The sequence below is a fragment of the Triticum urartu genome, chromosome 7A (assembly GCF_056163025.1).
Source record: "Triticum urartu cultivar PI428250 chromosome 7A, HENAU_Tu73, whole genome shotgun sequence".
Taxonomy (NCBI): Eukaryota; Viridiplantae; Streptophyta; class Magnoliopsida; order Poales; family Poaceae; genus Triticum; species Triticum urartu.
The window spans coordinates 683,083,726-683,155,658 of NC_141879.1; the positions used below are offsets into that span (position 1 = coordinate 683,083,726).

At 46.5% G+C, this 71,933-nt stretch overlaps 3 protein-coding genes and 2 pseudogenes across 4 annotated transcripts; 1 reads left to right on the forward strand and 4 right to left on the reverse strand.

Moving 5' to 3' along the window:
- Positions 1-5,260: 5,260 nt before the first annotated feature.
- LOC147961458 (uncharacterized) lies at positions 5,261-7,074 on the reverse strand. The gene is made up of 4 exons (XM_087533814.1): positions 7,062-7,074; positions 5,982-6,562; positions 5,811-5,891; positions 5,261-5,722 (listed from the first exon to the last, which is right to left on the reverse strand). Exons 1-4 carry the CDS (start codon positions 7,072-7,074, stop codon positions 5,261-5,263), a joined length of 1,137 nt encoding a protein of 378 aa, XP_087389940.1.
- A 628-nt stretch (positions 7,075-7,702) lies between these two features.
- LOC147961459 (uncharacterized) lies at positions 7,703-13,647 on the reverse strand (annotated as a pseudogene).
- A 210-nt stretch (positions 13,648-13,857) lies between these two features.
- On the reverse strand, positions 13,858-16,912 carry LOC147961460 (uncharacterized). The gene is made up of 5 exons (XM_087533815.1): positions 16,867-16,912; positions 15,014-16,257; positions 14,856-14,914; positions 14,394-14,512; positions 13,858-14,123 (listed from the first exon to the last, which is right to left on the reverse strand). The coding sequence occupies exons 1-5, from the start codon at positions 16,910-16,912 to the stop codon at positions 13,858-13,860; spliced, it is 1,734 nt and encodes a 577-aa protein (XP_087389941.1).
- Positions 16,913-25,088: 8,176 nt separating this feature from the next.
- On the forward strand, positions 25,089-26,776 carry LOC147961461 (aspartyl protease family protein At5g10770-like). Its single transcript, XM_087536061.1, has 2 exons — positions 25,089-25,249; positions 25,339-26,776. The coding sequence occupies exons 1-2, from the start codon at positions 25,111-25,113 to the stop codon at positions 26,568-26,570; spliced, it is 1,371 nt and encodes a 456-aa protein (XP_087392187.1). The 5' UTR covers positions 25,089-25,110; the 3' UTR covers positions 26,571-26,776.
- Positions 26,777-27,152: 376 nt separating this feature from the next.
- On the reverse strand, positions 27,153-33,401 carry LOC147961462 (uncharacterized; annotated as a pseudogene). The gene is made up of 4 exons (XR_015611476.1): positions 31,915-33,401; positions 31,735-31,818; positions 31,611-31,671; positions 27,153-27,655 (listed from the first exon to the last, which is right to left on the reverse strand). The product of XR_015611476.1 is annotated as an uncharacterized LOC147961462 (transcript).
- Positions 33,402-71,933: the final 38,532 nt, after the last annotated feature.

Below are 71,933 nucleotides of genomic sequence, written 5' to 3' on the forward strand. Positions count from 1 at the left end.
AGTTGTGGCGGGCAGAGTTTATTACCTGCCACTGCTCATTGCCGAAAATAGCTATGGAGGGTGCCCCACCTTGCCCACCACAGATTAGGGTTCACCTATAAGCCCTTTTGCCAGTAGTGAGCAACAACATAATTAAGTAACTCATCTAAAAAATTAATTAAGTAGATCGTCTGAAAAAGGAAATGTATATAGCACACCATAAGAACTTCCGTAGTTTCAATTGTACTATGATAATACTTTAAACATCTTAGCACAAAGTGATAAAATTAGCTACGCGATGAAGGGGGAAACTCCTCGTGAAAGTCAAAGTCATAGATATAATTCTTTGGGTCAAAATGTGCCGCCGGCGCACAGGAAGGATCGAGCGTACAACAGGGGTGGGCGTATGAGAAGGCAGATTCTCGAAAGCAGACATATAGACAGCATGGGCCACCGTTGAAGCCAAAGGCTTAGTGGACTTGTGAGCAGGAGCACTACAAGGAGCATGCGAACGAAACACCTACTAGAGGTTGGGACTCAGAGCGTACCACAGAGACCGAGAAAACGAAGCCCTGAAATCTTCCCCATTCATGCAATCGTTGTTGGCATCATCATCGTTGGAGGGAGGGGGAGACGGTCTAGGAGGTGGAGCCTGTAGATCAACCTGTCCCTCCACCTGAACCTTTATATGGTAAGCAGGCGAAGTAAGGAACATTTCCACGTAATCCACGAATGCGCTTAGGGGCGCGGCACCAAATCTTAGTGCTAACCGGGCCAAGCACTAATAGGGATAAGCCTAGTAGTAGTATGGGGTATAAGGCCAGTAGTAGCGTGGGCTGCCGCACTACCACTACCGCACTACATCTAACTGGCTATTAGTAGCGTTGGTGCCATCCGCGCTAATACTACTTCTGTTAGTAGTAGGCCCGCGCTACTAGTAATTAGTTGTAGCGTGTTCCTAGACTTCACGCTGCTACTTCCTGTATATTTATGCTATATTTATACAGTAGTTATACAAGACTTTATGCAGTTCAACATATACATACAACACATAGTAGTAGGAACTACTCCTCATCATACGTGTCTCAACATCAATCGTAGTGATATAACACGGTCATCATACATTAATTAACTACTAGCACATAGTAGTCATAACATGATCGACGGTGCAAACTAATTATTATCATCCTAGGTAGATAGCTTCTCAGCACATAGTAGTCATAACACGATCGACGGTACTAGCTAATTGTTACCATCCTAGGTAGATAACTTCTCAGCAGATAGTAGTCATAACACGATGGACGGTATCAACTAATCGTTATCATTTTAAGTAGATAGCTTCCCCATGCATAGTAGTAGGACCTACTCCTCTCTTTTAAGGAAATAGAAAAGAATAGGAAAATCCCTCCATCTCCATGATGGAGCACAAAGATCCACCGGTCTCCATTTTGTGGCATGCACTCATTCATTACTTGTCTCCATCCTTCAATGCTGAGGCATCCATCTGGCTGGTGTTCAGTCGAGTGTCTATATTTGAAATTGGTCTTCTAATGATATAATTGTCATCTCACCTTCCACATCCATCGGCGCAGGCGCAACAACATTTGGGAGCTTCTGTTGAAGAATATAATACTAACATAGTAAGCAATGTAGTTTACTTAAGAATAATGAATGACAAGATGGACTAGTGACACAATAGTAAAATATCTTACCATGAATTTTATAAGAATGTTAGTATCGTTCAACTTAGGACTAGTGGCACGTTTTGTGTAGTATTTTGGCCAGCTCCATAAGTGCCATTAAACGAAACAACATCATTAATAAAGGAGACAAGATAATTCTTCACCTCCCAAGTAAGCTCCGAGCCAGCAGTGTAATAGGTCTTGTCTCCTATCTTTCGTGTAATTCATGGAGATAGAAAATAGGTTGTCAATTATAAATAAACAAGTTAAGTTAGGGGTGAATAAAAACTACTTTTAAATATGCAATATAGATTATTTAGCAAACTCACACGAAGGTACAATTGGAATCATGTCCAGATCCACCCAGAATTTGCCGGAACATAAATTAATCAACATTCCGGCAAAACATAGGAACTCATGCATCGCTAGACCAAATCTCAAGTCATGACCACACACGCAGGGATCACTACACCACAAGCTCACACTTGCACTGACAATAGGAAAACTTTACAACTTTTGCAAAAGATAGAGAGAATGCCACATTTGGTGTAGTTGGCTGAACGCCCCTCCTCCCTCCCTCTCCCTCTCCCTCTCCCTATCGCTTTCTCATAATTTCTGCGAGCCTGCTTTGTATGGTTATTAGGGGCATGATAACACTAAATTTCCGAGGATTTTGTTTTCTTACTCCAATGCAGAAACTTCCGTTAAATAAACCACAATCAGATAGTTTCCCCGTTTCTCAGATCTGAATCGGAGTATCTCATTGTGTAGAACATCCCATGTACAATGGGACAAAATAGGATAGTTAAGTTAATTAGTATGTTTCTCTTGATTTGGATAGTACACTGACCGTGTATAGTATTAAAATTGCATATTTATTCTATCTTATGTTCATAAGACATATAGTTTAAGGGTATCTTGTACGATCCGCCCGCCCACAATGGCACCTTTTAAATCGGCAGAATTGCACCTCCAACTGTGAATCGATTGGTTGATCCATTTTTGCAGCAAAATGGTTGATTTACCATACATATCTGACATTTAGATTGTTGCCTTCAATAAGGTTCATACTGCTGAAGCAACAATTGATATAGGGAGTATTCTAGACTAGTACAAATAGAGTCGGTCGATCACTTATTTGTATTTAGCTGATAGGTTGTTTCAACACCAAGTTAGATCACTATGAGGGATGTCTATGAGATATGTGCCGCCTTGTTGATCTGCAATTCCAAGCGATGAAACCCTAGCAGAGCAATAAATTTCTTGAATATTGCACGCGGGTCTGAAAAATACGGGGCCTTGCACGTCTCATGTGGTGGCCTCCTTTGAGAGCACGAGAAGTTTCGAGACCAATGGAGCAACATCACCTGTACATCCTGCACAAACCGGACACGCTCCCTCTCGATACCCAGAGACTAGCTCGGAGATGGTGCGGTTTACAAGCGGCCTTAGGGGAGGCTTATTCAAAACGCGCACAAACTTTTACCACCCCTAAAGGGGTCATGTGATGACACCGTGCCAGCTCTCGAGGAATTCTAGCATCGTACAATTTTCCGAGGATTCATGCCACCGAGGTACTTTCACCCGCCGGTGTCATGGCATGCCCCTCCCTCATCTGTGCAAGGCCTGGCCGTGCTACAAGGACATCACAAAGGATATCCCATGCCGCTTCCGGGCATAAAGTTAATACATATTCCTAATAATGAACACCAAAATTTAATGCAATTGGACTATCGGACTATTTAAACAGGTAGGCGAGGTGGGACTAAATCGGCAACTGTTGCTGTTCCGAGAGATGCTCTCGGTAAAGAAGTCAAATCGTGGGCGTGCCGTTAACCGCCACCCGAACGTGCCACATGGCAAAATGTTGCCATGCGGGCACTGCATGGCTCTCGGCAAATAGTGCCTTTGCCGAGTGTTGCCTTTTTGCCGAGGTCGATTCTCAGCAATATCATGTGTTTGCCGAGTTGCGCCTGTTGCCGAGACGCCCTCTCGGCGTCTCTTACTTTTCCGAGTGCCCATGGTTTGGCTGTCGGCGAAGAGCCTGACACCCGGTGATAGGGAAATTCCAGTAGTGTGCGGGCCGGTAGGTCGTGGATCAACTAGAAAAGTATGTCAGTTTTAATTGAGCCTTGTCAAATGTTAAAACAACATATAGACACTTTGTAACCTTGGATATTATCGGGTTTTTTGGCATGCATGTGACAATAGATTTTTTGGCATGCATGTGACAATACATAAGGAAATTGTAATTATGGCAACTAACATTAGTGGCGTTGACTAAAGTAGCTTTGCCGCTACACCGGAAATTTACAGGCGTGCCCCATATATCAACGCCAGTAATGTGATATTTCCACATCGTTCCAGAAATACGCGACGCCAACGATTTTTTCATGAATACCAGCGGTGTCGTCTTTTTCATCAACGCCAGACAATAGGTACGAACAGTGGCACTGGCTATATTCCAGGTATTTTCAGAAATTACCGCGGGCGTCTTCTTTTAGTACCACGTCAGTAACAAACTATTTCTATAATGGTTTTTTCTACTAGAAACTATTCCTATGATGGTTTTTCCAACTAGTTTAAGAAAACTTAGAAAGAAAATGAGTCGATTACACTCTTGGTGTCACAACTTGGCCTCAATGTTCACTTTGGTGCTACAAGTTGTGAGATACATCAAAGTGGTGAAAAAACTTGGCTCTATCGTGCACATACGGTGCTTTTCTCGGTTTCGTACGAATCAAGCGCTGACTAAGCAAGACAGCGTGGCGCCGGTCCCATTGGCAGGGACCGGAGGCTGTGGGCTGCTGCGTTTGGCATGAGTTTTCTCAGAAACCCCTTAGATTTCACGTTTTTGACAAATAAGCCCCCGGGTTGGCTGTACACAGGCGGCCTTTCCTTATAACTGACAGACAAAGAACAAAATTGTTGTTTTAAGAGAAGATAGCTTTGAGAGTTGATCGGAACTTGCATAGTAGCCCACTGGCTACAGACAAAATAATACCACCTACAGATTCTAGGTTCGAGTTCCAAAAACACCAATTTTTTATATATTTTTTCTCATACTCTTAAAATTGTTCTATATAGGATTTGCACAGCAAGGTTTCTGCACAATAGTTTCACAAAAATCATAGAGCAGAATATAGCATCATATCAAAAACTTCGCAGGAAGCATTTCTATATGAAATGAAGTAAAATTTCAGAAAAGAAAACAGTTTGAATCATAGAGCAGAATATAGCATCATGTCAAAAACACCACAGGAAGCATTTCTATATGAAATGAAATAAAATTTCAGAAAAGAAAACAGTTTCACAGAAATCATAGAGCACAGGATAACATCATATCATCTTCACAATAATTATAGTGCAGAGGATAGCATCATATCATCTTTAGAGAAGTCATACATGAACTAATTTAGAGAGGATAGCATCATATTCATGTAAGCATCCTAACAAAAGATATGTTCAGCTCCTGACATGTTTCAACTTAAGCCAAGGGCAAATTTAGTTCTAATAATCCAAAGAACAAAAGTTCATGCATGAACTTGATTGCATTTTTTTCCAGTTCATTCATGAACTAATTTGATATGCAGCTTGCTCTATAAGGTCTGGAAATCATCAAGCCACTCCTCTTGTGGTGTATTTTGTGTCACTAGGACCTCCTCAGCTCGCACATATGATCTGGGTTCATCTAGTGGAAACATGGTGTTCCATAGCCCAGCTCCTGGCCCCGTCCTACCACCTGTGTGGCCTCCCCCAGTCCCTCTGGCACTACCTCTCCCTCTCCCAATTCCTCTCCCAGGTGCTCTGCCTACTCCTGTGACATTTCCCCTGCCTCTTCCAATTGCTCTCCTCTTTCTCCCTCTTGCATTTTCAGCTGCTTCGTAGCTTGCTTCAGGTACATCTTCAGGAATGTCTTCAGTCACCCCTCTTCTTCTAACTCTGCCTGTTGCCATTGCCGTGGTAACCCTAGGAGGGGGTATGCCATCTCTAGCATTTGCAACAAAAGCTGATTCTGGAAGAGGTCCATGATCCATAATTGGCACATATGCTCTCCTCTCCTAAGTATGAAACAATGCAACAATTTTCAGATAGAGTTTTGCATGGTGAAAGTAGAATTTAATGTTTTGTAGAAAACAAAATACTTACCATTTGTTGCATGAGAAACACCATTGACCCTGGTGTTTGAGTAGGATCCATGTGTGGGTGCACTATATGTGGCATTATGTTCTGAAAAGCGTACAAACAAAGTGTCAATGCTACTAGGCAGGGAGTAAAATTTACAAAACACTATAGTAATTTTACTTGCTTCCATCTTACTGAAATGATTGAAGGATCGTCATAATACTTTGCATCATCATCATCATCTCCATCATCTTCTGCAGGCTGAGGTGCATGTCTATTGTTCTCCTCCCACTTGTTGTGCCCTTTCTTATTGTGATCCGCTCTTCCACATAAAGAGCAATGCATGGACACACCATGCTTTGACAGCCTCTTCCCTCCATCTTTCATCTGCTTCTCCTCTGGATCTTTCTTCCTATTCCTCCTTGGTCTTCCCATGACCTTAGTGTACATGGGTGGATGTACATCAACTCCATACATCTTTCTCCAATGCTCCTTGTCTCTCACTGGCTTTATGTTAAATCCATAAGCTTTTTTGTAAGTATCCACAGAGTAGCATTCATGTACTAGAGTTGCAGGATCTATTCTCTCCTCTCCAGCACAAGCTATTGCATGGTGACATGGAATTCCTGACAAGTCCCATCTTTTGCAGTCACATGTTTCCATGTTCAAGTCCATGATGTATGAATGGTTCATTGACACAACTTTGAAAACCTTCTGGCCAGCTCCAAATGCCATGCAATTAGCAGCCCAGTCAGTAAATTTTTCAAGTTTTTTTTCTTAATCTTAGGGCACAATCTACCACTCCATTTCCTATCCAGGGCCACTTCCTTCTGCTTGTTGTACATCCTTGCTGTTATCTTGTTGTTTATGTTATCCACCATAGATAAAATTGGTAATTCTCTTGCTGGCAAGATCCAACTGTCATAAGAAGAAACAAACATGTTAATGTAGTACAATAGAAACTGAAAAAGGAATATTGCAAAATTAATATTGAAGCACAATACTAAATTAGAAGCTAACCTATTAAATAATTCAGACATGTTATTCAGTAGAATGTCACATTTTGGAAAAGGGTTGAAAAAGGCTTTAATCCATGTCTTTGGAGGCCATTTCTCTACCCATTTGTATGCACCCACACTGTCGGCCAAGATCTTTTCCATAGCTTTCATGTATGTAGGATTGTTTGTGGCTCTTGCAATTGCCCAAAGATTGTTCTTCAACTATTCCCCCTTGTGTTGCTTATGGAAATTCTGGTACATATGCCTGAGACAGAACCTGTGTTCAGCATCTGGCCAAACCTTTGCTACTGCTGCAATGAGACCCTAAACATCACATACGAGATTAACTATCAGATCAATATATGGTTTACACACTTCTAAATTAATAAAGTACATGTAAAGTGAATGAACTCGGGAGCATACCTTTTGCTTGTCACTCATTATTGTGTATGGAGAGGTGTTACATATGTTTAGATCATCCTTTAGGCTTGCCAAAGACCACTCCCAACTGCTAGTAGACTCAACTTCCACAATCCCAAATGCTAAGGGGTAGATGCAATCATTAGGTTCAATACCCACAGCTGTTAGCAAATTTCCTTTGTACCTGGTCTTAATGTGGCATCCATCTACAAATATGATGGGTCTGCCTCCCAATAGCCATGCTCTCTTGCAAGCATCCAATGACCAGTATAGAGTTGAAAAGTGTTCTCTTGTCTGCTTAGTCTTGTCATCAAAACTGCATATTGTTTCAACTGTAGTGCTTGTGTTTCTTGTCTTCTTTATTGCAACTCTGTTTCTTATGCTATAAGAAGTTATGGCATGTCTGAGCTCCTGGACACTACCAAACACCATTCCTAACTTAAATACAGGAGTATTCAGATCTGTCTCTGGATTGTAACCTTTGAAATGGTAGCTCAACTAGTCCCTCTCTTCTTTGGATAACAAGATGTGAGGGTCATCTAGAGCGTCCTCTGCTAGCTCTGTTTCATAGTCACATGTTGTAACTCTTTCTCTGTGATCATCCACTTCTTTGTCTACATGATCTTCAAATAAATCGTCATCCCCATCCTCTACATCATAGTCGCTATCAAAAAATTCCTCATCAGTCTCAGAATCTACTGCAGGTTCTACATCTTCTTCGTCAACATCATCATCAACACATCCCGAAGATGATCCTTCAGAAAACAATCCCCTTGCCCTCCTCTTACTCCTCTTACTTCTCACAGTTGCAACTTTAGGTGAGGTTGCTTGTTCTTTTCCCTTGTCTTTCCTTGGAGTTATGACCTTTGGCAATTCAGGAACCCCTTGAACTACAACATCATCTCGTACCAAATTGTTCAGTGTATCTCCATGGTCTATGATCAGCAATAAGTTCTTGTGTTGTGTACTAGCTGCTATCATTGCAAGGCTGTCAGCATCACATTTCATTTTTTCATTCCTTCACTAAGTGTCCTTCCAGGCTGACACCAAAACACTTCATGTTGTCCACTATCACTGTAATACCCCAGCTGCTTAAGAAAATCTTCAATCCACAATATAGACCATGTGTCACTATCATAGCTATCAAACCAATCAACTTGATAGTCCATGTATGTCTTGTTGCTGCCAGCTCCATAGAAAAATCCCTTGTGATGAATCTCAACAGTGAACAATCCATCAAAATCACCTACAGTGCATATAGGGCAAAAACAATTGAGACAACAATGCATAAATATATTCAGATGACAAAGAACAGTCCATTACAATTATAATTTTGTTCAACAAGGCAATGCAAATATCTAGTTTTCAATTAACAAAGCAGACAACAAGCCTTGTCAAGTATTCAATTAAAAATGCACATGTTATTTACAGTTAACCTGTTCAAATATTCGGTTAAAACAGTGTCGAAAAATTCAGTTAAAGCAGTGTCCAAAAATTCAGTTAACATGTGTTGACAGATTCAGTTAACAAATGTCGACAAATTCAGTTAAGTACAAATTGGCAAATACAATGTAGGGTTGTGCGCACACACAATGACTTGACTGAAGCACTCAGATTTTAACATATATCTGATTTGTTCATGCAAAAAAGATGGGGCCTTCTAAACCCGTGCTAAACCATAGAGACAAACGACACTACGGATGAATGCGAGGGGGGATTTTAACGTCACGCCATCTAAAAAGCATCCGCGGACGAAATCAACACAAAACTCAACATTCGTCACCGGCGAACCAACCGAAGGAAACCCTACAAAAAACAGGGGCTACAGAGGGGGAAAGTTGGGGCTGTGCTCACTGTATACAGGGGCTGCCTCGCCGGGAGCCCGCCGGCGGGGTTCCATCGTCATCGACGCCGCCGATCAACGCGTCCTACAGATCACCGCCGCCGCCGCCTTCAAATGATCGGAGAGAGATAGGAGGAAAAGATAGAGGCGAGGGAGTCGAACAGGCAAGTCAATAACGCAGAAAGGAAAGGCCATCTGTGTACAGCCAACCCGGGGGCTTATTTGTAAAAAAACGTGAAATCTGAGGGGGTTTCTGAGAAAAATCATGCCAAACGCATCAGCCCACAGCCTCTAGTCACTGCCAATGGGACCGGCGCCACGCTGTCTTGCTTAGTCAGCGCTTGATTCGTACGAAACCGAGAAAAGCACCGTATGTGCACGATAGAGCCAAGTTTTTCCACCACTTTGATGTATCTCACAACTTGTAGCATCAAATGAACATTGAGGCCAAGTTGTGACACCAAGAGTGTAATTGACTCAAAGAAAATCAATGCCGCTGCCCGACTAGTCGGGATCTATTTTGGCCAGCTCCATAAGTGCCATTAAATGAAACAACATCATTAACAAAGGAGACAAGATAATTCTTCACCTCCCAAGTAAGCTCCGAGCCAGCAGTGTAATAGGTCTTGTCTCCTATCTTTCGTGTAATTCATGGAGATAGAAAATAAGTTGTCAATTATAAATAAACAAGTTAAGTTAGGGGTGAATAAAAACTACTTTTAAATATGCAATATAGATTATTTAGCAAACTCACACGAAGGTACAATTGGAATCATGTCCAGATCCACCCAGAATTTGCCGGAACATAAATTAATCAACATTCCGGCAAAACATAGGAACTCATGCATCGCTAGACCAAATCTCAAGTCATGACCACACACGCAGGGATCACTACACCACAAGCTCACACTTGCATTGACAATAGGAAAACTTTACATCTTTTGCAAAAGATAGAGAGAATGCCACATTTGGTGTAGTTGGCTGAACGCCCCTCCTCCCTCCCTCTCCCTCTCCCTCTCCCTATCGCTTTCTCATAATTTTTGCGAGCCTGCTTTGTATGGTTATTAGGGGCACGGTAACACTAAATTTCCAAGGATTTTGTTTTCTTACTCCAATGCAGAAACTTCCGTTAAATAAACCACAATCAGATAGTTTCCTTGTTTCTCAGATCTGAATCGGAGTATCTCATTGTGTAGAACATCCCATGTACAATGGGACAAAATAGGATAGTTAAGTTAATTAGTATGTTTCTCTTGATTTGGATAGTAAACTGACCGTGTATAGTATTAAAATTGCATATTTATTCTATCTTATGTTCATAAGACATATAGTTTAAGGGTATCTTGTACGATCCGCCCGCCCACAGTGGCACCTTTTAAATCGGCAGAATTGCACCTCCAACTGTGAATCGATTGGTTGATCCATTTTTTCAGCAAAATGGTTGATTTACCATACGTATCTGACATTTAGATTGTTGCCTTGAATAAGGTTCATACTGCTGAAGCAACAATTGATATAGGGAGTATTCTAGACTATAGTACAAATAGAGTCGGTCGATCACTTATTTGTATTTAGCTGATAGGTTGTTTCAACACCAAGTTAGATCACTATGAGGGATGTCTATGAGATATGTGCCGCCTTGCTGATCTTCAATTCCAAGCGATGAAACCCTAGCAGAGCAATAAATTTTTTGAATATTGCACGCGGGTCCGAAAAATACGGGGCCTTGCACGTCTCATGTGGTGGCCTCCTTTGAGAGCACGAGAAGTTTCGAGACCAATGGAGCAACATCACCTGTACATCCTGCACAAACCGGACACACTCCCTCTCGATACCCAGAGACTAGCTCGGAGATGGTGCGGTTTAGAAGCGGCCTCAGGGGAGGCTTATTCAAAACGCGCACAAACTTTTACCACCCCTACAGGGGTCATGTGATGACACTGTGCCAGCTCTCGAGGAATTCTAGCGTCATACAATTTTCCGAGGATTCATGCCACCGAGGTACTTTCACCCGCCGGTGTCATGGCATGCCCCTCCCTCATCTGTGCAAGGCCTAGCCGTGCTACAAGGACATCACAAAGGATATCCCATGCCGCTTCCGGGCATAAAGCTAATACATATTCTTAATAATGAACACCAAAATTTAATGCAATTGGACTATCGGACTATTTAAACAGGTAGGCGAGGTGGGACTAAATCGGCAACTGTTGCTGTTCCGAGAGATGCTCTCGGTAAAGAAGTCAAATCGTGGACGTGCCGTTAACCGCCACCCGAACGTGCCACATGGCAAAACGTTGCCATGCGGGCACTGCATGGCTCTCGGCAAATAGTGCCTTTGCCGAGTGTTGCCTTTTTGCCGAGGTCGACTCTCAGCAATATCATGTGTTTGCCGAGTTGCGCCTGTTGCCGAGAGGCCCTCTCGGCGTCTCTTACTTTTCCGAGTGCCCGTGGTTTGGCTGTCGGCGAAGAGCCTGACACCCGGTGATAGGGAAATTCCAGTAGTGTGCGGGCCGGTAGGTCGTGGATCAACTAGAAAAGTATGTCAGTTTTAATTGAGCCTTGTCAAATGTTAAAACAACATATAGACACTTTGTAACCTTGGATATTATCGGGTTTTTTGGCATGCATGTGACAATAGATTTTTTGGCATGCATAAGACAATACATAAGGAAATTGTAATTATGGCAACTAACATTAGTGGCGTTGACTAAAGTAGCTTTGCCGCTACACCGGAAATTTACAGGCGTGCTCCATATATCAACGCCAGTAATGTGATATTTCCACATCGTTCCAGAAATACGCGACGCCAACGATTTTTTCATGAATACCAGCGGTGTCGTCTTTTTCATCAACGCCAGACAATAGGTACAAACAGTGGCACTGGCTATATTCCAGGTATTTTCAGAAATTACCGCGGGCGTCTTCTTTTAGTACCACGTCAGTAACAAACTATTTCTATAATGGTTTTTTCTACTGGAAACTATTCCTATGATGGTTTTTCCAACTAGTTTAAGAAAACTTAGAAAGAAAATGAGTCGATTACACTCTTGGTGTCACAACTTGGCCTCAATGTTCACTTTGGTGCTACAAGTTGTGAGATACGTCAAAGTGGTGAAAAAACTTGGCTCTATTGTGCACATACGGTGCTTTTCTCGGTTTCGTACGAATCAAGCGCTGACTAAGCAAGACAGCGTGGCGCCGGTCCCATTGGCAGGGACCGGAGGCTGTGGGCTGCTGCGTTTGGCATGAGTTTTCTCAGAAACCCCTTAGATTTCACGTTTTTGACAAATAAGCCCCCGGGTTGGCTGTACACAGGCGGCCTTTCCTTATAACTGACAGACAAAGAACAAAATTGTTGTTTTAAGAGAAGATAGCTTTGAGAGTTGATCAGAACTTGCATAGTAGCCCACTGGCTACAGACAAAATAATACCACCTACAGATTCTAGGTTCGAGTTCCAAAAACACCAATTTTTTATATATTTTTTCTCATACTCTTAAAATTGTTCTATATAGGATTTGCACAGCAAGGTTTCTGCACAATAGTTTCACAAAAATCATAGAGCAGAATATAGCATCATATCAAAAACTTCGCAGGAAGCATTTCTATATGAAATGAAGTAAAATTTCAGAAAAGAAAACAGTTTGAATCATAGAGCAGAATATAGCATCATGTCAAAAACACCACAGGAAGCATTTCTATATGAAATGAAATAAAATTTCAGAAAAGAAAACAGTTTCACAGAAATCATAGAGCACAGGATAACATCATATCATCTTCACAATAATTATAGTGCAGAGGATAGCATCATATCATCTTCAGAGAAGTCATACATGAACTAATTTAGAGAGGATAGCATCATATTCATTTAAGCATCCTAACAAAAGATATGTTCAGCTCCTGACATGTTTCAACTTAAGCCAAGGGCAAATTTAGTTCTAATAATCCAAAGAACAAAAGTTCATGCATGAACTTGATTGCATTTTTTTCCAGTTCATTCATGAACTAATTTGATATGCAGCTTGCTCTATAAGGTTTGGAAATCATCAAGCCACTCCTCTTGTGGTGCATTTTGTGTCACTAGGACCTCCTCGGCTCGCACATATGATCTGGGTTCATCTAGTGGAAACATGGTGTTCCACAGCCCAGCTCCTGGCCCCGTCCTACCTCCTATGTGGCCTCCCCCAGTCCTTCTGGCACTACCTCTCCCTCTCCCAATTCCTCTCCCAGGTCCTCTGCCTACTCCTGTGACATTTCCCCTGCCTCTTCCAATTGCTCTCCTCTTTCTCCCTCTTGCATTTTCAGCTGCTTCGTAGCTTGCTTCAGGTACATCTTCAGGAATGTCTTCAGTCACCCCTCTTCTTCTAACTCTGCCTGTTGCCATTGCCGTGGTAATCCTAGGAGGGGGTATGCCATCTCTAGCATTTGCAACAAAAGCTGATTCTGGAAGAGGTCCATGATCCATAATTGGCACATATGCTCTCCTCTCCTAAGTATGAAACAATGCAACAATTTTCAGATAGAGTTTTGCATGGTGAAAGTAGAATTTAATGTTTTGTAGAAAACAAAATACATACCATTTGTTGCATGAGAAACACCATTGACCCTGGTGTTTGAGTAGGATCCATGTGTGGGTGCACTATATGTGGCATTATGTTCTGAAAAGAGTACAAACAAAGTGTCAATGCTACTAGGCAGGGAGTAAAATTTACAAAACACTATAGTAATTTTAGTTGCTTCCATCTTACTGAAATGATTGAAGGATCGTCATAATACTTTGCATCATCATCATCTCCATCATCTTCTACAGGCTAAGGTGCATCTCTATTGTTCTCCTCCCACTTGTTGTGCCCTTTCTTATTGTGATCTGCTCTTCCACATAAAGTGCAATGCATGGACACACCATGCTTTGACAGCCTCTTCCCTCCATCTTTCATCTGCTTCTCCTCTGGATCTTTCTTCCTATTCCTCCTTAGTCTTCCCATGACCTTAGTGTACACAGGTGGATGTACATCAACTCCATACATCTTTCTCCAATGCTCCTTGTCTCTCACTGGCTTTATGTTAAATCCATAAGCTTTTTTGTAAGTATCCACAGAGTAGCATTCATGTACTAGAGTTGCAGGATCTATTCTCTCCTCTCTAGCACAAGCTATTGCATGGTGACATGGAATTCCTGACAAGTCCCATCTTTTGCAGTCACATGTTTCATGTTCAAGTCCATGATGTATGAATGGTTCATTGACACAACGTTGAAAACCTTCTGGCCAGCTCCAAATGCCATGCAATTAGCAGCCCAGTCAGTAAATTTGTCAAGTTTTTTTCTTAATCTTAGGGCACAATCTACCACTCCATTTCCTATCCAGGGCCACTTCCTTCTGCTTGTTGTACATCCTTGCTGTTATCTTGTTGTTTATGTTATCCACCGTAGATAAAATTGGTAATTCTCTTGCTGGCAAGATCCAACTGTCATAAGAAGAAACAAACATGTTAATGCAGTACAATAGAAACTAAAAAAGGAATATTGCAAAATTAATATTGAAGAACAATACTAAATTAGAAGCTAACCTATTAAATAATTCAGACATGTTATTCAGTAGAATGTCACATTTTGGAAAAGGGTTGAAAAAGGCTTTAATCCATGTCTTTGGAGGCCATTTCTCTACCCATTTGTATGCACCCACACTGTCGGCCAACATCTTTTCCATAGCTTTCATGTATGTAGGATTGTTTGTGGCTCTTGCAATTGCCCAAAGTGTTCTTCAACTGTTCCCCCTTGTGTAGCTTAAGGAAATTCTGGTACATATGCCTGAGACAGAACCTGTGTTCAGCATCTGGCCAAACCTTTGCTACTGCTGCAATGAGACCCTAAACATCACATACGAGATTGACTATCAGATCAATATATGGTTTACACACTTCTAAATTAATAAAGTACATGTAAAGTGAATGAACTCGGGAGCATACCTTTTGCTTGTCACTCATTATTGTGTATGGAGAGGTGTTACATATGTTTAGATCATCCTTTAGGCTTGCCAAAAACCACTCCCAACTGCTAGTAGACTCAACTTCCACAATCCCAAATGCTAGGGGGTAGATGCAATCATTAGGTTCAATACCCACAGCTGTTAGCAAATTTCCTTTGTACCTGGTCTTAATGTGGCATCCATCTACAAATATGATGGGTCTGCCTCCCAATAGCCATGCTCTCTTGCAAGCATCCAATGACCAGTATAGAGTTGAAAAGTGTTCTCTTGTCTGCTTAGTCTTGTCATCAAAACTGCATATTGCTTCAACTGTAGTGCTTGTGTTTCTTGTCTTTTTTATTGCAACTCTGTTTCTTATGCTATAAGAAGTTATGGCATGTCTGAGCTCCTGGACACTACCAAACACCATTCCTAACTTAAATACAGGAGCATTCAGATCTGTCTCTGGATTGAAACCTTTGAAATGGTAGTTCAACTTGTCTCTCTCTTCTTTGGATAACAAGATGTGAGGGTCATCTAGAGCGTCCTCTGCTAGCTCTGTTTCATAGTCACATGTTGTAACTCTTTCTCTGTGATCATCCACTTCTTTGTCTACATGATCTTCAAATAAATCCTCATCCCCATCCTCTACATCATAGTCGCTGTCAAAAAATTCCTCATCAGTCTCAGAATCTACTGCAGGTTCTACATCTTCTTCGCCAACATCATCATCAACACATCCCGAAGATGATCCTTCAGAAAACAATCCCCTTGCCCTCCTCTTACTCCTCTTACTTCTCACAGTTGCAACTTTAGGTGAGGTCGCTTGTTCTTTTCCCTTGTCTTTCCTTGGAGTTATGACCTTTGGCAATTCAGGAACCCCTTGAACTACAACATCATCTCGTACCAAATTGTTCAGTGTATCTCCATGGTCTATGATCAGCAATAAGTTCTTGTGTTGTGTACTAGCTGCTATCATTGCAAGGCTGTCGGCATCACATTTCATTTCTTTCATTCCTTCACTAAGTGTCCTTCCAGGCTGACACCAAAACACTTCATGTTGTCCACTATCTCTGTCATACCCCAGCTGCTTAAGAAAATCTTCAATCCACAATATAGACCATGTGTCACTATCATAGCTATCAAACCAATCAACTTGATAGTCCATGTATGTCCTGTTGCTGCCAGCTCCATAGAAAAATCCCTTGTGATGAATCTCAACAGTGAACAATCCAGCAAAATCACCTACAGTGCATATAGGGCAAAAACAATTGAGACAACAATGCATAAATATATTCAGATGACAAAGAACAGTCCGTTACAATTATAATTTTGTTCAACAAGGCAATGCAAATATCTAGTTTTCAATTAACAAAGCAGACAACAAGCCTTGTCAAGTATTCAATTAAAAATGCACATGTTATTTACAGTTAACCTGTTCAAATATTCGGTTAAAACAGTGTCGAAAAATTCAGTTAAAGCAGTGTCCAAAAATTCAGTTAACATGTGTTGACAGATTCAGTTAACAAGTGTCGACAAATTCAGTTAAGTACAGATTGGCAAATACAATGTAGGGTTGTGCGCACACACACTGACTTGACTGAAGCACTCAGATTTTAACAGATATCTGATTTGTTCATGCAAAAAAGAAGGGGCCTTCTAAACCCGTGCTAAACCATAGAGACAAACGACACTACGGATGAATGCGAGGGGGGATTTTAACGTCACGCCATCTAAAAAGCATCCGCGGACGAAATCAACACAAAACTCAACATTCGTCGCCGGCGAACCAACCGAAGGAAACCCTACAAAAAAACAGGGGCTACAGAGGGGGAAAGTTGGGGCTGTGCTCACTGTATACAGGGGCTGCCTCGCCGGGAGCCCGCCGGCGGGCTTCCATAGTCATCGACGCCGCCGATCAACGCGTCCTACAGATCACCGCCGCCGCCGCCTTCAAACGATCGGAGAGAGACAGGAGGAAAAGATAGAGGCGAGGGAGTCGAACAGGCAAGTCAATAACGCAGAAAGGAAAGGCAATCTGTGTACAGCCAACCTGGGGCTTATTTGTAAAAAATGTGAAATTTGAGGGGGTTTCTGAGAAAAGTCATGCCAAACGCATCAGCCCACGGCCTCTAGTCACTGCCAATGGGACCGGCGCCACGCTGTCTTGCTTAGTCAGCGCTTGATTCGTACGAAACCGAGAAAAGCACCGTATGTGCACAATAGAGCCAAGTTTTTCCATCACTTTGATGTATCTCACAACTTATAGCATCAAAGTGAACATTGAGGCCAAGTTGTGACACCAAGAGTGTAATTGACTCAAAAAAAAAAATCAATGCCGCTGCCCGACTAGTCCGGATCTATTTTCGAGATCGCCGCCATCTAGGACCATGCAGACCTAACCAAGCCGTGCCCCCATTGAAGATCGTTACACTGATCACAATGCCGTTGTCGGACATCGTTTGCTGGCAGCTGCAACCCGACCAAGCACCGTCGCCATCCCGCGGTAGTCCACCAGCTCCTCCATAGCGGCTCCGAATGAGTATCAGCCTCTCGGCGGCGCACCCTGGCGGCAGTGAGAGGGAATCAAGGTGTGGCTGCTAGGGTTGGTTCACCCGTCCTGTCGAGTGAGTTTTTTAGTTGGTGTAGAGATTTGTGTTCACCATGGTCATATGATTATAAGCTGGCTGGAGGTTCTTCCCCATCACGGTGATGTCACGTGTGGTGGAGTTGACAAGCCTCTGGCGCTGCCTACTCCCGGAACGTCGATTCGGTGGGTGCTGGTTCTCCAGGGGCGATCGTCGAAACGGAGGCGACGGCTGGCTACGGGAGTTTTTGTCCATCATCTCCTTCTTCGCCATAGCAAGGAGGCGCCCATTCTTGCCGTGGGAGTTCTGGGGGTGGTGTGGTGAGGTGCTAGCAAATGGCGTCGGTGGTTTTCGCAGCCTGTACAGGAGCTCTTTGTGGATCTCAGAGGTGTGTTGTCGCCGGCATGGTGCAGCGAGGCCGACCTTCCTCTTTCTCTAGTGTGCTGGCCCTCTCAGGTCGAGCCCCAGTAATTCCCGTCCGTGTTCAATCCGGCTGCAGAATCCAAGGTCACGCTGGCTCTGCGTGGGAGCGCCGGCAGTAGAAGCGGCAGCGTGCCGGCAGCCCACGGTGGATGGAGTGGGTTGATTCCCTAGGGACTTGGTTGCTATTTTTTTGTTCTTGGGGTGCTTTGTACCACCGTTCGATGATAATATAACTCTGAGATCTTTTCATAAAAAATGGTCGTATGATTGATGGCGATCTGATCACAGTTGATTTGTCGTACAATGTACCTAACCCATTTATAAATACAGCTAAGTTTATGTTCCACTTTATTTTTTACTCTATTATTTTTCTATCTCTATTCCTTAGCCTTTTGACATCTGTAGGATTTCCTATAAAAAAAACTTTATCTTGTACTCTAGGTTTGATTGGTTAAACCCATACTTACCCAACCCATATATAGTACTCGTAGTATATCTTGATGTGGTAACGTTCCTCTCATATCCATCACAAAGATACTTGCTTCGTTCGTCTGACGTCTCCAATTGTCGAACAGCACACACGCGTATGACGTAGTAGTATAGTAGATGCTGGACAAGTCTTTTGTTTTTAGAAAACTTACCATTTATTCACTATCAATTATATCAGTACAACAAACACAAAAAAAAATACATCTAGATCCATAAACCACTAGCGACAAGTACAAGCACTGAAGCAAGACGAAAGCGTGCCGCCGTCCTCATTGCTACTCGTCAGAGCCAGGCAAACCTTATAGTAGTTGACAGTCGGACAAGTCGTCGTGCTAAAGATCCATAGGACCAACACAATAGAACAACAACCGTCGCCGATGAAGAGAAGCATAGATGGAAAGGATCCAACCTAAACATGCGTCAGACGAACGAAGACCGGGTCCGATCAGATCCACCAAAGACAACCACCAACCGATTCCTACGAGATCCACCGGAGACACAACTTCGCACGCCCTTCAATGATGCTAGACACACAACCGGGACAAGGACTGGGTGGGAAAGACCTTATTCCATCTTTAAAAAGTTGCCACCCTCTCGTCTTTCTGATCAGAACATAAATTCTAATAAAGATATAAAAATATATATAAAAACAGAGCCTTGCCCCCGGCAATGGTAAAGGATCCATCACGCTCCATGGCCTTGATGCCACAAACGAAGCAGATTAGCAGCGCTGCTCAACGGAAGGCAAAAGCTCTAAGAGCAATTCCAACGAGGCGACTTATTTCGTCCGTTCGCGTTTATCTATGTCAGCATGGACAAAAATGAAGACCTAATGCGCCGATCTAAATTTAAATTGTGTCCACCTAGCATCCGTACCGACTCATTTCCGACTCAAAACTGCCTCTGGAATGCGTCGGCGCGGACGCGACGCGCGTCTCCTTGCTGTCCGCCGCGTCACCACTTGGCGGCCACCCAACCGCCACTGGTCGTCTTATTTATGACGACCACCGACAGCGGGCCCACGCGTCAGCCAGTGGAAGCGTCCTTTTTTAACCACGCGTGCGGCGGGGTCGGCCTCATCCACTTCTCCCGTTCACATCTGGCCCCCCACCACTCCCTTTGCTTCCTCGCCGGCGACTGCAAACTCTAGCGCACCCATGGGCCTCTTCGGCAGCAGCAATGGCAAGGGCAAGGGCAAGGGCACCCCCGGCGCCTCATCCTCCCATGCTCCCCTTCCCCCTCCTCCTCCGGCGGCACCGCGTTTCTGCCCTGGTCGCCGGCGCCTGCACATCCCAGTGCACCAAGCGCAGTGGCACTGGGAGTACAGGCAGCCACTGTCGTACCCCGATGTCATGCTGCCGCACCATTAGCATCTGGATCCGCAGCGGATCCCTGTGCCGACGGTTCCGCGTAGCCAGCGGGCGCACGACGACGAGGTGCGCAGGCGCCGCGCGCAGCTCACGCCGGAGCAGCGTCGGCTGCCAGAGTACGCCGCCGACTCCTCCAACTGGGAGGCGTGGTTCGCCCTCGAACACGAGGAGCAACGGCGCTCGGGTGTCGACGCCGTCCCGCCGACGTTTCTACCGCCGTCCCCGCAGGTAGACCCGGAGGACATGGAGGCGGAGGCAGAGTACCAAGCCGCCCTCGAGGAGGCCCTACAGCACGCGCTGGAGTCTAGCCGCCTCGAGGAGGACGCACACTGGGATGGACTGGAGTAAGCCCTTGCCCTATCGGCGGCGGGGGACTCCGTCCACACCACTCTCTTCGTGCCGCCACCACCACCGTCGCCGCCCGTCCAGCCCAAGCCGGAGCCGGAGCCGACGCGTAAGCGCTCCCCGCCTCCATCCACTTGGCCGAAGGAGGTGTACTCGTGGACAGGCCAGTACCGCAAGTGGGTGAGCGCACCTCCTGTCTACTTTGCCGCGACGCCGGAGCAGGAGGCAGTCCACCTCGAGCGTTGGAAGGAGCACTGGCTCCGCCAGGAGCAGGCCGACGGCGAGGCGCGGATGCGCTACGAGGCCATGCTCCAATGTGACGCGGAGGCGCTCCGGCTCAAGGAGGAGGAGGAGGAGGAGCACGCGCGGCTGGCCGCAATGCTGCCGCCCCAGCAGACGCTGGAGGAGGCTGCCCTGGCAGAGTACCAGGCAGCGTTCGGGTGGGCTAGCCCTGCTCCGGTCTTCATCAACCTCACCGACGACGGCGGCGTTGACGGCAAGGGCAAGGACAAGGCCGACGACGTTCGTGCGGGGCGGCAGCAGGCGGGCGCAGACTTTTTTTATTGTTTTATTTAATGTTTATTAGATTTAGGTGAACTTTGGCCGGCGTTTGATCGGTCACTTTATGTTTAATTATGTTTTTTTATGTTTATTTCGTGGAACTTGTTATTTTTTTTCCACACCGGCATATTTTGGTCGGCCTCCGGCCCCGCGCGCCCCCGCCCAGCTCACGCATGCACGACCGGCCGGGCGCAGCCCAAGCCACACCACACAGAAGCCAGGGCCCAGGGCGCTCGCACGAATTCCACGGAGACAGCGACCCGGCCACCCCGTTTCAACGGCGACGCAGCACGCGCCGGGCTCTCGTTCGTACTCACGCGAGGAGAAGTCCGGGGCAAAGGCACGGAGCCATCTGCCCAGTTGCAGAAATGGGTCAGGAAACAAACAACTGTACACTGTTCTGCGACCAAGCTCTGGCTGGCCGTAGGTCAAGTCCGAGATACATCCATCGTCGTTTTGTACTCTTCAATCTTGCCACACAACTGTCCACGTACATTGTTAGCAAGTTGCCGTGGAAACCTACGTCGCACTCCAAAGGGTCGACTGAAAAAATACCAGAACATAGCATTATATTTTGGGCAATACACAAAATGACATCGTTTCTATTGGATTTTTTTTGCGGGCTTCCCTGACCACACATTGTTTCTATTGGATTTAATTTAGCTCAGCCACTGCCAAACTAGTCAAACAATGGCCTCATCAACGAGAGCTTTGTAGCTATTTTTTTCAGAATATTAATTAATTTCACAAATCATCTGCTATGACTGCAAGACACCTCCATCTGCTATTTTTTTTCTTTCTTGTTCTCGTGAGTTGATCTATACTGTGCATCCGAATTAATTACTGCCGATCCAGTGTCATCTTAAATGATGCCAGGCTCCGGATGGACGCACGCACACATGCATATTCATTTGTTTGTTTGGGACCAAACACAAGAAGAATTATTTGTTTGGCGTGCCTCCGCTCCGCAGCAGCTCCATGTCGATCCGTGGTGACGCAACACCAGATCAGAACTACTCCCTCGGTCTTAGGCAAATCAAGGCTGCATGCCTCGCTCGGTCTCTCTCATTTCTAGTATCTTCTTTCTCTGCTCGTACCTTTTTCCTTCGTTTTCAAAGGAGAGCTTTGTAGCTATTTGTTTTTCAGAATATTAATTAATTTCACAAATCATCTGCTATGACTGCAAGACACGTCCACTTCGCAAATCAATCAATTTCCTTACAGGCAAATACAAGAGATCTAGTTAATTAGACCATGGGTTATGCAATCTACTAGAAGTGTTTCACGCGCTTTGCAGTGCCACCCCTGCAGATTTTTTTTTTGAGGGGGTAAAGCCACTTTATTCAAAGTCCATAGAGAGTGGGATATAAGTTTGGTCATGTGGCTGGTCAAGCCACAGATGACGCTCCCGAGCTAAAGACAAAGCAAATTTAGCTAACTTATGAGCTTCGAAATTACACCGACGACTTTCAAAAGTAAAGGTACAAGAGAGTGGTGACGATCTAGAGTTGATCTCCATGATGATGGCTCCATAGAATCTTTGATTTCCTTTGGCAATGTCCCAATCACCCGCATGCAATCATACGCCACAACGAAGCGTTGAATATTGAGATCTTCTGCCAAGGCAATGGCCTCTCGACATAGTTTGGCATAGTTTGCTGGAGGTGCCCTCGGCCTCTGGGTTGATGTAATTGTACTTTCCTTAGCAGCCCGTGTAGGTTTGGGCACCTGGATAGCTTCCAAATCTGCAATAAACCGAGTGATGAACAATTGTATTGCATGTGGTGTTTGGAATATAGCCTCGTGATCGAATGGCCTTTCGTCGAGATGTACGTATCGCCCATAGGGTTACCGCCATTAACACAAATTTCTCATGCGATAAGGAATCACGTAGGCTGAAGATCCAGCTCTTTGCTCTCATTTTTGTGGATGCCACCAAAGTGCAACTCAGCTCTTCGTCAACCAATGCCCAAGTGCATCTGGAGACAGTACATTCTAGGAGGGAATACCGCCATGAATCCTGTGCCCCGCACAAGCCGCAGGTACTTGTTGTCGACATATGACGGTGTGCTCTGTCATCCTCAGTAGGTAAAGATTGTTTTGACAACCTCCATAAGAACACACGCACTTTAGATGGCACCTCCATATTCCAGAGAACTTTCCACGATCCCTCGTCAGCGCGAGTGCTTGATGATCCCGCTGATCCTTCCAGACGCGCTTCTCTTCTTTGCCTCGTCGCAACGAGCATGTTGTAGGCCGACCGTACTGAAAATTTGCCACTTCGCTCATGTGCCCAACTCCAAAAATCCTGCATGTTCATAGTACAGAGTGGAATGCCTGAAACTACCATTGCATCAAAAGGCATGAAGGTGGCATTTAGTAGTAGTTGTATATTCCATGTAGTGTTTGTAGCATTGATGAGTTCTGCAACCATAACCGGGGGGTGGGCAGATATGTATCCGTACGGCCACATCATCTCCTCGCGCAGGTAGCCAGTTGTCCTCCCAAATTTTTGTACTTCCACCATTATCAATACGCCTAATCAGCCCTTGTTTCAAGGTGTCCCGTCCTTCAATAATGGCCCTCCATATCTGGCTTGGGTGATTCCCTAAAGCTGCCTGAAGGATTGATGTGTGTGGGAAGTAAACACTCTTCAATATCCGGGCACTTAGCGAACCAGGATCCTGTAACAAGCGCCATGCTTGTCTAGCCAACATTGCCAAGTTAAACAGCTCAAAATCTTTGAATCCCAGTCCTCCCATACTTTTTGGTTGTGTCATTGCCTTCCATGATACCCAATGAGGCTTGCGTTGCCCATTTGTGCCCCCCCCCCCCACCAAAATTTCCTTATTAGCATGTTTAGGTGCTCACAAAGTCCCCTAGGTAGCTTAAAACATGACATGGAAAACACGGGCACGACTTGCGCCACCGCTTTGACTAGAACTTCCTTCCTTGCTGTTGACATGATCCTCTCTATCCAACCCTGAATTTTGCTCCACATCCTGTCTTTCAGGTATCTGAAAAGCACCATCTTTTGAGCTTCCAATGTCAAATGGCATACCCAAATATTTCTCATTCAAAGTTTCATTTGGGACATTCAGGATGCCCTTTATCTCAGCTCGAGCACTGTTAGGATCTCTGCTTAAATTTACTATATTATTATTTTCCCTCATGCAAGACACATGACTTATATTTAATGTGAGCAAAAATAATAATATAGTAAATTTAAGCTGAGATCCTTCCTACCTGACACACGGCATACATTTAGTGTGGGCAAAAATAATTATTCTAGGAAATATAAGCCGAGAGCCCTACTACAAGATACATGGCTAATATTTAGTGCGATCAAAAATGAAAATTATAGTAAATATAAGCCGAGAGCCCTCCTGTAAGACACATGACTTATATTTAGTGTGAGCAAAAATAATAATTATAGTAAATATAAGCTGAGAGCTTTCCGGCCTTACACACAACATATATTTAGTTTGAGCAAAAGTAATAATTATAGGAAATATAAGCCGAAAGCCCTCCTGCGGCACACTCGGTTTGTTGACTGCTCCGTGGCAGTGCCATCAGCCACCTCCGTCGTCGACACGTGGCAAATATTTTTGCCGAGGACGCACTGTAAGCTGAGACATTTTTGTATATGTGCCGAGTGTCCTTTGTAAGCCAAATACATTTTACAACCACTAGGCGTACAGGGTACTATAAGCCGATGTCTCATTGGTTGTCGGGTGCAATTTTTCGGGCAGTCGGCTTACAGCCCCACACACGGCTATATGTGTTTTTCTGTCTAGTGTAATTTTTGCTCTCAAGAATCAACCGTGTGGTCAAATTGCACCGAAGCCACCCTCTTATCTATTTGCTTCGCTATTCTGCACCTCAGGCGTTGTTCCAGAGATTACACGGGAGATTTACCACTCTAGCCCACATCCGAAGGCTCTCAAACTTGAGTTCAGACGGCCTCATACAATCGACAAATTCAGACAATATCACTGCATGTTTACTAACATGCCAAGGTGAGCCTTCCCACACACAATCATGATCCCATTGTGTAGCAAACTCAGCAAAGAAGGAATTCTGCCCAACCGATCTGAAAATCAGTTTAGCTAGCATACTATGTACACGTACCTGACAAAAACATGCCTAACAATTTCGTCATTATTACCTCCAACGTACCTGATCGCCCAATCTCACCATCGACGAATTCAAAACTGGCGGCAACTAAACTTTAGGACAAGACCACAAGTCACGAGTCTTCGGTCGTCCCCCTCCTCTCCTATATATAAGCAGGGCCCGCATTCTGAATCTGCATCTCAGCCATGGCATCTATTTCGAAGCTTCTGCTTCTCCTGCTGTGCACCTACCACACTCTCGTTGCTCACGCAGGAGATGACCTTCGCAGCTACAAGCCCGTTGGCTCTCCGGAATCTGCCACCGTCAACTGCTCCCAGCCCAAAGGTACGGTGCAATTCCACTTACTTACTACTGACTACTTTGTACTAGTATATCTTTTGTGCACATTTATAATCGTGGTCTGGTTGCTTCAGCCGCGACTCCATCGTCCGGTGGTGTCACGGTGCCGTTGCACCACCGGCACGGCCCGTGCTCACGCCTGCCCTCCACGAAGGCGCCAACCTGGGAGGAGATACTCAGGCATGACCAGCTCCGAGCGGCCTACGTCACACGAAAGTTCTCCGGCGTCAAGGGCGGCGCCGGAGACGTCGAGCAATCGGACGTCACCCTGCCGACCAGGCTGGGCACCTCCATGAGCACGTTGGAGTACGTGATCAACGTCGGCATCGGCTCGCCGGCCGTGACCCAGACCATGTCCATCGACACCGGCAGCGACGTGTCGTGGGTGCAGTGCAAGCCGTGTTCCCAGTGCCACTCCCAGGCGAACCCGCTCTTTGACCCCAGCTCGTCCAGCACCTACTCCCCGTTCTCCTGCAGCTCCGCCGCCTGCGCGCAGGTCAGCCAGGACGGGCAGGGCAACGGCTGCTCCGGCTCCCAGTGCCAGTACATCGTCACCTACGGGGACCAATCGAGCACGGCCGGGACCTACAGCTCCGACACCCTCGTGCTGGGCTCCACCGCCGTCAAAAACTTCCAGTTCGGGTGCAGCCAGTCCAACTCGGGCCTCCTTCTGACGCAACAAACCGCGGGGCTCATGGGGCTGGGCGGCGGCGCAGAGTCTCTCGTGTCCCAGACAGCGGGGACCTTGGGCAGGGCCTTCTCCTACTGCCTCCCGCCGAATCCAGGCTCGCGCGGGTTCCTCACTCTCGGCGCACCAACTTCCACTTCCGGCTTCGTCACGACGCCCATGTACAGGAACCGCCGGGCGCCGACGTTCTACGCCGTGCGCCTTGAGGCCATCCGGGTGGGAGGCAGGCAGCTCAACATACCCGCCTCCGTCTTCTCCGCCGTCTCCATCGTCGACTCCGGCACCATCATCACGCGGCTGCCGCCCACCGCCTACTCGGCGCTGGCCTCCGCGTTCAAGGCCGGCATGAAGCGCTACCCGACCACCGGGGGCTCCGACACGTGCTTCGACTTCAGCGGCCAGTCCAACATCAGCGTGCCCAGCGTCGCGCTCGTGTTCTCCGGGGGCGCCGTCGTCAACCTCGCCTTTGACGGGATCATTCAGGACGGCTGCCTCGCCTTCACGGACAGCGGCGATGACCGCTCCATCGGCATCATCGGCAACGTGCAGCAGCGGACGTTTGAAGTGCTGTACGACGTCGGTGGCGGCTCCTTCGGGTTCAAGGCAGGCGCATGCTGATCGATCGGCGCGCACAAGGATCTCAATCTCGACTGTGCCGTCTGCATGAACTCAAGTGGAGCCAAACTGGCCGTCAACTATATATACTTCTTCGATTTCAATTAGTACTTTTCTGATTGCAACATATGCAACCGTACAATCAAATTACCACCAAACAATTGTAATATTATCATCACAATATACAAATAAATGCCCCTTCTCGTCTATTTTGTACTCCCTCCATTTTTATATACTCTGCATATTAGATTTGACTAGCAAGATGTCCATGCGTTGCACGGAACATCAAGATACATTTGTATGAGTAGTTTATCTTCTGGAAGAAAAGAATGAACATTGGAAGGCCATATTTGTAAATGTGGAGAAGGGTATGGGTATCTTTTTGCAAAATTGTTATAGTTTACTTCCTATCCGTCAGATATAAATCAGACGGCCTATATTGCAGGATGGCAGGCACACCATCATCACCAACTCTGTTTTTTATAAGAGGAGAGAGACTAATGTCAAACTTTGTAAAGTTTGACTAAGTTTATAGAAAACAATATAAATATATACTATAACAAATCTATATGATGTGAAAGTAAATGAAACAATGAATCTAATGGCATTTATTTGTTTTTTTAGAATCGCGCCTTAACCCCTTTCCATTACATTCATAACGGAAACACATAGTTCAGTGACCAAAGACCCAACATCACACCGGCACAAGGAAACTAGAAAGGGGAAGGCGAGTCCAAAGCATCACTGGGAAACCCACCATGGGCACTCGTCATCGAGCAGCCCATTGTGGGGCGAAAACCCAGTGACACCATCGATCATGCTAGCCTCTAGGACCTAAACATAAAGGCTGAATCCAAAAGGAAACCCGCAATAGTTCGTAATCTCCAAGGCTCACAAACGAGCAGGAAGACACTCGCGCAGGAGTGAGACAACTATCCTGGCAAAAGTAAATCCGAAGCATCGGAGAGAGCATCGGTCCATCGCTGAATTGGTTGGAGCCGCACAGATTCTCATCATTGTCGAAGCATTGGACCTGAGCATCTTGGCTCCGCGCTCCATGGCCTCCCGGTCATCACTAGCCATCAAACCTGTCTAGTATGTAAAAAAAAAAAACCACAAGCAGCACACACCACATTAAATGGAGTCTTAAGCATTTTTTGTTCAAAAGTAGCCTGGTTATGACAGTTCCAGATTGCCCAGCAAACGGCTGCCAAACCAAAGGTATAAAACTTAGCCCCATCAGGAAGGAATATGTAACACCAGGAGAAATACTGCCAGCTATTGTTCGGGCAAAGAGATGTGCCGAACACACACCCAACCGTCCTCCAAACCACCCGAGCAACAGGACAGGTGAAAAAAAGATGTTGCGAAGTTTCAACATCTCTGCAGAACGAGCATCTAGGATTGCCTGCCCAATTTTGCCTCTTCATGACTTCTCGCGTCAGAATCGCGTCTTGAAACAATTGCCAAAGAAATATTTGGATTTTGAGGGGAATCTTAGCTTTCCAGATCCACCTGTAATCACACCCAGCCAGGTGTCTTTCCAAATAGGTGTAGACTGATTTGGTCGAAAACTTACTTTTTTGGCCCAAAGACCAGCTAATCTGATCAGATTCACCAGATAAATGCTAGGAGTTAACCACCCTAACAAGATTGTTCCACTGATCCGTAAGGGGAGGATGTAGGTTTCTTCTAAAGAGATCATTGCCCTCGAAGTTTCTAAACTCAGCAACAGTGATTTCCTGATAATTGCATATGCTGAATAAGGCCGGAAATTGGTCTCGCAAAGGAGCATCACCTCTGATAGGGTCATTCCATACTCTGGCCATATTCCCAGAGTTCAAAATCACTTTTGTTCCTGCCAAATATACCTCCTTTACTTTCATAATAGCTTTCCAGATGGGGGAATCCCCAAATTTACTTTTCACCAAGGGTACCGTATCATTTCTGAAATATTTAGCACGGATCATGTCCTGCCGAAGGCCTTGTTGAGTTTCCAGTTTCCACCACCACTTGGTGAGGAGACTACTATTCTGTCTATGTAGATCTTTAACTCCTAATCCTCCTTTGTTCTTAGATCTACAGATTCTAGACCACTTGACCAAGTGATATCTTCTACGACCATCATTCTCTTGCGAAAAAAACTTTTTTCTATGCTTTTCTAATTTTTCAATGATCTTCTTAGGAAGCATAAACATAGACATGTAGTAGAAGATGATACTAGTAAGGGAGGAGTTGAGTAGGGTCAGTCTTCCCCCTGAAGACGTTGCATTACCAATCCAGGATTCACAACATCTGAGGAATTTATCATCCACAAAGCTCCAGTCTAAAGCACGGAGTATAGAATAGCTCACAGGCACCCCTAAATATTTCATAGGGAAGTGACCAATCTAGAAATTGAAGAGATCAGAGTAGAAAGTTAGTATGTCATCATTTCCCCCTATATATACATAAGATTTCGCTCTTCAGGAAATTTATTTTGAGCCCAGACATGAGTTCAAGGATATATAGCAAGAGCTTTAAATTGACCGCAGCTTCTTTGTCATGCTCAAAGAAAATGACAGTATCGTTTGCATACTAGAGGATAGCCACCCCCCCCCATTAATCAGGTCCGGGGCCAGACCTGTCAGCATTTTTTCTTTTTGAGCATTAAGGATCATTTTGGATAGGGCTTCCACAACCATATTGAACAAAAAAGGTGAGTACGGCTAGACCTTGCCGCACCCCTTTGTAACTCTGGAAATAAGGAAATTTTTCATTATTCAACTTAATGCTAACAGTCCCATTATTAAGGATTTTCTGGACCGAGCCACACCACACAGGGCCAAAGCCCCCATTCCTATGACACTCAAGAAGGAAATCCCAATTGATTTTATCGTAGGCTTTTTTGATGTCTAGTTTCAGCACCACACCAACTCTTTTTTTTCACTGCGTGTGGTGAAGAATTTCATGCAGGTTCAAAATGCCATCCATAATGTTTCTATGCTTTATGAAGGTGTTTTGATGTTTGCTGATGAGCATATCAGCAAAAATAGCCACTCTGTTGTCCAAAACTTTAGTGATAAGTTTGTATGGGCAACGGAGAAGGCAAATCGGTCTATATTGTTGGATTTTCTTAGCTCCATTCATTTTGGGGATAAGGGTGATCACCCCATAACTCAGGCGAGCAACATCTAAAGTGTTGTCGTGAAAAGCATCAAACAAGCGCATAATATCATTTTTAACAAAGTCCCAGCAGTGTTTATAAAACTCAGCTGGTATGTTATCCGGGCCAGGAGCTCGGTTGCTATTCATGCCAAAAACAGTTTTTTTCACTTCTTCTTCTTCTGTGAATTTGCCGGTGAGGAGAATGTTGTCATGATCAGTGAGTTTTTCATTCTCAGCCCACATATTAGGGGATAAGTGAAAGAGATTTCCTCTAGCAGGGCCAAACAGATCCTTGTAGTAAGCTGTGGCATGAGCTAAAAGGTTGGTGGTCCCCTCAATCACAACGTCCCCATCCGTGAAAGATTGAATGGTGTTCTTTCTCTTTTTGCCATTCGCCACTCTATGATAAAAGGCTGTATTAAGATCACCTTTTAAAAGCCATCGCCCATTCGATTGTTGTAGCCAGTACAACTCTTCGTTATTAAGAATCTCATTGAGCTCTATTTGTAAGGAGGTTTTCCTCTCATACACATCAGAGTCGAGAGGTCCTTCCTCTTCTATATGTTCAATTTCTTCCAATTCCAATTTGATCTCTTTCTTTCTTTTTCTAACATGGCCAAAGACATTCGAACCCCACCCTTTAAAGTATTTTTTGAACCATTTCAATTTGATATTAAGGATATCAATAGGATCATCAGCCCGGACTGGTTGTTCCCAGATCTTTTTGGCAGTGGGGTAGAAGTTTTCATCTCGCAGCCAGCTGAGCTCAAATCTAAACTCATGTTGGTGGGACGTATCCATTTTCTTAGTTCCCGAGAACAGGAGGAGTGGGTTGTGGTCGGAAACATCTCTAACCAATTTACGAACTGTAACCAAAGGGAACAAGTCCTCCCAATCAAAACTCATCAAAATTCTATCAAGTTTCTCCAGGGTGGGGTGGTTTTGATTATTAGTCCATGTGTATTTGCCCCCTCCCATGTATATCTCCTGAAGGCTTAGTGAATCTATGATGGAGTTGAACTTATCCATATAAGGGGATCGGTTCATGGTTTTGTTCTTCTCACAGTTTTCTCTAATGATATTGAAATCACCACCCACTATATAGGGGACTTGTGTGTGAGCACACATCAAGGCTAACTCCACAAGGAAGTCATCTTAAGGTTAACATCATAGAGGTTGGCTTGCAAGCAAAACCTACCAGGAATCCAGGAGACAACTTCTAAGGTTTCTCTCTTAATACCACAAAGGATACCACCTGCCTTACCGATACATGGAACCCAATTCCAATCAAATCTATCCGCAGGGTCTATTTTCCTAAGACTTTAAGGAGGAAAGCTTTTCTTCATAGTCTCTTGAAGGCAAATGAAATCTAGGGAATGATCTTTAATCATGTCAGAGAAACAGGTACTCATTCCTCTTTTACTTGCTCCCCTGCAATTCCAAAAGATGCCATTCATTTGATAACATTAGATTTTTTTTCCCCGTTTGGCATTCCTACCAGGAGGCAAGGTAGGGCTACCACTGCATTTTTCAGGATTTTTCTTACCTTTTTGACTCCTAGTTACTGGTCTAGATATGACAACATTAACCTTTCTTTCTTTTTTCTTTCTAGACCGAACTATAGTAAAGGGTTCCTCATCCATCGCATTCTCCTCACTCCATATCATGTCCAAGGGGGTCTGGTCTCCTTTCCCATTAGTCAATAGTAGAATATTATTATTGTCACCCTTACTATCTTCCTTTTCATCTAAGGAATCTCTATTTCTGGCTCTTTCCAGTTCTAATATATCAATATTAGCAAAATCAGAATTTGGAATATCTACACCCATTTAATAGCTCTAAGAATGAGAACAGGATCAGACAAAGCATCAAAGGAGTTAGGTTTCGTTGTGTTACCTTCCATGTTCCTCTTTTTTGCCGCAGCCGCAGCCTTGTCCTCCACTCGCTCCAGTTTATTCTGCACATTCCTCAAACTGAAGCGCAGATTCTCCTCAGTGACTAAAGGGGGAATGGGAATCACCTTAGCATTCATCTCAGGGGACTCCACCATGTACTCACTGGTCACTTTCAGCGCCGAATCATGTTGGCCCACCATTTCCACAGCCTGTGGAGAGGATTTGACCACATCAGAATAGGTTTTCACTGCCTCTTTATAACCAGGATTAAACTTCATCCAGGTTTGTTGGAAAGGTGAACTTACTTTTTCTTTCTCTCCCTGCTCCTGATCATATGCCATGGTTTCAATGAGAAGAGTAGTATGGAGAGAGTCATCAGACTCCATACTCTCCTGTGACTCCCGAATCGGGTCAGGCACTTCTCGTTGGGGAATGGGGAGAGATTCCCCCCCAAGCCCAGTTGAAGAGCTGCCCATTTGAGCTCCAGGAGTCACATCCTGCATAGGTCTTTTAAGGTTTCCTCTATCAGGGTTAGGAGACACCTTTATCCCATTTCTTCATGGTTTGGATCCCTAACTAGCACCTGCTCCACCTCATAGAAAAAAATCATAGAAATGCCCCCTAGAACTGCCTCAGCTACCCCAGGTATAGCATCAGCATTCCTGCATCCTAGTTTCACACAGACAGAAGCAGGACGATGCAAAGTTGCAGCATCAATCTCCAGGGGAACCCCCACCAGCGAGGCAACAAAAGCTATATTTCTCTCACTTCTCTTATCCAGAGGTACATTGATCACTTTCACCCAAGCAGTTTCCATAACTCCCTTCGATCCCACAGCTGATGACCAATGGGTGGCATGTATAACAGCCCCACTTGTTTTCAGAGTAACATTACCCACATAGCAGATTTGAGCAACACCTCAAGGATTAGAAAATCGAACCACGAACACCCCAGGACCAATGGCATGGGCTAAGTAGCGCCATCCTGTGGCAAGGTAGTCAGATAAATCTAACTCCATCTGCCTGGTCGACGTTTCACCCTCAACAATGGTCACAACAATATTATTGGATCTCTCCTTAAGCTGATTGGATGTGCAAGAATCATGGATGTAGTAAAATCCCAGCCCCTTAGATTGAAATGCACACATCAGAGCAATACACTCCCCAGGAAGAAATGTCATGCAAACTGAAGCCAGATGCCCTATTTTGTTACATCGCTCACAAAAAACTTGAGGACATCGAGCAGGAGGATGTTCATTCGACTTGCATATGGGGCAGGGGATAGGATAGGCACCTGAGGGATATTCTGTTTGCCATGCGGGCGGCGGATCGGGGATGAAGTCTGGTGCCCGCTCCCTGAGTCCTCCGATGCCATCACCGAGCGCTTCTTCTCCACCCAGACACATCCATCCTGGGGATCATGGCGCCTTGGCGCCGCCGCCGCATCCCAGCCAGAGGTATCGTTCGAAGCAGAGGTGAGGTTGGATGAGGCAGAGATGGTGCGGTCGCCGTCGCCCTCGCTTCGCTTCCAGGAGTACTTGCTCTTGTCGCCGCCACGGCCGTTTCCGCGGCCGGCGTTCCTTCCCGCGCCGCGTCCACGCCGCGCCCTGCGCGGCCCGCATCCGCGCCTTGATGCCGCTCCCCCTAGTACTCGCGCCCCACATCAGCCGCCATGGGAGGTGAGGCAGCCACCTCCGCGAAGGATCGAGGGTCTCCGCCTACCTTGCCTCTCCACCACCCCCAATCCCCAGTAGATCTCGATCTAGTTTTTTTTTCCGCCGTCCAGAGGTGGGTGAGTACGGAGTCTAGGTCAAGCAGCGGGCGAGGCTGAGATTTTATACCCTCACCGCGTGCCCGTGGACGAGAATGGATGCCTGGATGCGCACCCACGTGTCGCACATCCGCCATGGATGGGTGGGGGCGGGAGGTCGGGCTCGTGTCGCACCGCACCTGGTCCTCCGTGCACCGCCCCACGTTGCTTCCATGTACCGCGCCTGGACGTCTCGCTTCCTCCATCGTACCCCCTGCCGGCGAGCCCGCCACCGCCGATCGATCTCGGATCTTCGCGAAATAGCAGGGGAACGAGACCACGTCCCCAATGTCGATGGATTCGCTCTCGCGAAGGTAGCGTGCATCCACGATGACGCCATGCTCGTCCAGGAGTACGAGCCGCAACGCCCCTCGCCGGAGAATGACCTCCTCGTCGGCGAATCGGAGAGAGCCCGTCATGAGGTCGGCGGCGAAGGAGACTCGCCATCGCACGTCTCGGTCGTCACGGTCCATCTAATTTAGTGAATGAATTGCCTAGAGAAGGCAAAGAAACAATGCATTCCATATTGGATGACTTTGTCAAAGTTTTTAATGGTTGACTTTGATGAAAGCTAATATGCGGACTAAATAAAACCGGAGGGAGTATGAGCACGGGGAATATGGGTACCACCCCAATTCGTAAGAGACTTCCATCTTTTGGTGATCGAGGTACACCTCATGCATGCATTAGAAGAACTCTTTCAAATTTTTTTTGGGAAAGTCCAATGGCCATATATTACAATACCAAATCTTTATTGTACCTCAAAAGAAGTGGTGAACTTTCGCAAGGCATCCCCAAAAGAAAAAATAAATTACAAATGACACCACCTTCATCCTACATGCGCGGGTAGTGGGCTCTGTAAAACCCTAATACCATTGTCTCACATTTGGTTGCTTTCTCTCCCTTAGATAATACCATTGTCACACATTTGGTTCCTATCTCTCCCTTAGATGCTCAGCGATTAGTTCAATCCCCTGTAACTTATATTAAAGAATGTCTACATGAGTCTTCCGCGTCACAAGTATTGCACATACATGATGTTGTGTGCCATTTCTTATGTGCTAGAACAGCGTGTGTGGGTAACGGATGATGAATCTGCCTCCACAAAAGTACCTTGAGCTTTGAGGGTACTCTTACTTTCCAAAGACCATTCCATAAGTTTTCTTGGCTGGCCGGTGAGCTTGACCTTCACTCACGCCAAAGTCCAATCACTCAGTGGTCCCTACGAAGTACCTGACGCATGCGTGGTGCCCTCTCTGTCCTCACTCTCGCACGTACATGAAGCCAGGGAGAAAAAATCCCCGCCTTTATTTTCTCTTTGACAACTTCAATCATTCATACCTCTTAATCTATAATTTTGTTTTTGAAATACTTTATATATTTGAACTCCAGGCACCAAGACCTTTAGAATAAGATCAATCCTGAATATATTTCAAACATGTTTAAAAGCAAAGTATCAATCCCCTTATTTCACTTATTCTATTTCAGTTTGGGAAACTGCTTAAAACAAGACCATTGAGTGAAATCTGGTTTTCAATATATTAAATTATTCTCTTGAAATTAGTGAAACCTGTTTTTTGAAAACTAGTGGAAAAAAATAGTCAAAATATTTATTTAGATGAATGGATTTTATTTAATGAGTGAAATCAATTTTTGAAATGAGTGAAGTCTGCTTATCCAAAGGAGTGAAATCCGTCTTTTTATTTAAATGAGTGAATTCTTAAATTTTGGTTAAATCAATTTCTTAAAATGAATGAAATACATTCTTCTAATTGACTATAATGAGTTTTTTCAAATGAGTGAAATCTGTTTTTCCGATAAATGAGGGAAATCGGGTTTTCTGAAACCTAAGAGCATCTCCAATAGATGGTCCAAAATTTGGCGGTCCAAAACCGGAGATGTAAAATTTGGACCGCGAAAAAGAGCGTTTTGGAGCTCCGAAAAAAGCTCAACTCCAACAGATGGTCCAAATTGATGGTCCAAAAGAGCAACTCCAACAGATGGTCCAAAATGAAGATGTAAAATCACCTTGATCGTCTTCTTCAACCTCGGGACGTCGGCCGCCCTCGTCAAATCCGTCGCCATCAAGCTCTCCCAACCTTCCCGAGCGCGCCATCCTCCCCGTGATGAGCTCCTCTCCCAATCCCCCTATTTTCCCCCTTCGATCGGTGTCGTTTGCCACCGCTCCCGTGCTCGTTCGTGGTCGCCATGGCCGGAGCCCGAGCTCCCCTGTACGTGCTCCTTTGCCAGCCAGCAACGACGGAGGCGGGCAGCAGCCGACGCGAACACCACGAGCAAAGGCACAGGCACACTGCACAGGCCAGCAGCGACGGCAGCTCGGCCGGACAGGGTCAGCGAGGCGGCGGCGGGGCCGGGAGGCGGTGGCAACGGGGCGGGCCAGCGAGCAGCGGCGCGCGGCGGAGGCAGGCGGAGGCCTAAGGACCCGGCGAAGGCCTACATGGGCAGCCAGACCACCGGAGGCGCCGAATCCCACCGCGGCTGCCTCCTGATTCAGCGGCGCCCGGGCGGCTGCGAGACGGCTTCCGACGAGGGAGGCGACGGGGTGAGGCCGGCAGAGGGCGGCGCCGCGATTTGGGGCGGTGGCGGCGACGGCGACGGGGATTTAGGCGGTGGCGGCGGCGGATTCCGGCCGACTGGTGTTCGGGCGGGCGGACAAGCGTGGCTGTGAAATGAAATGAAGTGGCGGTTGGGCGTTGGCGGGCAGTCGCCGAATTTGGACCAGATGCATCTCGTGATGTAAATTTGCACCGCGAGGTGTTGTATTTTACATCACGAAAAGGCCGTGGTCTAATTTTTTTTTACATGTGAACCGTCTGTTGGAGCAGCGTTTTTTGCCCCAGACGGTCCAAAAGTTAGGTATTTTTACATTTGGACCGTCTATTAGAGATGCTCTAAGTAGTGACAAAATCCGTACAGAAGTCAAGGTTCATGTTCTTCGTCACTCTATCGGCTAGCATTGCTCTAATATCTCGCCCCTTCTAACGGGGCATGTGATCATGCTAGAAGATTCTCATGTGTTACACTGTGGGGAATGGAACACACGATTGTGTTCTCGGCAACTCACCAAATCTTGGTATTATGATCACTCTATGACTCCACAGATCTACTTGTGTCCATCCTTCTGGGCGTGTTGGTGTCTGCTGGCTGGGATGCTCCTTGTCTTGGCATCAATCTTTTTTCTCATGGTTCTTTTCCCTTTTTCACATGTAGGTTTTCATCCGATTATCGTCATAAAAGAACTTCTCTTTATGAGTAGATGACGTTCTTAGTGCGTTTAGTCCAAATTGGGAATTGACCAAGTTACCGGCTGCATATTGGCACCTATCAAGAATAGAATAGTTTGTGCCCAAGTTTGCACTAATAAAAATATAATTGGTTGGTTTTAGTTGCTCTTGTATCGACCAACATTGGCTTAAAAAAATAAACTAGCTTAGCTAAATGGACATTTATGTAGCACAACATTAATAGTCTCATTCAAACAAGGAGCAATCTTTTTGCAAAGAACGCTAATAGCCAGCAAACGTTCGTTGGGAGGGATGGGATTTGCGAACGTTTTTGCTGGTAGATTGTTCAGAGACGCATGACAGTTCTTCACAACCTCATGGCAGTTTTCTCAGAGAAAGGCATTTTGTCTTCCAAAAACTGCCATCATTTGATCTCACGTCGCAACTAAAATTCTTAGAAAATTGTGTTTGTTTGCCACCCCTCCTCCTAGGGAATGCTCTCCATTTAGTGTTTGCGTTTCAAAAAAACAATGTCTCTCTTATTACAAGACATCCATCGATCATGTCTACAGGAAACGACAAAGTGGTCCGGCTGAATACTCCCGGCTATTCTAATGACGGTTTCTCAGCCAATATATCTCGAGAATGAGTTTCGTTTTCTTCTTGCTAGAAATTAAGACCCAGCATGAAATCCAATAGAAAGACAAGGTGAATATATGGTAGTATCTTGTTTTCTTTTCCTTGATTTGTTATTTTGTGAGTGCCGAAATTGTTCAAAATAAATAAATATCGGGTGCTGCCAATACCATAAAACGGTTCTCACACGCCACCTCTTATAATGCACACCCTTAGACTGTGGCAACGATGGTTAGTTGTCTTCTTCACATGGGTGTTGCCTTCTTAGAATAAGAACATGGGGGCCATTGCTCTCCACTGTGGAAAAAGATTCACCCTAGAGTGACCGTCAGATGCAGGTGATTTTTCAGCCTCATGATTTCTGTGACGTTCCTTAATTTTCTCACTTATTCCCTCCGTCCCATAATGTAGGACATTTTTTCACACTAGTATAATGTCAAAAAGCGTCTTACATTATGAAATGGAGGGAGTACTAAGTAAGGTTTTTTTTTAAAAGGAGGACGACCCCCGGCCTCTGCATCTAGACGATGCATATGATCACTTTATTAATTATTGACACAAGACCTTACAGAGTCATACAACAATAAGCCTAAAGCCACCAACTAAGCAACATCTGTCGCTATCCCTATCCAGTTGATGTAGGGGCGCTGAAAGTCTGGGCCTAATACCAAATAGACCTCGCAGCCAAACCTAACATCTAAGACTTGAGGTCCCAACCAGGACGCCTGCCGGGTATCGGCACCCACTAGTCCGGCATGCTTCTCAACCAGGACGCCTGCCGGGTATGAGGCCGCCGCAGCCACCTGCCACCAATCCATCTTCAGAGCTGTACTGCTGCATCAACCTTGCCAGGTCTAGCCGCCGCCGACGCCACCACGACGCCAGGTAGCGTCACCCTCCTGCGCGAGTCCATCTCCGCACATCAGGCGCCGAGTCTCCACTGCGCCACGCCGCCGATACTAGTAGAAAACGGGCCTATTGTCCCGGTTCATAAGGGCCTAGTGTCCCGGTTCCAGAACCGGGATTGAAGTGTCGTTACTAATGCCCTGACCCTTCACTAGTAGAAAAATGGTCAAATGTGAAGCACATTAGTGCCGATTTGAATTTGAGCCAGCACTAATGTGACCATTAGTGCCGGTTCCAACGGCTAGGCGGGCGAGCATCATTAGTACCGGTTCGTGGGCAACCTTTAGTACCGGTTCATGCCACGAACCGGTACTAATGAGGCTGTGTCAGGCTATGGTCAGGCTGGGGCCCCCACGAAGACCTTTAGTACCGGTTCATGCCATGAACCGGTACTAGAGTTTCTTTGTAAGCTGATTTTTAGTCCCACCTCGCCAAGAGAGAGGCAGTATGAGCGGTTTATAAGCCGTGAGTGCACACACAATGACGAAGAGTTGCAATGCTCACCTGCATGTTGATTAGCTTCAGGCCTTGCGGAATAGCATAGATTGCACTGAGCTATGTGCAGTGCAGTCTACACTATTCTGAATGGCTTGAAGCAAATTAACCAGCATTGCACCTTTTTTTATTTTTAATAACTTATTTGAACTCCGGACTTCTTTTGTGTTCAGTATGCAGCATTCAAAGCGACGTCATCAATTTCCAACATGTTTTAACATCATTTGTTGTTTTTTGGTCATTTACCTAATTGTTTAGAGAGCTAAATGACCGTGAAATTGAAAATCACTACAAAATGAATCCTGAAAATGTTGAAACTTGGCATGGTATCATCATATCACCCGCATAGCATGCGCGAAAGAGTAGAGAGGGTCACGGAAAAAACTGGACGCACTTCGTGTACAAACTGGACAAACTCTTTCGGAGTATCAGGGTTTCGGACGAGAACTCATCTGTTACACGGCCACTTCAATATTTTTTAAACTTATTTGAACTCCGGACTTCTTTTGTGTTCAGTATGCAGCATTCAAAGCGACGTCATCAATTTCCAACATGTTCTGACATCATTTGTTATTTTTCGGTCATTTACCTAATTGTTTAGAGAGCAAAATGACCGTGAAATTGAAAATCACTACAAAATGAATCCTGAAAATGTTGAAACTTGGCATGGTATCATCATATCACCCGCATAGCATGCGCGAAAGAGTAGAGAGGGTCACGGCAAAAACTGGACGCACTTCGTGTACAAACTGGACAAACTCTTTCGGAGTATCAGGGTTTCGGACGAGAACTCATCTGTTACACGGCCACTTCAATGTTTTTTAAACTTATTTAAACTCCGGACTTCTTTTGTGTTCAGTATGCAGCATTCAAAGTGACGTCATCAATTTCCAACATGTTCTAACATCATTTGTTGTTTTTCGGTCATTTACCTAATTGTTTAGAGAGCTAAATGACCGTGAAATTGAAAATCACTACAAAATGAATCCTGAAAATGTTGAAACTTGACATGGTATCATCATATCACCCGCATAGCATGCGCGGAAGAGTAGAGAGGGTCACGGCAAAAACTGGACGCACTTTGTGTACAAACTGGACAAACTCTTTCGGAGTATCAGGGTTTCGGACGAGAACTCATCTGTTACACGGCCACTTCAATATTTTTTAAACTTATTTGAACTCCGGAATTCTTTTGTGTTCAGTATGCAGCATTCAAAGCGATGTCATCAATTTCCAACATGTTCTGACATCATTTGTTGTTTTTCAGTCATTTACCTAATTGTTTAGAGAGCTAAATGACCGTGAAATTGAAAATCACTACAAAATAAATCCTGAAAATGTTGAAACTTGGCATGGTATCATCATGTCACCCGCATAGCATGCGCGAAAGAGTAGAGAGGGTCACGGCAAAAACTGGACACACTTCGTGTACAAACTGGACAAACTCTTTCGGAGTATCAGGGTTACGGACGAGAACTCATCTGTTACACGGCCACTTCTATGTTTTTTAAACTTATTTAAACTCCGGACTTCTTTTGTGTTCAGTATGCAGCATTCAAAGCGACGTCATCAATTTCCAACATGTTCTAACATCATTTGTTGTTTTTCGATCATTTACCTAATTGTTTAGAGAGCTAAATGACCGTGAAATTGAAAATCACTACAAAATGAATCCTGAAAATGTTGAAACTTGGCATGGTATCATCATTTCTCCCGCATAGCATGAGCGAAAGAGTAGAGAGGGTCACGGCAAAAACTGGACGCACTTTGTGTACAAACTGGACAAACTCTTTCGGAGTATCAGGGTTTCGGACGATAACTCATTTGTTACACGGCCACTTCAATGTTTTTTAAACTTATTTGAACTCCGGACTTCTTTTGTGTTCAGTATGCAGCATTCAATTTCCAAAAGAAAATAGATAGAAGAAAAGAAATAATGCAGAAAATAAAAAAACTACAAAAAATTACTCAAAAATAAATAGAAAAAAATAAATAATGCAGAAAAGAAAAAAACTATATAAAAAACTACTCAAAAATAAATAGAAGAAAATAAATAATGCAGAAAAGAAAAAACTATATAAAAAATTTGTTGGCGCGCTGCCCAGTGGGCCTGCCAGACCTAGGGTGTGCAAATGCAGGCGCAGAAGGGCCAGCAGGCTCACAGGGCAGCGCGCCCTAGTTAATTAGGCCCAGAAGCCTGCTATATAGAGAAGCTCGAAGGAGCAGCCGCGGCTGGGTTTATAAACCAGTGCGGCTGCCCTTCGCTCGGCGAGGTGGGACTAAACATTGTGCACCGCCGGTGGCAGCGCACAACCTTTAGTACCGGTTGGTGGTTTTTAGTATCAGTTCGTGGCACGAACCAGTACTAAAGGGGCTGTTTCCCGCCCCTTGGCCTGGCGAAAATTGGCCTTTAGTACCGGTTGGTGGCTCCAACCGGCACTAAAGACCCCTCCTATATATATGGAACCTACGAAAAAATCAGTTTCATCGACCACCAGTAGGTCTTCTCGATCCAAACTTCTTCGTCGCGCCCGTCGCCCCATCGCGCGCCGCCCTCACCGCCCCCGTCGCCCGTCGTCGCCGTCACCGCCGTCGCCCACGCCACCCGTCGTCGCCGTCACCGCCGTAGCCCCCGCCACCCGTCGTCGCCCACGCCACCCGTCGTTGTCGTCACCGCCGTCGCCCCCGCCACCCTTGTCACCGTCACCGGCCCGTCTCCCCCGCCGCCCCCATACGTCGCCGCCGCCTCTCGCCCGCCGCGCCCGTCCCCCCGTCGTCGCCCGCCGCCGCCCGTACGCCGCCGCCCCCCGGTCGTACACACACACACACAGAGAGAGAGACACACACACATTGTTTTTACTTATTTCTATTTTCTGTTGTTTAGATTAATGTTAGATAAACTACGTAGATAATAATGTTAGAATGTTAATGTTAGATGAATTATATGGAAAAGATGTTAAATATTAATGTCAAATATATTTTACATGAATTAGAACAAGTTGAACTAGTTGAATTAGTATAGCTAGATATTAATTAGGTATCTATATGAGATTTGAACTAGTTGAATTAATATAACTAGTTTATTTTTAGTATGAAAATTAATAGAACAAGTTTATTTTTAGTAAGAAAATTTAGGCATATGAGATTTGATGATCTAATCAAAATATTACTATATAGAACTACCTACTTTATTTTAGTAAGAAATTAATAGAACTAGTTTATTTTTAGTAAATGCTTAGTTGAATTAATAGAACTAGTTTATTTAGTTGAATTAATAGAACTAGTAAGTGTTTAATGTTTCACCTATATATGAACATATATGTTAGATATTAGATATAAATTATATGGTAGATATATATTTAATTTAGTTATATGAGATTTCATTATCTGATTAACATTTTATTATAGAACTAGCTACTTTATTTTTAGTAAGAAAATTAATAGAACTAGTTTAGTTAAATAATTAGTTGAATTAGTTCAATTAATTAGGTATATTCTTCGTAAGTGCTTAGTTGAACTAGTTGAATTAACAGAATTAGTTGAATTAATAGAACTAGCGTATCCCCTGCCATGCAAGAATTTTTGTCTTGGATAAGATAAGTTTCAGTCCTAACGAAACTATGGAGGTAAAAATAGTTTACTTGAAGACCGAGCATGGTTATACCTTCAACGTCAAATTATTCAATGCAGACACATACACCTATTTTGAATGCAAAACTTGGCAAGCACTATGCAAGGCTTATGCATTTGAGCCTGATATGGTTATCACCTTTGATATTCGTCCGAAAGATGATATTGAAGGTAATAGAGACATCTGGGTCGATGTGCAGACGCCTCTAGTTCTACCATTATGTGAGTTTCTCAACCATATTTATGTCTTCGATATGAGATTATTTGAACCAGTTGAATAATTAATAGATCTCAATTTATATTGATAGCTTACTTCCAATCAAGCAAACATGTCCAGCGCTTGGTAGACAGGACCGTCCACTGTCCCGGGGCTGAACTAAACTGCGAGGAGACAAATCATTATGTTTCATGGCTTGAGGATCTTGATGCTGTCAAGACAAATTTCTTTCCTGCACTTAGAAATGTTAGTACTCAAAACGTGCGACCAATAGTGTTCGTACTGAACTACGGTCACATATATTTAGGAAAGATGGTAAGATTTCTACTATTTCTCCTCAGTGCATATTTTGCATACATTATTTTTTAAGCTAAACTTCATTGCTAAGTATGTTACTATACAATGTTCTTGAACAGGGACTCCCGATGAATGTTGTGCCTGATTGGATCGAGACTAAAGGTACCATGAATATTGTTAGCTTACGGCCAAGATATCCTACAATGCACTTTAGTGCATTCAGGATTTCTAATAGCGAGGAATGCTTAATAGTAAAAGACTGGAGCAAAATTATGAACGATCACAGAGAAGTACTAGGGGGCAGCAATCTGAAGTGCAACCCACGATTAGGAGACAGGTTCATCTGCATGCCCCAATATGATGAATCAGCAAAGCTATACATGTTCTATGCTATTTTACCTAAGAGAGAGCAGCAGGAGTGATTAATTAGCTAGTTCGTGTTCTTAGTGTACTTGTCCTCTCATGTCCGTGTTCTTCGTCCTGAACTTAATCTCAAAGAGTGAATTGCTTTTGTGGTGTTATGAACGCTTATAATATCATTACCATGTTGAACTCGATGATATCTTTGCTATGAAAACCGTTGGTGATGATATATATGATGCAAGAGTTTTTATATTAATTAATATGATGATGATGATGATGATGATGAGTTATTATATCATTTATGAAAGAAATTGCATCTTAGTTTCAACTGGATGGATTCTAGCTAAGTGATCAAGTATATGCCATATCCATATTACCTCGATCACTTAAGTAGGTGATCAAGTATATATAATATGGATATGACATATACTTGATGACTTAGCTAGGATCCACACGCATCCAGTCAAACTAATCACCTAATAATTTAACAACTCATTATAATGTAAAACAATCACTAAATTAAATTGAAAACACAAAATTAAAGTAAAAATAAAAAATAAAACCAAAACACACCAAAACATTTAGTACCGGTTGGTGTTACCAACCGGTACTAATGTCCTACGCGCCCACGGAGCTGGCTCGTGCCACGTGTTTGCCCTTTAGCACCGGTTCGTGCTGAACCGGTACTAAAGGGGGGGCCTTTAGTGCCTACAATTTAGTGCCGGTTACCGAACCAGCACTAAAGCCCCTTACGAACCGGTGCTATTGCCCGGTTCTGCACTAGTGCTTTAGTCCCGGTTCTAACCAGTTCCAGGACAGATGGGCCTCCACGTGGCCTGCGCGCTGAGCCCAGGAAGGAGGGCCTTTGGTCCCGGTTGGTGCCACCAACCGGGACCAATAGGCATCCACGCGTCAGCATTTCTGTGGCTGGGGTTTTTGTTTTTTTTGAAAGGGGGGGGGGTTGGGGGTTTTGGGGGTTAATTTAGGTATATATTGTGTTAGATAGCTAATTAATAGAGAGAAGTGTCCTCTCTTATGTCCGTGCTTGGTCGACGCTACGTAGTACGTACATATAGAGAGGACTAGACACGCTAGCTAGCTAGTAAGCAAACGAAGGAAATAGAAGATCGTCATGAAAATATATGCATACACAGAGAAGTAATATCGACCACCTCTCCTTCTCCGAGAGATTGGTCGAACAACAAGTTCTCGTATATCTATCCGACACTGCCGGCTACATATATACAATAATTATCTCTTACAAATATAATCTCCTAAACTACGGACGCATGGTCCACATAGTATTCTCCGTCTTCAGCGATCACGTGGTCAAGAAAGAATGCCGCCAATTCCTCTTGAATTGCTCCCGTGCGATCTGGTGGTAGGAGTTCACCCCGCATCCGGAACGTCTAATTTGAAGAAGGGGGTTAATACATATATATATATATATATATGAATAAATGAAACTCAACACAAATGATGGTAATAAACTAAAATTGTGAATATTATTTTTACGCACTTCATATTGTTCGTTTGAGTACCCGCCCCGCTCACAGGTCATGTGGCGGATGGACTCGCAAACGTAGTATCCATAGAAATCATTCCTTTGTTCCTGCCACGACCACTTTACAAGAAATAGAGGTCAATCAAACAGATAAGCAAGAATGCCAAATGGTATTGATGAAACTAGTGCTTGAATCAATAGCTAGGAGACGCGTGGAACATGCTACTACAATACTTACTTTCGGGTATCTAAATTGCAGCATCTTCGGCAGTCCCGGAGATTTTTTGGTGACTTTTCTCCAAACCCTGCCAGACAAAAGAAAACAACTACTTGATATCAGGAAATGAACAAAGTTGCTGATATGGTGGATAGTGATCGATTTAACGTACTTCTCGAGGATTTCAGTCATGTCCACATACTCCTGGGGATCTTTTCGTTTAGAGTCCAAGATAGTTACTACTCCCTGCTCAAGCCTATAATCTCTAGGAGAATATAGTGGTACCTGCGCACGCATGCATAACTCATCAATTACATTAATATAACCTGGAATAATATATAAGGGAAACCGAATATGCACAAGACAGTAACACTCACTTGAAGTTGTAAGGAAAGAGTATTATATCTTTGTTTTCATTGATTTTGAATGATCGTAGCAAGTTGGCCTCGGTATCTGCGGCATGAAATTTAACCTTAGTTGCATCTATGAGATATGTGTTAATGAACCCAATATCACCGATTTGTCTTTTCTTCAATTCAGTGATCTTCAATCTGCATAATATAGTGAGGATAATTATAAATACATGCAATGAAAGAGCTGAGCTATATAGAGAGACTTAATGACAGAAGTAGTAGTACTTACAGACAGTAGCAGGTGACCGTTGCTTTATCGAGGGCCAATTGATTGAAAAACTGATAGAACTCCTCAAATGGAATAGGCAACAGATCAATTCCAACGAGGTCATGCTCCAGTTTAACTCTCACATACAAAGTACTCCTCCCCCCAGACACTCTGCAGATTTTCAAGTACCAATCATGCAATCTTCGCATCATCGTTGATAGAGATCTTTCATCTTTGACGAGAGGCTTCTCGTACTCGTATCTGTGTATCTGCACGTCCATGAAATCATAATGTACATCGTCGGGCAGGTAATCTCCAAGATTGCTATAACCGGGCACCATCCTCGGATCGACGATGTCGCTAGGCACCTTCAGCGGGGGGCACGATTGATTCCCTTGTTCGCCAAGCTGGGCAATTTTTTTCCCAGCTGCTCGTCATTCTTTCATCCTTTGATCACTGAATGTACTTCCCGACCGCTCCGCTTCGGCTCATGTCTTTCCAATAATGCGCTCATAGTTGCCTTTCGGCGGAGACTTGGGTAGTTTTACCAGGGCAGCCAGAGTGCGCTTCGCTTTCACCGGATCTACCTTCTCCTCTGGAGGTGGATGTCTCTGTGCTTTCAACCCTTCAAACCATTCCTTCACTTCGGTTCGCGCGATCTTCGTGTTCTCCTCCGGGCTCATCTCGTATGGTAACTTCTCTGGAGTCTTCAGAGAAGGACCGAATCAGTATTTCGTCCCGCCTCTGGCTGTACTACTAGACGCCGATCGAGCAGACGAAGCGGTTGTCTTCTTTACTTGCTTACGAGGTGGAGGAGAAGGACTACGATGCGCCGGAGCAGCTGCCGGAGCGGCGGTGGGTCTCTTCCGCCCTTGCTGACGAGGCGGAGAAGGAGGAGGCTGGCTACTCGGGCGCGCCGGCGCATGCGGAGAAGGAGGCGGAGTGCCGCCACGCGCCGGAGGAGCCGGCCGAGGGCCCTGATCGTCACTCGCCGGAGGAGGAGGCGGTGGAGGAGGCGGAGTGCCCTGACTCGCCGGAGGAGGAGGAGAAGGCGGAGGCGTCCAGTTCGGAAGGTTGATGAGCTCCTTCCACCATAGGCATGGAGTCTTCAGAGAAGAACCCAGCCGAGTCTCCCCTTCTCCGATAGGGTGGTCAAGCGGGTGGTCCTCAAATCAGTCTCAGCCTTTTCCCACTTAGGCCGTCCTTTGAGGTAGCCACCTGACCCCGTGCGATGGTGAAGCATCTTCTTCGCAGCATTTTTCTTGTTTGTCTCCGACATCTTCTTACTCTTATCCGATGTCTTGTGGGCCAAAAATGCGGGCCATTGATCTCTGATCTTCTCATATTTGCCCTTGAATTCTGGTGTCTCTTCTTTGTCGACAAACCTTTTCAGCTCATTCTTCCACCTCATGAATAGCTCTGCTATCTTCTTAAGAGCAGCAGACTTAATTAATTGCTCTATAACCGGCTTCTCCGGATCCTCCTTTGGCGGTAGGGTAAAATTTACCTTCAGCTCCTTCCAAAGATCATCTTTCTGCATATCATTGACATAAGACACCTTAGGGTCTTCTTTAGCCAGCTTAAACCATTGGTGGATGCTAATCGGGATCTTGTCCCTAACAAGAACCCCGCACTGAGCAGTAAATGCATCCTTCGTCTGGATGGGTTCAATCTTTAGTCCCGGTTCTAACCAGAACCGGGACAGATGGGCCTCCACGTGGCCTGCGCGCTGAGCCCACGCAGGAGGTCCTTTGGTCCCAGTTGGTGGCACCAACCGGGACCAATAGGCATCCACACGTCAGCATTTATGTGGCTGGGGTTTTTGTTTTTTTTGAAAGGGGGGGTTGGGGGTTTTGGGGGGTTAATTTAGGTATATATTGTGTTAGATAGCTAATTAATAGAGAGAAGTGTCCTCTCTTATGTCCGTGCTTGGTCGACGCTACGTACTACATACATATAGAGAGGACTAGACGCGCTAGCTAGCTAGTAAGCAAACGAAGGAAACAGAAGATCGCCATGAACATATATGCATACACAGAGAAGTGATATCGACCACCTCTCCTTCTCTGAGAGATTGGTCGAACAACAAGTTCTAGTATATCTATCCGACACTACCGGCTACATATATACAATAATTATATCTTACAAATATAATCTCCTAAACTATGGACGCATGGTCCACATAGTATTCTCCATCTTCAGTGATCACGTGGTCAAGAAAGAATGCCGGCAAATCCTCTTGAATTGCTCGCATGCGATCTGGTGGTAGGAGTTCATCTCGCATCCGGAAAATCTAATTTGAAGAAGGGGGTTAATACATATATATATATATATGAATAAATGAAACTCAACACAAATGATGGTAATAAACTAAAATTGTGAATATTATTTCTTATGCACTTCATATTGTTCGTCAGAGTACCCGCCCCGCTCACAGGTCGTGTGGCGGATGGACTCGCAAACTTAGTATTTGATGAAGCTATGTACCTAGGGTAGGGTCATGGACCTGTCCTAACTGCCCTACCCAAGGACATCTCTAGAAGAAATCACCTTTCAATCGACTTGAAGGTGTCCCACTCGACAGACTCGAAGATACTCGACCAAGAAGCATCACTCGACCGAGACCCAATCACTCGATGGCCAGGAGACCTAAAGTCACTCCGCACGCTAACGGTCGGTCATTAAATAGCTTTTATGGTCATCATAGCACTTTATTACCAGCGTTACCAGTAATGCCCCGCCTTAATGTACATTGAACCCTTGGTAACGTGGGCTGGCCGGGGTCCTGGCGCACTCTATATAAGCCATCCCCCTCCTCCGAGACAAGGGTTCGCACCTCTGTAACTCATATTCACATAATCCAGTCGACCGCCTCTGGGCTCCGAGACATAGGGCTATTACTTCCTCCGAGAAGGGCCTGAACTCGTAAACCTTACGTGCTTACAACTTCTCCATAGCTAAGATCTTGCCTCTCCATACTTACCCCCCTACACTACTGTCAAACTTAGAACCACGACAGTTGGCGCCCACCTTGGGGCAGGTGTTTTAGCGTTTGTTGGAGAAGTTGCGACTTTTTTCCGACCCGAATCATCATGGTTTTTGGAGGAGTTTCGGTGGAGGGCCGCGAGATCCGTCTCGGCACGCTCACGTTCATCGTCGACGACTCTGCTTGGCTCCAAGAGGCTCCGCTCGATGTGGACGCACTCCCTACTCGTGGGGCAACACACTTTAGCGCGTCCGTCTGCGGCGTTCTCCTGCGGCAACCGTCGACCCCCTATCGGTCGGCTCCTGTGTTGTCCTCACTCCCTGTTTCCCGCCGGCGCAAGCGTTCCGGTCGGTCGAGACTTCAGCGGTGGGTGAGGCACGCGGTGGCACGTCAGTCGGCCACCCCCCCAAGTCGCGGCGATCTAGCCCGACGAATCCCTCTACGGCCTGTTCGACTGGCTCCGCAGAGACCGCATCCGAGTGCGACAACAGCGATCTGGCGACGGAGGTTCTGATGGTCGATGGACTGCCCGGTCCTCCCAGTTTTCCCCGTACCGACGGAGGCGCGGGTGGAGGCGACCCGTCGCGTCTCCATGAGGAGTATCTTCCCGAGCCTCTCACGTCGCTGCAGAGAGAAGAACTTCGCCGCCGGAACATGGATGCACTGCACACTCCTATCGGTGGAGAGACCCCTGAGGCTCGCGCCTTGGAGGACGCGTGCCTGGCAAACTTGGCCGAGTTCACTCGACTGGAAAACCTCCAGCGAGCACTCGACGAGCATACGCGACAACGGGTTGCCGAATCCAGTCGACGTCAGCTCTTCCCGCCCCCGCAGGTATATCGAACTCCGATTCAGAATTTAGCAGCTGCGGCCCGTATAGAGGAGTCGATTCAGCCTTCCTAGTTGGAGGCTGGCAGAGGCTTGCTGCAGATCAGAGCGTTACTCCGGGCAGCAGGAGATCGAAATTCCGCTGTTTCTCAGTCGCGGAAAAGGATTCATAGCAGATCCGTTGCCGCGGACACAGTCCAGTCGGCTCACAGCCTGAGATCGCCCCCGAGGCGTGAGGGACGTGGAGACCGGCGTGACAAGTATGGGAACCATGAGCAGTATGATCACCGAGTCGATCATGACGGTCGACGTCGAGTGCCCACGCCTCCCCCGAGGAGCGGGTCGTATGTGCCTCACCAGCAGGATGACAGGCGCCCTCATAGTGGTGGGCGAAGGATTCCAGTCGACCCCAGAGGGCCAGGCTTTGACGCGAGATCCATTCTCGTCCAGGGTTTGGTCGACAGGAACAGGGCTCGCCGAGAAGGTCACGGCAGAGATGCACCTACCAGCAGCAGAGTACATGTTTCGGGGCCAGAGTGCTTTAGTAGAGCCATCAGGGCCGCTGTGATTCCTCCCAACTTCAGGTTGGCGACTGGAGTCAGTAAGTTCACTGGCGAGTCCAAGCCCGATACTTGGCTTGAAGATTACCGAGTGGCCGTCCAGATCGGCGGCGGCAATGATGAAGTGGCCATGAAGCACCTGCCTCTCATGTTGGAGGGCTCGGCCAGAGCGTGGCTGAACCAGTTAGCACCTAGCAGCATTTACACTTGGGAGGATCTCTCCCGATTGTTCGTCACCACATTTGAAGGCACGTGCAAGCGACCGGCAGGGCTGACGGAACTGCGGTCTTGTGTACAGAAGCCAAATGAAACTTTGAGGGATTACATCCAGAGGTGGATCACGTTACATCACTCGGTGGAGAATGTGCCTGACCATCAAGCAGTTTGTGCCTTCAAGGAAGGCGTCAAGTACAGAGAACTGAATTTGAAATTCGGTCGAACCGGGGATATGTCCCTGAATCGGATGATGGAGATTGCCACCATGTACGCTAATGGCGAAGATGAGGATCGACTCAGGAGTGGCAAACTCAAGTCAGTCGCCCAAGAACCCGGAGGCAATTCCAATCGGAAACAGAAGCGGAAAGCCGAGCCAGCGGCTCCCGGGGAAGCCTTGGCTTTAACCCAAGGAAAGTTTAAAGGGAAACTTAAAGGGCCTTGGAACCCCAAAAAGGTTAAAGACCACGACGGAAATGATGTGTTGGACTTGCCATGTCTCGTCCACACGAAGAAAGATGAAGAGGGTAATTTCATTTACCCGAAACATACCACTCGACAGTGTCGACTCTTAATCTAGCAGTTCCAGGGTAAGCAGCCCAAAGGTAAGGTAAAGGAGTCAGACAAGGTCGAGGACAAAGAGGACAGTGACGACAGATACTCTCAAGACAATTCCACCTTGATGATTTTTGTTGATGTTGAGAGCAAAAGTCGCCTCAAAGTCATCAACCGAGAGGTGAATATGGTTGCTCCGACGACACCAAGTTATTTCAAATGGTCCCAGACTGCCATCACGTTCAACCAGTCCAATCACCCAACGCATATTGCCACCCCTGGGAGGCAAGCTCTGGTGGTCGACCCAGTGGTTGAAGGCACTCGACTGACCAAAGTCCTGATGGATGGTGGCAATGGTTTGAACATATTGTATGCTGAGACGTTAAAAGGGATGGGCATTCCGATGTCCAGACTCAGTGCCAGCAACATGAGTTTCCATGGAGTCATTCCTGGGAAGAAGGCTGAATCACTCGGCCAGATTGCTCTTGATGTGGTTTTCGGTGATTCCAAGAATTACCGCAAAGAGAAGTTGACATTTGAAGTTGTAGACTTCCAGAGTGCCTATCACGCTATTTTGGGCAGGCCGGCTTATGCACGCTTCATGGCCCGACCGTGTTATGTGTATCTCCAATTGAAGATGCCTGGTCCCAGAGGTGTGATCACTATCACGGGCAATCGGAAGAAAGCGGAAGAATGTTTTCAGAAAGGTTCGAAGATCACCGACGCTCAGATGGCAGTGGTGGAGTTGCAGGAATACCAGAAGACTGCAGACCCGAGTGATTTGTTGCGAGCCAAGAAGCCCGCTACGGAGTCAGCTTTTCAGTCGAATGGCGATACAAAGACAGCTCATATCCACCCGACCGACCCCAGCGCTACTCCAACTCATATCTCGACAACACTCGACTCCAAATAGGAAGAAGCGCTCATCCAGTTCCTCCGTGAGAACTAGGACATTTTTGCATGGAAGCCCTCTGACATGCCGGGTGTTCCCAGGGAGCTGGCTGAGCACCACCTAAGAGTCGACTCAAAAATAAAACCCGTCAAGGAACATCTCCGACGGTCCGCCGTCCAGAAGAGAAAGGCCATTGGCAAAGAGGTAGCTCGGCTCTTAGCGGCAGAGTTCATCCGAGAAATCTACCACTCCGAGTGGCTCGCCAATGTTGTCATGGTCCCCAAGAAGGACAAGTCACTTCGCATGTGCATTGACTTTAAACATATCAATCGGGCCTGCCGGAAAGATCATTTTCCTCTCCCCCGCATCGACCAGATAGTCGACTCGACTGCGGGATGTGAGCGACTGTCTTTTTTAGATGCCTATTCCGGGTACCATCAGATCCGTCTGTATGGACCCGACGAGATCAAAACAGCTTTCATCACTCCATTCGGGTGCTTCTGTTATGTTACCATGCCATTCGGCCTCAAGAATGCCGGAGCCACATTCATGAGGATGATTCAGAAGTGCTTGCTCACCCAAATCAGTCGGAATGTGGAGGCGTACATGGATGATATTGTGGTCAAGTCACGGAAGGGTTCTGAACTGCTGACTGACCTTGCTGAAACCTTTGCCAACCTCAGAAGGTTTGATATCAAGCTTAATCCATCAAAATGCACATTCGGGGTTCCTGGCGGAAAGTTACTCGGTTTTCTTGTTTTCGAACGGGGAATCGACGCCAATCCAGAAAAAGTCCTGTGCGAGTGCACGATGTTCAGAAGCTTACTGGTTGCTTGGCTGCCCTAAGTCGATTCATATCTCGTCTCAGTGAAAAGGCATTACCTCTTTACCGATTGATTAAGAAGTCTGACAAGTTCGAGTGGACTCCTGAAGCTGACGCAACGTTCGCAGAGCTCAAAGCTCTACTCTCCACCCAGCCGGTGCTTGCTACCCCAATCAGCAAGGAGCCTTTGCTGCTTTACATTGCAGCCACAGGACAAGTCGTCAGTACGGTACTTACGGTCGAGCGGGAAGAAGGGAAAACCTTCAAAGTTCAGCGCCCAGTGTATTATATTTCTGAAGTCTTGACCCCATCGAAGCAAAGATATCCTCATTATCACAAGCTCGCATATGGGATTTATATGACCACAAAGAAAGTTGCCCACTACTTTTCTGATCATTCTATTACAGTCGTCAGCGACGCTCCGTTGTCAGAGATCTTGCATAACAGGGACGCAATTGGTTGAGTGGCAAAATGGGCGATTGAACTCCTTCCTCTAGATATCAAGTTCGAGGCAAAGAAAGCTATCAAGTCCCAGGCAATCGCGAATTTCGTCGCCGAATGGATTGAACAACAACTGTCGACTCAGGTTCACTCGGAGCATTGGACCATGTTCTTTGACGGTTCCAAGATGCTAAATGGTTCCAGCGCCGGAGTGGTGTTGGTCTCCCCGAGAGGAGATAAACTCAGATATGTTCTTCAAATCCACTTTGATTCCTCTAACAACGAGGCAGAATACGAAGCACTTTTATATGGGTTGCACATGGCCATTTCACTCGGTGTCCGTCGCCTCATGGTCTATGGCGACTCAGATTTGGTGGTCAATCAAGTGATGAAGGAATGGGATGTCAGAAGTCCAGCCATGAATGGTTATTGCAATCCAGTGAGAAAGCTGGAGAAGAAATTCGAGGGGTTAGAGCTTCATCACATACCCTGACTGAAAAATCAAGCAGCTGATGATCTGGCAAAAATAGGTTCCAAAAGAGAAGCCATTCCCAGCAATGTGTTTTTGGAACACATCCACACACCATCAGTCCAGGAGGATCCCTTCACTGAAGAGGCCCCGCAGCCAAAAAGTGCCACGGATCCGATTGAAGTTGAAGTTCCAGCTGTGGTCGACCTGATCATGGAAGTCTTGGTTATCAGTCTCGTCTGGACAGAACCGTACATCGCGTACATCCTAAGGAAAGAACTCCCAGAAGATGAAGAAGAGGCTCGACAGATCGTCCGTCGATCCAAGGCCTTTACAGTCATAAAGGGACAGTTATATAGAGAAAGCGTGACTAGGGTCGGCCAGAAATGTATTACACCAGAAGAAGGTCAGATGATCCTTAACGATATCCACTCGGGGACCTATGGTCATCATGCGTCCTCTCGGACCATTGTGGCTAAAGCATACCGAGCAGGGTTCTACTGGCCACGAGGCAATGAGATGGCCAAAGAGATAGTCGACAAATGTGAAGGATGTCAGTATTACTCCAACATGCCGCACAAGCCCGCGTCAGCCCTGAAAACCATTCCACTTGTCTGGCCTTTCGCTGTTTGGGGGTTGGACATGGTTGGACCACTGAGAACAGGCAGGAGCGGCTTCACTCATGTGCTGGTAGCAGTCGACAAGTTCACCAAATGGATTGAAGCCAAGCCTATCAAGAATCTTGATGCTTGCACCGCTATCAGTTTCATCAGAGAGTTGATATTCAGATATGGAGTTCCACACAGCATCATCACCGACAATGGGTCAAACTTCGATTCCGACAAATTCAGGGCCTTTTGCGCCACTCAGGGCACTCGGGTCGACTATGCTTCGGTCGCTCACCCTCAGTCGAATGGGCAAGCAGAAAGGGCAAACGGCCTAATTCTCAAAGGACTGAAACCCCGATTGATGCGCGATCTCAAGCACGCAGCAGGTGCATGGGTTGACGAGCTTCCATCAGTCCTTTGGGGATTGAGGACAATCCTGAATCGATCGACCGGAAGAACCCCATTCTTTCTGGTCTATGGAGCCGAGGCAGTCTTACCGAGTGACCTGCTTCACAACGCTCCCAGAGTCAAGCTCTCAGAAGATGAAGCAGAACAAGCCCGACAGGACGCAGTCGACCTCCTAGAAGAAGAAAGAAAAATGGCCTTGATTCGATCGACCATCTATCAGCAAGACTTGCGTCGATTCCATGCCAGAAACGTGAAGAGCCGAGCCTTCCAAGAAGGAGACTTAGTCCTCCGAGTGGATCAGTAGAAACCACACAAGCTCGCTCCTACTTGGGAAGGCCCCTTCATAGTCACCAGAGTCCTCCACAATGGAGCATACCACCTCTACAATGTCGATCGCCAGATTGATGAGCCACGAGCCTGGAATGTGGAGCTACTCCGCCCCTTTTATACTTAAATTCTCACTCGGATGAGATGTAATAAGAAAAACTCCTGTAGTTTATTTATCAAAGACAAGAGCATTATAATTTTCCCAGTGATTATTATTGTTTTTTGTTTGCGTAAGAAATCCCCCAGTGGGTGGCTTAGTTGCGAATCCGCTTCGCCAAAGTTTGTAAAAACAGTTTCCTACCGAGTGGCGAGCCAGCCTCCCACTCGGGGGCTTAGCTGCGAATCCGTTTCGCCTAAGTTTGAAAAAATCCTACCGAGTGGAGAGCAATCCTCCCACTCAGGGGCTTAGCTGCAGTCCAGCACTCGCCTAAGTTCTCTCACTTGGAGACTTAGCTGCAGTCCGGCACTCGCCTAAGTTTGAAAAAATCCTACCGAGTGGAGAGCAATCCTCCCACTCGAGGGCTTAGCTGCAGTCCAGCACTCGCCTAAGTTCTCTCACTTGGAGACTTAGCTGCAGTCCGGCACTCGCCTAAGTTTGAAAAAATCCTACCGAGTGGAGAGCAATCCTCCCACTCGGGGGCTTAGCTGCAGTCCAGCACTCGCCTAAGTTCTCTCACTTGGAGACTTAGCTGCAGTCCGGCACTCGCCTAAGTTTGAAAAAATCCTACCAAGTGGAGAGCAATCCTCCCACTCGGGGGCTTAGCTGCAGTCCAGTACTCGCCTAAGTTCTCTCACTTGGAGACTTAGCTGCAGTCTGGCACTCGCCTAAGTTTGGAAAAATCCTACCGAGTGGAGAGCAATCCTCCCACTCGGGGGCTTAGCTGCAGTCCAGAACTCGCCTAAGTACAAAACACATCTCATTCCTCAAGGACGACGAGGGGCGGGTCGACTGCCACCTTCTCTTGGAGAGCTTCACCACAAATACAATATGCGTTCCGTCCCACTCTGCAGTAACAGGGTGTGGGTCGACCGCCGCCTTCCCCTGGGGAGCTTCGCCACAAATACAAGACATGGGTCGACTGCTTCCCTCTCCTTCGGAGCTGCGCTGCGAATGCAAAAGTTGTCTCGAATGAAGAATGGGTTCACCCAGCAGGAGATTCATAAAGATATTCAATGGTAAACCAAGTTCAGGTAAATTCCAAAGGTGCCAGATCACAAATTGAAGTACTCAGGCATGCAGCCCGAAAAATTTTAACGGTTACAAAAACCACTCGGCATTCCGAGGAAAATTTAAGGTGGGACATAAGAGTTTGTTCACTCCGCGGGAGGAGGGCTGGCAGGCTCGACGAACTCATCCAGGTCGACGCCGTCGGCTATCCGAGTGGCTGCAGCGATGAAAGTCTCCATAAAGGTTCGGAAGTCATGCTTCTGGGTGTTGGCGACCTTAATTGCTGCCAGTTTGTCCTGTCGCACCTCCTTGTAGTGGACATGAACCAAAGACAGAGCCACGTCAGCGCCACACCGAGCAGCAGACTTCTTCCACTCCTGCACTCGGTCAGGGATTTCATTTAGTCGAGTCATCAGGGACTCAATATCATTTTGGAGCACAGCCTCTAGCCAAAGTGCCGGGTCAATCCGCGACATGGCGACCTTCAGTCGAGCCAAGTAGTCCACCGCACTGTCGATGCGAGATTCTAGACGGAGCAGATTCATGGCAGTTTCATCTTTCACGGGAGAGTTGATTGGATCCAAACCAGGCTCGATCCGCCCAGTCTCCTCTTCAAAGTTCTGGCAAAACTCTGCATTCATGATCCAAGGATAAGTCAATTTTCGTACACTGAGTCGACTCAAAAAAAGTCAGTCGGAACAGAATGTGCACCTTCAAGCTTGATCAACAGCTTCTTGGCAAGACTTCTCACATAGCTCTCCAGATCATCCCTCCTGTGAGCAATGCCTTCCATTTTCTCGCCCTGGACGAGATTTGCCTTCTTCTAGCGCGAGCACTCCTTGTTGGAGTCATTCAAAGCGGTCTTCAGCCTGGTATTCTCTTCTTCCAACTGGCCGACCGAAGCCAGCTTCTGTTCGGCCAGAGCGGTCTTGTCGTCAGCCTCCTTACGAGCAGCGGCCAAATCCTGATCCTTCTTCGCCAGAGCTTCTCTCAATTTTTCTGCAAAGAAATGATGATTGATTCAGAAATAGCAGAAGGGTACCCAAGCCTAAAACTAACCAGTCGACAAACTCGTCTTACCTGCGGCACCGTCTCTGACCTTTTGCAGCTCTGTCCTGGCCAGCTCCAAGTCAAGGTTCAGTTGAATCTGATGCTTTTCCAAGTCAGCAAAGCGAGCTCCAAGATCACAAGATTTCTGAAATCAAAAGGGAGAAGTTATTTTTACAGAAAAACAACAAAGGCAATAAATACTAAGACTACGGTCGACTGCCCGCAGTCCACCATAGTCTTGGGGACTACACCCAGTGGGTGCACTTAGCGTGCCCCCACCGGTTCTGATCCCACTCGACCGGCCCGCTGAAGGCGAGTTCAAAAAAAAGAAAGTAGAACTCAGACTACAGTCGACTGCCAGCAGTCCACCGTAGTCTCCGGGACTACACCCAGTGGGTGCACTTAGCGTGCCCCCACCAGTTCTGATCCCACTCGACCGGCCCGCCGAAGTCGAGTGGAAGAGACAAACTACCAGTTCGGTTCATACATTCGGCAAAATACAAAGACTACAGTCGACTACCAGCAGTCCACCATAGTCTCGGGGACTACACCCAATGGGTGCACTCAGCGTGCCCCCACTAGTCCAAAAATTCAATCGACGCACCCAGTGGGTGTACAGATGCAAAGGTTTTCGGAAAGAATCTTTAGGTAGCATATCCTAACAGAACAAGCGGCGACCAACTAACCTGAACGTTGCTCTGGAGAGCCGAGCTGGCATCATAGGCGGCTTGGCTGGCGTCCCGCACCGTCTTCATCTTCTCCATCATAATGCCCGCCTGGCGTATGGCTTCCTTAGCAGCATTCACCTCGTCCTCTGGGACATGATGGGTCGCAAAAACTGAAGGCGGGTCGACAGGGGCCTGAGCAGTCGACGAAGAAGGCAAGGCACTCGACAGCGGCTCAGCGAAGGTAACAGAACCCCAATTGACGTCGCCAGTGTCCTGAACAACTGGTTCCGCCCTCGGCGTCGTCTGTAGCGCCTCTCTTGCAGGAGCTCGCCTATTTTTCCTCGTCGAAGGCCTCTCGGGCTCTTCATCATCATCAGGGAGGTCAATAACGTTGGGAGCTATGCAAAGTTCAATTGTCAAAATCACATCACCCAATGGTACACGTTGCAGTTGAGTCGACCAAAATAAAGACAGTATGGCAGGAATCATACCCGGATTAGAAGTGACCGCATCCTCCATCACCTCATCTTCATCCCTGTAAGCTAAGGCCCCGGAGGTAGCAGCGCTGACAGTTCCAAAGTTCGTCCAGTTAAAACAAGAAAAACAAATAGCGCGGAGCGTCGAGTGAATGCCAAGAGAGGCACTCACGCAGAAGCGACGGGGATATCAATCTTGATTTTCGGCAACGCCTTCCGAGTCTTCGGCTATGCAACTCTGGGGGTGCTTTGGCGTCTTCTCAGTCGGGGTTGGTGAAGAGATCCGAGGGCGCTTCGAAGACTGACCAGCCGGAGCAGTTGCCTTGTCACGGGCACTCAGCCGTTCTTGGTCAAGCTTGGATTGCCTCTCCCTGCGAGGAGGCGACTCGACTTCTTCTCCATCGCTTGAGTCGTCGCTTCCTCCATCCCCTTCACCATCGGAAGTCCACTCACCACTTTTGCCGCCACTCGCCTCGCCTTCCAGAGCTTGCTCTTGCTCGCCGTTGGGCATTGAATACATTTCAATAATGGCCTGAAAGAAAGCAGGTAGATCAAAGTCAGTCGACGCAATATAGGCAGCTACGCGAGTGAATTTAGATTACAAGCAAAAACTCAGAATCAGACCTGCTCTGGTGCGTGAGACTGGTCGAATGGTGGGACTCTCTTGGCTCCCCTGGGATTGTCCTTATTCCCGGTAATGCCAGACAGCCACTTCTCCAGTGTGTCATCGTCGACCTCCTCCGGGTGGATCCGAGTGGAGTCTTCAAGACCCGAATACATCCACATCGGATGGTCTCGGTCTTGGAGAGGCTGGATGTGCCGCTGAAGGAAGACCTCCAAGAGATCCATACCAGTGACCCCGTCACGAATAAGCTGGACCACTCGGTTGACCAACACCTTCACGTGCGCCTCACCTCCGGGAGCACCTTCAAAGGGGAGGGTTTTTCCACTCGGTCCATGGTAAAGGGAGGGAGGCCAGTCGATTGCCCTAGCGTCGACTGGTCTTTACAGTAAAACCAGGTCGACTGCCATCCGCGAACTGAGTCGGGAAGAATCATGGCCGCAAAGGAGCTTTTCCCTCTCGTATGGATGCCAAGACCCCCACACATCTGGATCACTTGGGTCCTCTCATCACTCGAATTAGCCTTTTTCACTGTCTGGGAGCGGCAAGTGAAAATATGCTTGAAGAGACCCCAGTGAGGCCGACAACCCAGGAAGTTCTCACACAAAGAAATGAAAGCGGCGAGATAAATGATTGACTTGGGGGTAAAATGGTGGAGTTGTGCCCCAAAGAAGTTCAGAAACCCTCGGAAGAAGGGATGAGGGGGCAAGGAAAATCCACGGTCGACGTGGGTGGCAAGAAGAACACGCTCACCCTCCCGAGGCTGCGGCTCATATTCCTTCCTCGGAAGCCGCACCGAGTCGTAGGGAATCAGCCCCCCTTCGGCCAAGTCGTCGAGGTCTTCTTGGGAGATCCTCGAGTGGATTCAGTCGCCCTTGATCCAGCCCCTCGGCAGGCCGGACCGCGAGGAAGATCTACCCCGGCTGGTCGCCTTCCCCTTCGACCTTGCTGTCGCCTTCTTTGCCCGCTCTAGAGCCGCTGTCTTCTCCTTCCCCATTGTCGCCGGCGAGACGCGTACGGTGCGGTGGCGTTGGGGCGAGAGCGAGCGCAGCGGAGGGGCGTGAGGAAGAGAAGAGGTAATGAGATGCACTGTTCGGGAGACTCCGGTCCGGCGCTTTATATCAGGCCGCTTCCGAGTGGCTGACGGGTAGGCCCAGGTGGCTCTGTCAAATCCCATAATGACCGCGCGCGCAATAAATGGCGAAAAAGGTGGCGCGGGGATCGAGGTGGCTCCGCTCTATCCCATCCGATTACTGCGGCCTCCCCCGTCCCGCGCGCTTCCCAAAATTCGGATCCCATGAAATCTGCGCGCAACAAACAACTTGTCAGACCAAAGATCTCCTCCGCACCATCACTCGGAGCCTTACAAGTATAGAAACCCACTCGACGAAGAATTAAGAATGGATCAAGGCGACTGAAAAGGAAATTGCTGTCATCACTCAGGTCCTTTGATCTGAAACAAGATATGCTCATGGCATGAAAAACGAATCGGAGAAGTTCTCAACTCCTTCCCCACTCAAACCTCGATCCATTCGGGGGCTAATGATGAAGCTATGTACCTAGGGTAGGGTCATGGACCTGTCCTAACTGCCCTACCCAAGGACATCTCTAGAAGAAATCACCTTTCAATCGACTTGAAGGTGTCCCACTCGACAGACTCGAAGATACCCGACCAAGAAGCATCACTCGACCGAGACCCAATCACTTGACGGCCAGGAGACCTAAAGTCACTCTGCACGCTAACGGTCGGTCATTAAATAGCTTTTATGGTCATCATAGCACTTTATTACCAGCGTTACCAGTAACGCCCTGCCTTAATGTACATTGAACCCTTGGTAACGTGGGCCGGCCGGGGTCCTGGCGCACTCTATATAAGCCACCCCCTCCTCCGAGACAAGGGTTCGCACCTCTGTAACTCATATTCACATAATCCAGTCGACCGCCTCCGGGCTCCGAGACATAGGGCTATTACTTCCTCCGAGAAGGGCCTGAACTCGTAAACCTTGCATGCTTACAACTTCTCCATAGCTAAGATCTTGCCTCTCCATACTTACCCCCCTACACTATTGTCAGACTTAGAACCACGACAGTATCCACAGAAATCATTCCCTTGTTCCTGCCACAACCACTTTACAAGAAATAGAGGTCAATCAAACAGATAAGCAAGAATGCCAAATGGTATTGATGAAACTAGTGCTTGAATCAATAGCTAGGAGACGCGCGGAACATCACTACTAGGGAAAAGCCTATACACAGAATTTTACCAGTAGCGCTGTACAAAATCAAGCGTTGTTGCTATTTAGTAGCAGCGCGCGTAAATAAACCGCGCTACTGCTATGACTTTAGCAGTAGGGCGTACTAGCGAAAAGCGCTGCTGCTACGTTTGAACTGGGCGCACATGGCTAGCCCAACCTAGCAGTAGCGCGTATAATGGCCCAGCGCTACTGCTAATCTCCTTAGCTGCAGCGCGCTTACGTGTAAAGCGCTGCTACTAACGGAAATAAAATAAAGTGAAAAACAAGTACAAAAGTAAATGAAAATGAAAGAAATAGAAAAAGGAGAAAGGGAAAAAAAATAAAATTTAAAGAAAAATAAAAGAAAAAAAGGGAAAAAGGAGAAAGGAATAGCAGTAGCGGGTTTCAGTAAACGTGCTATAGCTAACTTAGCTATAGTGCATTTCCGGAAACGCGCTACCGTTACGTTTTACTTAAACAGCGGTTTCCCCCCACCCCGCCCCCGGGCCACCAATTCATCCCCAAATCGTCCCTCGCCCTCGCCGCCGTCTCCTCACCGCCGCCGCCCGAGGCCGCCCTCAGCCTCACCGCCGCCGCCTGAGGCCGCCCTCAGCCTCACAGCCGCCGCCCAAGGCCGCCCTCCACGTCACCGTCGGCGCCCTCCACCTCACCGCCGCCCGAGCCCGCCCAGGACCGCCCTTGCCCGTGCCCGAGCCCGCCTTCTCCGCCCCTGCCTCCGTCACCAAGCACCTCCCCGCCACCGTCTCTCCCCTCTTTGTAAGTCCCCCACCCTCCCCCTCACTCATTTCTCTCTGTATTTTAGAGAAAAAAATTAGATGTTAATTAGATGTTTTTCAGTTAGGGCACTAGAGTTTTGCTAGGTCAATTAGGTTAGTAGTGCTGCTAGTAGTATTGGTACAGTAGGTTAATTAGGTGATGTTAAATGAATAACCTAAATGAATGAAATTAGTAGTTAACTGAATTTTTTTTCCTTTCATCATTATAGAGCACTAAAGTTAACTGAATTTTGTTCTATTAGTAGTTAAATGAATTTTCTTCTACACTGTTTGCACATGTGGTTGCTCGTGTATATTTGGACACTGTTTGCAGGGAATGATGCTTAGTGGCCTATGTTTTGCCGGAATGTTGATTCATTTCTTTTCCGGCAAATCTCAGGTTCTCGATTTGTCCACTTTTTAGCAAAGCTCATGCCGAAATTTTCGTGAATTTCGGCATGACTTGTGCTACAAACTACGACATATCGAGTGCCCGTGATTTGCCGCACTAGGAAGGAGTCAACATTCCTGCAAAACAATAGGCCTTTTTTATGTCATTATTCATTTTATAAGGTCTAGAATTAATTGACTAGATTTAATCATAGGAAACATGGCTAGCAACGATGAAGGACAGGGTTCTGGTGATTGCGACGACGCCTACTGGGCGGCAGACGAATTTTTTAGCCTTACCGATGATCAACCGATGTTATTGCTGGGCCCACCGGTGGCATCGGGGACTGAGACCGACACGCAGACCGATGCTGAGAATGAGACCGGCGCTCAGACTCAGACCGGCATCGAGACCGGCACTGAGACTGAGACCGGCGCTGCCTCAGGGAGCGGAGCCGGTGTAGAACCGAAAGCAAAGAGGCAACGAGTTCCTAACAAACTCAGGACTACTAGAGTGGTGGTCACGGAGGTGGACGACGACAATTTTGAGCCAACGGAGCCCGAGGAAGCACGTCGATGCTACGGCAATCAAATAGGCTGCATCGTATGGACAACCGCCACCATCAACGATGAGAAACTACAGAAGATAGAAAATATGAGGAGCTCCCTCCTAAAGATGTTTCACCAGATATTCTTGTTCCCGGGCCGGAATGAGAAGGATTATAAAGATCCAGATGAGGACCCGGCAATGAAGAAGATAAACAAACACGCCATGACCAAGTTTAGCGACGCATTGGCCGCCTGGAAAAATCGAGTGAAAGCAAGGATCATCGACAAGAAGGAACCCTACTCCGAGATTGTAAAGGATAATCCGACAATCACGGGAGAGCAGTTTCAAATATTCAAGGAGGCTTGCGAGGCCGAAGATGCCAAAAAAAGTCTAAGTACATGAAGGGGCTTCAAGAGAGGAACATTGGGAGCCACCACCTCGGAAGCCGTGGTTACGGCGGAAAGAGGTCCGAATGGGCCAAGGAGGACGCGGAAGCCATGAGTCTGGGCATCCCAGACCCCTTGGAGGAGTTCACCGTCCCGCAGGAGCGTGACGTCCTCAGGGCCGGCACCGTTGGGACCCAGTGAAAAAGGTTTACGAGACAACACCGGTCATTATGGAATTCATGAGACTGCTGGTAATTTTAGTTTCTGATCAATTCGACTGCACACGTTAGTCATATTTGTAAACGATCGGTGTGCCTTTTGCAGAGAGAGCAGCACAGGATTGCGGCCGAAAGCGACTCGCCGTTTGAGGCATTGGCGAGGCCCAAGTGGGACACTCCATTCAACCGGGCGTTGAACATATTGAAACAACAACCAGTGGATACTCGACCGTCGTATGGACGCGTGCACGGTGTCGGAGATGGCGCCACGTGGAAGAAGTACTACCGTGAGACCATGGAGGAGAGAAAGGAAAGACGGAGGTTAAATGAAGAAAACATCGACAAGAGGGTTGAGATTGCGGTTGAGAAGAAATCAACTGAGACAGTCGCAATAGCGGTAGCTGCCGCAAAACAGGTGGCTTTAGATATTTCTACTACCTTGGTTCCAGCCGTTTTCAATTGGACCAGGCAAAATCCAAAAAAAGTTGCAGTGGACTTTCCCCTTGCTGACTTCTTGGCGGGGAGCAGCTCGACTAGTGTTGCACCAGCACCTGCAGCTGCACCTGCTCCCGCACCGGCTCCCGCACCGGACGTGCTAGGCGATGCTTCGTCTTTGGCTGAGCTCGACGCCCTCACAGTATCTGTCACACCGGCCCCCTTCAATATAAATGTATAATCTCCCGTTTTCGTTGCCTTTTGGATGTTTCACGTCGCAGACTTTTCTTTGCAGGCCGACGAAACCCCGTGCACCATATTGTACACCATCGGCGACCAGAAGGTGGACGTGGGGAAGGCGACGATAATGGAGCCGAAGGAACCATTGTTCCACAGCCGGCCAATCCCCCCGAACATCTTCAAGGTTTCCGTGGCTAGTGTCAAACTGGGCCACGAGAATTTGCCTCCTCCAGTACTACTGGGGGATGACGACGAGACACCGCGGCGGCTTGGTGATTGTTGCAATGCTGGGTGGGTCCTGTTGTGGCCAAAGAGTCTGCTTCGTCTGGAGGCGGCCGAGAGCACACCCACGAGCACGCAGCCTCAGCAAGGTATGAACATCAACACCCCACCTACCCAATTATCGTCGGGTGTCAGGTTGGGTGATAGCGGACGGGGTAAGGAGGAGGCTCCATTAGTCGCTGATGACGTCGCCATGGATGAGGATGAGGACGACGACGGTGCTGCTGAACAGTATGTCTATACTGGCGCCTCCTCAGGGTTTGAGCGTCATGAGTCGGTGCCTGAATTGCCGTCTCAACATATTATGGACGACCTTCCGGTAGTAAAGAAGTTTAGGAAGATATCGAGGAAAGGCAAAAAAGCTGTTTCTATGATCCAGCCGCCTCAGTAGCCTCGGCTTCAGGACCATATAGATATCCCCGGTGCGGATAAATGGCATATCCCCGGTCAACCAATCCTACCTGCAACAGCGCTACGGGCCAGATTCGGCGATCTAAAGAGACTTCATGACGATGTGCTGCAGGTAGAGAAAGACCTCATCGCCTCGAAAGATCCAGGATACCCACTCTATGTGGTTAACGTTCCGTGGCAAATGTTGTACGTCGACAGCTTCCCCACGGATAAGTTCTTCCTCTGATTTGATTACATATTCGACATGTTTCACGTGAAGAAGCTGGATTTTACGCTTGTCCGCCTTTATGCCTTGCACATGAACTACATCATTGGGGTTGAGCAGATATCTCATATCTGTGTCGCTGACCCATACTACATGCACGAGGGCTTCTTGGGAGTCTGCGCAAATCACCGTGAATACGCGAGGGATTACATCGTCAGTTTCATTCTCACCAATTAGGACAAGGGGGCGATCCTCGTGCCTTATCAACATGTGTAAGTCATCCGCGCTGCTATCCTTCCTTCAATTTCAATCATTCATTTGCACGGTGGAGGCTAATTAATTTGAGGACTTATTTTGCGCAGTGGCGGGCGCGCCGTCCTCATCATCCTCTACCCCCGATTCTCCCACGCTATTTACTTGGACACATCGAAGAACATTCACAAAAAGGATTGCACCCACATCAAGGATGTTCTCGACAGTCCTATGTATCACTACCAATCACTGGGTGGAGAGGTCAGGGACAAGAAGATGAGGGGCGGCAGGGTCGCCTTCAGCCATAAGACCAACTTCTGCTGCATCCAGCAACCGGACGATTCTCTTAATGATGGATTCTATGTCCTACACCACATGCTGGAGTACAGACAGGATCACCAGAACCTTCGCATGGCACCTTCTTCCGGCGATGCCCATATTCTGCAAAGGGCAAAGGACATAGGAGATATCAAGGATCATCGACTTCGAGCTGAGTTCTATAACATCCAGCGCGAACTTGCCCAAATCATCATGAAGGAGGTCGTCGGAAAAACAGGGATGTTCTACGGAGAAGGAAAAATGTCGCGGGAAGACGTCCGAACATGGATAGCCTCTCAGCGTCTCGACCTGAAGCCTTTCACTAGGCTCGGGGACTATCTCCCTGACTTGGATGGATGGAACGACATGTTGGAGTGATTGTCGATATATGACAATGTGTCCCTTTAGTCCATACTTTCTGTATGACAAAACTTTGAGTTATGCACGGTGAAACTTTATTTGTGATGTAATTAAACCGTCCTCCTCCTCGACTAGCGAAAATCACTCTAGTTAGGGCATTTTTGGGGTACGATGAACTTTGTTATTTATGCTTATGATATGTTGTTTTTATTTTTGCCAAGTCTGTCTCTTTCTGTTGCTCAACTATATATGTTGCATATCATCGACTCATGTGATGATGCAGGTGCATAGATCATAGATGGCGACGAAGTGCTATGCCAGGAGTATATATACGACAAGTGGCCGGAGTGTCAGGCCCTTCCGGTTTCCGAGCGACAGGCAGTAGTTAGTTTAGAGGTTCACGCTAATGCGAAAGAGGGATACGAACTCATGTTCTCAAAGTGATACCTCTTCTCGCATATATCATTGTTTAGATCGATGACGATGTATTTGCATACCATTCGAGACTTGTATCGCTATTTTCGAGATGATGACGAGAGACCACTTTGTGTTGGATGATGATTATGATGATGACATGATTTGATGAGACTAATTGTATGTATATGCTATGATTACATTTGTATGTGTATGATATGCTAAAGATTATTGTATAAAGCCTATTCAAATACAAAACAAATACAAAACAAATATGCAGGAAAAAAACTAATAAATAAACTCGTAGTAGCGAGGGGGGAAATTTAGCAGTAGCGCCGCATTGTCAGTAGCACGTCCCAGCAAACAGCGTTGCAGATAATATCAGTAGCGCCCTTTCCCAAAGAGCGCTAAAGCTATTCATGTATAGCAGTAGCGTGGGACAACCGGTGCTACTGCTATACATTAGCTGTAGCGCCTTATTAGTAGCGCCGGTGCCTGCGCTACTGAGAGGCCCAAAACCCTCGCTGCTGGTAGGCTTTTCCCTAGTAGTGCATGCTACTATAGTACTTACTTTCGGGTATCTAAATTGCAGCATCTTCGGCAGTCCCGGAGATTTTTTGGTGAATTTTCTCCAAACCCTGCCAGACAAAAGAAAACAATTACTTGATATCAGGAAATGAACAAAGTTGCTGATATGGTGGATAATGATCGATTTAACTTACTTCTCGAGGATTTTAGTCATGTCTACATACTCCTGGGGATCTTTTCGTTTAGAGTCCAAGACAGTTACTACTCCCTGCTCAAGCCTAATCTCTAGGAGAATATAGTGGTACCTGCGCACGCATGCATAACTCATCAATTGCATTACTATAACCTGGACTAATATATAAGGGAAACCGAATATGCACAAGACAGTAACACTCACTTGAAGTTGTAAGGAAAGAGTATTATATGTTTGTTTTCATTTATTTTGAATGATCGTAGCAAGTTGGCCTCGGTATCTGCGGCATGAAATTTAACCTCAGTTGCATCTATGAGATATGTGTTAATGAACCCAATATCACCGATTTGTCTTTTCTTCAATTCGGCGATCTTCAATCTGCATAATATAGTGAGGATAATTATAAATACATGCAATGAAAGAGCTGAGCTATATAGAGAGACTTAATGACAGAAGTAGTAGTACTTACATACAGTAGCAGGTGACCGTTGCTTTATCGAGGGCCAATTGATTGAAAAACTGATAGAACTCCTCAAATGGAATAGGCAACAGATCAATTCCAACGAGGTCATGCTCCGGTTTAACTCTCACATACAAAGTACTCCTCCCCCAGACTCTCTACAGATTTTCAACTACCAATCATGCAATCTTTGCATCATCGTTGACAGATATCTTTCATCTTTGACGAGAGGCTTCCCGTACTCGTATCTGTGTATCTGCACGTCCATGAAATCATAATGTACATCGTCGGGCAGGTAATCTCCAAGATTGCTATAACCGGGCACCATCCTCGGATCGACGATGTCGCTAGGCACCTTCAGCGGGGGGCATGATTGATTCGCTTGTTCACCGAGCTGGGCAATTTGTTTCCCAGCTGCTCGTCGTTCTTTCATCCTTTGATCACTGACTGTACTTCCCGACCGCTCCGCTTCAACCCTTGTCTTTCCAATAATGCGCTCATAGTTGCCTTTCGGCGGAGACTTGGGTGGTTTTGCCAGGGCAGCCAGAGTGCGCTTCGCTTTCACCGGATTGAAGGAAATATGCCCTAGAGGCAATAATAAAGTTATTATTTATTTCCTTATATCATGATAAATGTTTATTATTCATGCTAGAATTGTATTAACCGGAAACATAATACATGTGTGAATACATAGACAAACTCAGTGCCACTAGTATGCCTCTACTTGACTAGCTCGTTAATCAAAGATGGTTATGTTTCCTAACCATGAACAAGGTGTTGTTGTTTGATTAACGAGGTCACATCATTAGTTGAATGATCTGATTGACATGACCCATTCCATTAGCTTAGCACCCGATCGTTTAGTATGTTGCTATTGCTTTCTTCATGACTTATACATGTTCCTATGACTATGAGATTATGCAACTTCCGTTTACCGAAGGAACACTTTGTGTGCTACCAAACGTCACAACGTAACTGGGTGATCATAAAGGAGCTCTACAGGTGTCTCCAAGGGTAGATGTTGGGTTGGTGTATTTCGAGATTAGGATTTGTCACTCCGATTGTCGGAGAGGTATCTCTGGGCCCTCTCGGTAATGCACATCACATAAGCCTTGCAAGCATTGCAACTAATGAGTTAGTTGCGAGATGATGTATTACGGAACGAGTAAAGAGACTTGCCGGTAACGAGATTGAACTAGGTATTGGATACCGACGATCGAATCTCGGGCAAGTGACATATCGATGACAAAGGGAACAACGTATGTTGTTATGCGGTCTGACCGATAAAGATCTTCGTTGAATATGTAGGAGCCAATATGGGCATCCAGGTCCCGCTATTGGTTATTGACCGGAGATGTGTCTCAGTCATGTCTACATTATTCTCGAACCGTAGGGTCCGCACGCTTAACGTTACGATGACAGTTATTATGAGTTTATGCATTTTGATGTACCGAAGTTAGTTCGGAGTCCCGGATGTGATCACGGACATGACGAGGAGTCTCTAAATGGTCGAGACATAAAGATTGATATATTGGAAGCCTATATTTGGACATCTGAAGTGTTTCGGGTGAAATCGGGATTTTACCGGAGTACCGGGAGGTTACCGGAACCCCCCGGGAGCCATATGGGCCTTAATGGGCTTTAGTGGAAAGGAGAAAGGGGCAGCCCAAGGTGGCCGCGCGCCTCCCCCCTCCCCTAGTCCTATTAGGACTAGGAGAGGTGGCCGGCCCCCCTCTCTCTCTTTCCCCCTCGGGGAATCCTAGTCCAACTAGGATTGGGGGGGGGGAGTCCTACTCCCGGTAGGAGTAGGACTCCTCCTGTGCCCTCCTCCTGGCCGGCGGCCCCCTCCCCCTTGGCTCCTTTATATACGGAGGCAGGGGGCACCTCTAGACACACAAGTTGATCATTGAGATCGTTCCTTAGCCGTGTGCGGTGCCCCCTGCCACCATATTCCACCTCGATTATATTGTAGCAGTGCTTAGGCGAAGCCCTGCGACGGTAGAACATCAAGATCGTCACCACGCCGTCGTGCTGACGGAACTCCTCCCCGACGCTTTGCTGGATCGGAGCCCGGGGATCGTCATCGAGCTGTACGTGTGCTAAGAACTCGGAGGTACCGGAGTAACGGTGCTTGGATCGGTCGGATCGGGAAGACGTACGACTACTTCCTCTACGTTGTATCAACGCTTCCGCAGTCGGTCTGCGTGGGTACGTAGACAACACTCTCCCCTCTCGTTGCTATGCATCACCATGATCTTGCGTGTGCGTAGGAAATTTTTTGAAATTACTGCGTTCCCCATCAGTGGCATCCGAGCCAGGTTTTATGGTTTGATGTTATTTGCACGAGTAGAACACAAGTGAGTTGTGGGTGATATAAGTCATACTGCCTACCAGCATGTCATACTTTGGTTCGGCGGTATTGTTGGACGAGACGACCCGGACCAACATTACGCGTACGCTTACGTGAGACCGGTTCCCCTGACGTGCTTTGCACATAGGTGGCTTGCGGGCGACTGTCTCTCCAACTTTAGTTGAACCGAGTGTGGCTACGCCCGGTCCTTGCGAAGGTTAAAACGGAGTCTATTTGACAAACTATCGTTGTGGTTTTGATGCGTAGGTGAGATTGGTTCTTGCTTAAGCCCGTAGCAGCCACGTAAAACTTGCAACAACAAAGTAGAGGACGTCTAACTTGTTTGTGCAGGGCATTTTGTGATGTGATATGGCCAAGACATGATGCTAAATTTTATTGTGTGAGATGATCATGTTTTGTAACCGAGTTATCGGCAACTGGCAGGAGCCATACGGTTGTCGCTTTATTGTATGCAATGTAATCGCGATGTAATGCTTTACTTTATTACTAAACGGTAGTGATAGTCGTAGAAGCATAAGATTGGCGAGACGACAACGATGCTACGATGGAGATCAAGGTGTCGTGCCGGTGATGATGGTGATCATGACGGTGCTTCGGAGATGGAGATCACAGGCACAAGATGATGATGGCCATATCATATCAGTTATATTGATTGCATGTGATGTTTATCTTTTTATGCATCTTATCTTTCTTTGATTGACGGTAGCATTATAAGATGATCTCTCACTAAATTATCAAGAAGTGTTCTCCCTGAGTATGCACCGTTGCCAAAGTTCGTCGTGCCCAGACACCACGTGATGATCGGGTGTGATAAGCTCTACGTCCATCTACAACGGGTGCAAGCCAATTTTTGCACACGTAGAATACTCAGGTTAAACTTGACGAGCCTAGCATATGCAGATATGGCCTCGGAACACGGAGACCGAAAGGTCGAGCGTGAATCATATAGTAGATATTATCAACATAACGATGTTCACCATTGAAAACTACTCCATCTGACGTGATGGTTTAGTTGATTTGGATCACGTGATTACTTAGAGGATTAGAGGGATGTCTATCTAAGTGGGAGTTCTTAAGTAATTTGATTAATTGAACTTAAACTTATCATGAACTTAGTACCTGATAGTATCTTGCTTGTTTATGTTGAATGTAGATAGATGGCTCGTGCTGTTGTTCCGTTGAATTTTAATGCCTTCCTTGAGAAAGCAAAGTTGATAGATGATGGTAGCAATTACACGGACTGGGTCCGTAACTTGAGGATTATCCTCATTGCTGCTCAGAAGAATTACGTCCTGGAAGCACCGCTGGGTGCCAGGCCTACTGCTGGAGCAACACCAGATGTTATGAACGTCTGGCAGAGCAAAGCTGATGACTACTCGATAGTTCAGTGTGCCATGCTTTACGGCTTAGAATCGGGACTTCAACAACGTTTTGAACGTCATGGAGCATATGAGAAGTTCCAGGAGTTGAAGTTAATATTTCAAGCAAATGCCCGGATTGAGAGATATGAAGTCTCCAATAAGTTCTATAGCTGCAAGATGGAGGAGAACAGTTCTGTCTGTGAGCATATACTCAAAATGTCTGGGTATAATAATCACTTGATTCAGATGGGAGTTAATCTTCCAGATGATTGCGTCATTGACAGAATTCTCCAATCACTGCCACCGAGCTACAAGAGCTTCGTGATGAACTATAATATGCAAGGGATGAACAAGACTATTCCCGAGCTCTTCGCAATGCTGAAAGCTGCGGAGGTAGAAATCAAGAAGGAGCATCAAGTGTTGATGGTTAACAAGACCACTGGTTTCAAGAAAAAGGGCAAAGGGAAGAAGCAGGGGAACTTCAAGAAGAACGGCAAGCAAGTTGCTGCTCATGAGAAGAAACCCAAACCTGGACATAAGCCTGAAACTGAGTGCTTCTACTGCAAGCAGACTGGTCACTGGAAGCGGAACTGCCCCAAATATTTGGCGGATAAGAAGGATGGCAAGGTGAACAAAGGTATATGTGATATACATGTTATTGATGTGTACCTTACTAGAGCTCGTAGTAGCACCTGGGTATTTGATACTGGTTCAGTTGCTAATATTTGCAACTCAAAACAGGGACTACGGATTAAGCGAACACTAGCAAAGGACGAGGTGACGATGCGCGTGGGAAACGGTTCCAAAGTCGATGTGATCGCGGTCGGCACGCTACCTCTACATCTACCTTCGGGATTAGTATTAGACCTAAATAATTGTTATTTGGTGCCAGCGTTGAGCATGAAC

Coding starts and splice junctions, on each gene's coding strand:
- LOC147961461 (XM_087536061.1), top strand. CDS start 25,111: ATGGCATCTATTTCGAAGCTTCTGCTTCTCCTGCTGTGCACCTACCAC. Junction 25,250..25,338: donor CAACTGCTCCCAGCCCAAAG/GTACGGTGCAAT, acceptor TGGTTGCTTCAG/CCGCGACTCCATCGTCCGGT.
- LOC147961460 (XM_087533815.1), bottom strand. CDS start 16,912: ATGGAAGCCCGCCGGCGGGCTCCCGGCGAGGCAGCCCCTGTATACA. Junction 14,915..15,013: donor TAATGAGTGACAAGCAAAAG/GTATGCTCCCGA, acceptor TGTGATGTTTAG/GGTCTCATTGCAGCAGTAGC. Junction 14,124..14,393: donor CCTGGATAGGAAATGGAGTG/GTAGATTGTGCC, acceptor CTTACAAAAAAG/CTTATGGATTTAACATAAAG.
- LOC147961458 (XM_087533814.1), bottom strand. Junction 5,892..5,981: donor ACGATCCTTCAATCATTTCA/GTAAGATGGAAG, acceptor TACGCTTTTCAG/AACATAATGCCACATATAGT. Junction 5,723..5,810: donor TGTTTCTCATGCAACAAATG/GTAAGTATTTTG, acceptor TTTCATACTTAG/GAGAGGAGAGCATATGTGCC.